Source organism: Lactuca virosa, chromosome 6 (assembly GCF_052849685.1).
Source record: "Lactuca virosa cultivar CGN04683 chromosome 6, Lactuca_virosa_CGN04683_v6, whole genome shotgun sequence".
NCBI lineage: Eukaryota > Viridiplantae > Streptophyta > Magnoliopsida > Asterales > Asteraceae > Lactuca > Lactuca virosa.
The window spans coordinates 230,146,533-230,218,621 of record NC_136431.1 but is presented as its reverse complement, the minus strand read 5'-3'; the positions used below and the strand labels follow the sequence as shown (position 1 = coordinate 230,218,621).

Here is a 72,089-nt window from a genome sequence, read left to right as displayed (position 1 = left end):
GGATGGTCAAGGCCGAGCGTTAGAGGCCGCATGGCAAGCTGCGACCTCTAGATATTCCCATGTGGAAATAGGAGAAGATCACGATGAAGTTCATCACCAAATTGCTGAGAACGACAAAGGGTTTCGATGCTATATGGGTCATCGTGGATCGATTGACCAAGAGTGCCCACTTTCTGCCCATTCGAGAGAGCTCATCGACCGAGAAGCTGGCCGATGTATATATACGCGAGATTGTCGCTCACCATGGGGTTCCCGTCTCTATTGTCTCAAAACGTGATGTTTGGTTTACCTCTTGTTTCTGGAAGAAGTTCCACGAGGAACTGGGCACGCAGTTGCATTTTAGCACAACTTACCATCCGCAGACAGACGGCCGGAGCGAGCGGACCATTCAGGCCCTCGAGGATATGTTGAGGGACTGTGTCATTGAATTCGGTGGGAGCTGGGACTCCTATCTACCCCTTACAGAGTTCTCCTACAACAACAGCTATCACTCCAACATAGGTGCTCCACCGTATGAGCTGTTGTATGGACGAAGATGTCGTACCCCCGTCTATTGGGGCGAGGTTGGCCATAGGATGATGGGTCGGAACGAGGTGGTCCTGCAGACTACCGAGATGATACATCAGATCAGACAACGTTTACAGACTGCTCAGAGTCGGCAGAAGAGTTACGCCGACCGGCGCCGATCTGAGTTAGAATTCCAGGTTGGTGACATGGTACTCCTGAAGGTCTCACCATGGAAGGGTGTGATTAGCTTAAGGAAGAGGGGGAAGTTAGGTCCCCGATACATCAGGCCATTCATGATCATTGCCAGGGTTGGCAAGGTGGAGTATAGACTAGATCTGAAGTTGTAACGACAGATCTGGACTCCTTTAAGCCCTCATAGTCATAAAGTTATCGAATTTATCATTCTTTGGCCCTCCTCTTTGGCTTAAACCTCTTCCTTAGCTTGGCTTTGGCATTTAAGGCCTTGCATGCACGTAAAGTTTGCAACTTTACATGGTAACCATGCCCTAGGAGGCTAGATCTACAATTTGGAGCCTTGGTCTTGCTTAAAAGCATCTGAATAAGAAAAGGATTGAAGGGACTCGACGATTCGGATGAAGATTGCCTGTTTTTGGTTCTGCATGGGCTCGACGAGTCAGTAAGATGACTTAGCGAGTTGGTTAGGGTTTTCCTGTCTTTTGGACACTGCATGAACTCGACGAGTTGTTGGGAAACTCGGCGAGTTGGCTTGGGTTTTCGGTCTCAGAGTTCTAAAGGAACTCGACAAGTTGCTAGGTGTACTCGACGAGTTGGGTCAACAAGGACTGTTGACTTTGACCAAGGCTGACCAAGTTTGACCTCAAGGGTATTTTGGTAATTTGGGCTTTATATAATTGGTTCCATGCTAATTGTAGGTGGGTGAGATGGAGTTGTATTTGGGGAATTGACATTGTCATCCAGAGCTACTTGTGATGTGGATTTTCCTCACTATACTCAAGGGTCTAAGGCACCAAGGCTGACCCTTTGGATTGTTATCCTGTATAGTTACTGTTATGATCTGTTAGATTGGTATCCTAGTAGATAGGATGTTTCTATGTGATTATGTTTTGTTAGATCGGTATCCTAGTAGATAGGATGTTGCTATGCTTAGTGATCTGTAGATCAGCTTGACTGTCTGTAGACTGTTATGTGGTTATTTGATATGTGTGCACATGTTTGATTGGTGGTTGAGGCATCTGCCTGATCATGAGCCAACAGACCTGGGCATCCCAACCCGATGGTTATAGGCCGAGAGTATTCCATCCCGAGGATGATTGGACTATTAATATGTGGGAATTCCAACCTGATGGTTGTGGGCCGATGGTATACCATCCCAAGGATGATTGGACGCATAGTATGTTGGCATTCCAACCCGGTGGTTGAGGGTCTGGGGCATTCCAACCCGATGGTTGATTGGGCCCATAGTATGTTGTTATTGTATATGTGTTATATGTTGTGTGTGTATTTTAGGGGAACTCACTAAGCTTCGGGCTTACAGTTGTTGATTTGGTTTCAGGTACATCAAATGACCGTGGGAAGGCAAAGGCGTGATTGTGCACCTCCTCATATTTTGTGATTTGATTTCTGGGATACTCTGACATGAAACTATTTTGAAAACACTTTATAATAATTAATGTTTTTGAATGATTTAAAAAGTTTTAAATTGGCTTGAATTTTATGGACGTTACATTATTCACATCTAGTTTGTTATCCTTAGTATCCCAGTTACAAATAATAGAGCATAATATGAGATTTAACATGCTATTAATAGATTCAATGAATCTCAAAAGATCTAGGGATTTCATAGTTTGAAATTGGTGAATTGCTTTTACATACCTTCATAAATTCTCAATAAGATTACGACATCCCTATTATTAATCATTTGTGAATTGTTATTTTGGATCATAGCCTTAATCATTTATTATGGATTAAAATATTAAGGATAATTGTCATCTAACTAAAACTATTATTTTTCTTTATAGATGTCTACTCCGGTTGATGCTTCTTATCCGTCGCCATCTACCCTCCACTCAGGTTTTTCCCTACTCTCCATTGTGTCCAAAGTGATATTTGATGTCTCTAACTACAATGTTTGGATGCACAATATCAGAATGGCTCTTCGATTTGAGGGCAAAGAATATTTCCTTGAAGAAAAACTCATTGAAGTCGATGAAGCCACTGTTAGTCTTGAACAACTAGCCTTCTACAGGAAACACTACAATGATACAACAAAAGTTGCTTGCATCATGGTTGCTACAGTGACTCCTGAATTTTAGAGGTTCTATGTGTACTACTGCCCATTTGAGATGAACAATGACCTTGTGGAAAAGTACCACAAAGAGCTTGTCAAAAGAAGTTTGAAGTGGTCAAGTCCCTCATGGCTTGCAGGATGAAAGAGGGAGAGTGTGTCTGCAATTACGTGCAGAGAATTCAAAGATATATGGAGTGCCTTGTTAAGATAAATGTGAATTTTGACGAGGAATATTCCATTGACATGGTCTTAAATTCCTTTTCAAGTTGTTATGATCAGTTTATGTCAGCTTATCATTTGAACAACATAGAAACCACATTGACCCAACTCCACAACTTGCTATAGACTGTTGAGTCGAGACTGAAAGGGAAGAATTCGGTCCCTCACACTAATGCTCCCGTTCTCGCCATTGAAAAGGGAAAAAGGGAAGAAAAGGAAGGTTGCTCTCAAAGCTAATTGGAAGAAAAAGGCCCATGCAGGGTGATCAAGCGATAGCCCAAAGGAAAAGCCCAACTCAGACATTCCAGCTATTAGCGACCCCAAAGAGGCCACTTTTTATTATTGCAATGACAAGGGACAGTGGAAGAGGAGCTACCCCAAATACTTGCAAGACATCAAGGATGGCAAGGTGAAGTCATCGCCAGTAGGTATATACACTATTCAAACTAATAACTCACCATTTACTCGTTCTTGGGTCCTTGATATAGGATGTGGTTTTCATATTTTTATGAATTGCAGAGGCAAAGAGAAAGTGAATAGGTGGAGCATGGGAAGATGAATATGATCATGGGCAATAGTAGATCTTCTCCTGTTACCAAGATTGGGACTTATCAACTTATGCTTAGTAGTGAAGTTAGTTTAGATTTGATAAATTGTTTCTATTCGTCAAAAATGACATGAAACATTATTTCATTTCATGCATTGTTTAGACAAGATTTTCACTACTCTTTTAATGATTTGAATGGTTCAATTCTTGTTTATAAAAATGGTGTTTTTATATTTGAAGCTTTACCTTGTAATGGTGTGTATGAAACTATGACTTGTGTTGATAGCTTATGCAATAGTGTATTTCATATTGATTCGTTTAATGATTTAGACAAGGAATGCTTGTGGCATTGTTGTCTTGGACACATTAACAAGAAACGCATCGCCCAACTCCAAAAGGATGAAGTCTTGGAATCATTTGACCTAAGGTCAAATGATGAATGTGAATCTTGTCTTCTGGGCAAGATAACAAAATCTCCTTTCACTGGATCTTGTGAAAGAGGTGAAGGTTTGTTGGACCTCATACACAAAAATGTGTGTGGGCCCTTCAGATCCACTACAAGATATGTTAATCGATTTTATGTAACGTTTACGGATGATTATAGTAGAGATGGTTTATATCTACTTGATCAAACATAAATCAGAAACCTTTGAAAAGTTCAAAGAGTTTAAGCATGAAGTCGAGAATCAATTAGGCAGGAAGATAAAGATGCTTCGATATGATAGAGGGGGGTGTAACATACACGTTCAGTTATCGTGTTATGTAATTTTAAAAGTAAATAATGTAATATTATATGAATTTGAGCGTCGAATTCTAATAGATAGTTTTTACTAGAAATGAAGTAAAACTATGTTTAAAATCGCTCGTAAAATATTGGAAGTCTTATGAGATTCCAATCAAAAGTCAAATATTGAAATTTAACGAAAATATAAAATTAAAAAATAAGTAAAATTATGTTAATGAAAGTTGTAAATAATCTCGTTATAAACATTTAGACGAAAACCTCATCAAAATCCGAGTTATAACGAAGAAGTTATGACTATTTGAATTTCGCGACAGAACCGGCACGATGCCGTATGACGTAAAAAGTGAGTTTTTGATAAACTACTTTGTAGCCTTAGTGATCTAAATCAAATTTGTAGTATTCATTAAACCGAGAATTTTCATAAAAAGAACGTCCAAATCTGACTTCGTATGAGGAAGTTATGATTTTCTAAGTTTCGGAATAGCAGTAGACAACTAAAAACTCGAAATAAATATCGAGTGATTTTTAGCCGACGCAACCTAAACGAGAATCGAAGGTCTCATCAAGAGTAGTATAACGGTAAAAATACAGACGAAAACAGACGTCAGATGAAAAAGTTATGAATTTTTAACGGACTTTTCCTGTCCCGGCCTGTTAAAAATATAACTTTAAAAATAAAGTCAAAATTAGCCAACGGAGTCTAAACAAAAGTTGTAGAGCATATATTCACCTATGCGTGGATATAAAGAATGTCAAAAACGGAGTTCGTATGCAAAAGATACGAATTTTTGAAGTTTATGGCACAATTTACGAAGCTGGTCCGAAGGTGTACGCCCAGCGTACTCGGAAGCAAGGTCAAAGATCGGCCACGTTACCCTCTCTTCGTTCATGTGACACGCAACAAGCCACGTCCGAGGCTCGAGTTCCGATCAGGCGACACCTCGTAGTTACGCCCCGCGTACGAGGAGTACGCCCCGCGTAGAGGACCGCCTCGCAGTACGCCCAACGTACCGAGGACTTACGCCCAGCGTAGTCAGCAGCTTCGGACCCTATAAAAAGGGATGCGAAGGCAGCAATAGTTTGTTTACAATTTCCACTCTTTCACACCTTATACTCTCTGTAAATTTACCCTAACACCCCCTGGAGTCCCGGTATCATCCCCGACACCCGAAGCAAGTCCCGGCACTCCGAAGTTCTCGAAAAAGTCATATTTTCAAGTCGAAACTCTGCCCGAGTAAGGCCCGATTTTCAACTAAACTCCCCGGTTTTGTCACAGAATGTCATATTTAGAGCCGAAGTGCTGCCCAAATTAATACTTTAACCCCCGGTTATTTCACGGTGAACTCAATATATAGGAACAATTGTATGTTATGTGTTATATGTGCTATGTGCTTTTCCGTGTTATCATCTCGTGTTGTTATTTCCGCTATTATGGTAGCAAAGTTGTACCTTTGACCATGTGATCAGTGAAAGGACTTAGATTCACGGTGGTACTGCTATGTAGCCTCTGGCCATGTAGAGCATGTCTCGTAAGAGAATGACCTCTATTCTATGGCATTGGCAGAAGGTTAGACAGGACTAAAAGCCTGAAATATACCAAAATGTTTAATCAGAAATCGTATGTATTCTGTGCCATTTGTGCCAAAGTGTTATTGATGTATATTAAGTATTGAAATTGTTATGTCTCATTGATTATATATCATTGAATCAAATCATCGATTGATATGGAAAGCTTGTCACATTTCACATATGTCTTTGTTGTTCCTTGTACCCCTTTGCTTCTGCCATATTAAAGTATATATATATGGCATAACATTATATTGTATCTATTATTGAACTCACTAAGCGTCACCGCTTACCCCTCTCAGTGTTTAATAATTGCAGGTAATGAAAATCCAGTATAGTCATATACTGTTGGAAGATTTAGAATAGTTTATACTATTACTTTTGTACTTGGGTTTATGTTGTATAAAAATTACAATATCCTGGGTAGTTATGTAATATATACTAAAACTTAGTCGGTTTGTATCCAGTATTTTGTAATCACACTATCAATGTAAAATATTATTTATAAATATGCAAGTAGCATGTTTTGGAGTAACAATATTGTGAAATATGAAAGTTTGGGTCTTTCAATCATACGCATGTTTAGAAAGGGGATCTTTCAATCATGGTATCAGAGCGGTGGTTTAAGTGAACTAAATTCCACGGATTGGTATTTAGACTTAAACCGTCAGAAGTTCAATATATGAACGGATTCATTTGGAGTATATGGATACAAACCATAGGAAAGACTTAAGTAAAGTATTAGGTAATAATAAATCATAATATTCTAAAATACTATATTGCTCCAAATTTTCAGAAGAATGGCTGAATAGGAAGGTAGCCATACACCCGAAGTGGGTGGAGATCCTAAACCTGGTGAAGTAAATACTCCAGTATCCCCTCGTGAGGAGCGACTCTTGGGTAAACTTACTGATATTATTCGGCAGACTCTTGAAGAACACAAGAAGAATAATGATAAAGGCAAAGAGAAAGCCGCTGGAGAATTTTCAAAAGGAGAGGTGAAGCGTCCCTCGTTCAAAGATTTCAAGAGTACTGGTGCTACGGAGTTTTCTGGTGTCCTTAATCCTATAGTTGTTCTAACTTGGATTCAGAACACAGATAAAGTATTTCGTATCTCTCATGTGGATAACGAAGACAAGGCAAATTATGCTTCTGCAATGCTCATCGGAGAAGTCTTGGTCTGGTGGGAGGCAACATATGAAGCTCTTAACGGGTATGACCAGGAGAACTTATCCTGGGAAATGTTCAAAACTCGTTTGCTAGGAAAGTATTGTCCTCTAGACATGAGGAGAAGATTAGAGAAAGAGTTTCTTGAGCTTAAACATGGAGGAATGACTGTGAATGAGTATGAAACTCAGTTCAATCAAAAAGCACGGTTTGCTGCAAAGTATATTTCAACTGAAGACGAGAAAATTCAGTTATTCATGGAGGGACTACGGCATGAAATCCACGATTTTGTAGCCAATCGGGATGTTCTGTCCTTTGACAAAGCTGTTGAGTATGCTCGAAAGCGCGAGCATGACTTAGAGATACGTGGTGCCACTCTTTCTGTTCCAAAGCATCCACGTATCGATCAATATGTTCCTGTTTCCTCTATTCCACCAGCTCTATCTATTCGATCTGATTCTAATACAAGGGAACAATCTCAGAGCGCCGTTCGTGGTCGCGATAGATCACAATCTTTTTCTATTCAATCGCCATCATGTCGCGTTTGTTGAAAGAATCATCCGGGCCAATGCAGAATAGAAAAGGAATCCGTAATCTGCTATGGATGTGGAGAAGCGGGTCACATAAAGCCAGCCTACCCAAGGAAGGATGTTACTTGCTATGCATGTGGTATTACTGGCCACAAGAAGCGTTTATGTCCTACTCTTACTTGTCAAATGGCGGGAAGCCAAGCTTTCGTTCAACAACCGATGAGTACTTCAACCCCAAAGGAGGAGGTGCCAAAAGCTAAGGGCCGTGCATTCCAGATTACCACAGAGGATGCATGCGAGGACCCGAATGTTGTGACGGGTACATTTCTTGTCAATACTAGACCTACTCACATATTATTTGATTCTAGTGCCTCAGTTTCTTTTATGTCTTATGAATTTGCGCATTCTTTCCAAATTGTTTGTTATTCATTCGCCCAATCATTTCACATAGATACTGCGGGAAGTATATGATTATTTGCTGATAAAATTTATAGAGATTGTGTCATAGAAATTGAAGGCTATAATTTTCTTGCCAATCTGATTCTTATCTCCTTACCCAACTTTGATATTATTCTCGGCATGGATTGGTTGTTAAAGAACACACTTAGGCGTGAAAAGTTTCTTTGTGAAAACTTTTAAATGGTGACTTGGGAACTGAGAGACAATACTTGGGACGAGTATGAGTAGCTGTTAATAGTAAGAGAATGACCTCTATTCTATGGCATTGGCAGAAGGTTAGATAGGACTAAAAGCCTAAAACATACCAAAATGTTTAATCAGAAATCGTATGTATTCTGTGCCATTTGTGCCAAAGTGTTATTGATGTATATCAAGTATTGAAATTGTTATGTCTCATTGATTATATATCATTGAATCAAATCATCGATTGATATGGAAAGCTTGTCACATTTCACATATGTCTTTGTTGTTCCTTGTACCCCTTTGCTTCTGCCATATTAAAGTATATATATATGGCATAACAATATTTTGTATCTATTATTGAACTCACTAAGTGTCACCGCTTACCCCTCTCAGTGTTTAACAATTGCAGGTAATGAAAATCCAGTATAGTCATATACTGTTGGAAGATTTAGAATAGTTTATACTATTACTTTTGTACTTGGGTTTATGTTGTATAAAAATTACAATATCCTGGGTAGTTATGTAATATATACTAAAACTTAGTCGGTTTGTATCCAGTATTTTGTAATCACACTATTAATGTAAAATATTATTTATAAATATGCAAGTAGCATGTTTTGGAGTAACAATATTGTGAAGTATGAAAGTTTGGGTCTTTTTCAATCATACGAAAGTTTAGAAAGGGGATCTTTCAGGGGGAGAATCTTAGTATCGAGTTCCACGACTACCTCAAGGAATGTGGAATAGTTTCACAATTGAATCCTCCTAGGACACCACAACTTAATGGTGTGGCTGATAGGCGCAATCAAACCTTGTTGGACATGGTTTATTCCATGATGCGTCGAGTCACTCTTCCTATTTCCTTATGGGGGTATGCATTAGAGACAGCCTCCTATATCCTCAATCTTGTCCCTACTAAAAAGGTTTCCAAAAGACCTCACGAGATGTGGACATGGAAACTTCCCTCGTTAGCACATATCAAAGTATGGGGTTGTGAAGCTTTCGTTAGACATGAGACTCATGACAAACAAGAAGCCAAAAGTGAGAGATGTATTTTCACTGGCTACCCACAAAAGTCTTTTGAATATTTGTTCTACATGCCTAGTGAAAATGTGGTCTTTGTAGCACGAAGATGAGTATTTCACAAGAGCGAGATCATATGCAAAGAGGACAGTAGGAGTACAATTGACATTGAAGAAATTCAAAAGCCAACCAATGAAGGAACCTTAGATGATATTAGCGATCAAACAGAGGATGAGAGTCCTGTTGAACCTATTGACACTTCATTATCTCTTCTTCGTTCCAATAGAGTTAATGTGCCACCTCATATTTATGGTTTCCATATAAATGCTGAAGGTGATATGTTTATCAGTGATCAAATACTGATAAATTTGGATGAGACAACTAACTACAAGAAAGCAATGGCAAGCCTTGAGGCTGATAAATGGAAGGAGTCAATGGACAGTGAGATAAAGTCCATGTATGACAACCAAGTTTGGAATTTGGTTGATCAACAACCTGGTCGAAAGATAGTTGGTTGCCAATGGATCTTCAAGAAGAAGATTGACATGGATGGAAATGTGCACACTTTCAAAGCACGACTGATTACGAAGGGATTTACTCAAACATAAGGGGTTTACTATGATGAGACCTTATCACCAGTGGCTAAGATAAAATCTATTAGGATAATGCTCGTTGTAGCTTCCTTTCATGATTATGAAATTTACCAGATGGATGTCAAAACCACTTTCTTTAATAGGAAGTTGGCTGAAGATGTTTATATGAGTCAGCCAGAGGGTTTTGTTGATGCAAAGTTTCCCAATAGAGTGTGTAAGCTTGAGAAATCGTTCTATAGATTGAAACAAGCATCTCGCAGCTGGAATCTTTGCTTCCATGAGAAAGTCAAAAGAGTTTGGTTTTCCTAGAAGTGAGGATGAGTCCTATGTGTATATTAAAGCTAGTAGTAGCATATTAAACTTTCTATTATTGTATGTTGATAACATACAACTCATGGGAAACGACATTCCAACCTTGTAAGAAGTAAAATCTTGGCCTGGAAAGTGTTATGCTATGAAGGATCTAGGAGAGGCTGCCTATATTTTTGGGATAAGAATTTTGAGAGATAGAAAGAACAGACTAATTGGACTAAGTTAAAGTACATACTTAGACAAGGCACTAAAATGATTTAGTATGGAAAAATCCAAGAAAGGATAGCTACCTATTCAGAGCAATGCCAAATTGAGTAAGACTCAAAGCTGAAGTACGGATGAAGAGGTAGCTGATATGAGTCGAGTCCCTTCTGCTTCGGATGTAGGATCGATCATGTACGTTATGCCTTGTACTCGCCCTGATGTGTCTTTTGGTTTAAGCATGGCCAGTCGCTATCAGGGAAATCCTGGAAGAGCTCATTGGACAAAAATTAAGAACATTCTTAAGTATTTACGAAGGACAAAGGACATGGTTCTAGTCCTTGGTTGCAATGATACGTTGAGAGTGACTGGATATAGTGACGCCAACTTTCAAACAGATAGAGACAACTTTCATTCTCAATCTGGCTAGGTATTTACATTAAATGGAGGAGTAGTTACTTGGAAAAGTTCCAAGCAAGACACAGTGGATGATTCTACCTGTGAATTAGAGTACATAGCAACAAGTGAAGCATCAAAGCAAGCAACATGGTTGAAGAACTTTATTGGAGATCTTGGAGTTGTCCCAACCATTAAGGAACCAATGGAACTTTTCTGCGATAATGGAAGTGCGGTTGCTTTGACTAAAGAACCGAGAGATCATGGAAAATCAAGACATATCAACATAAAATACCATTATATCAGACATAGAGTTGAAGTAGGTCATCTCATAGTGAAAAAAGTCTCGCCGAAAGATAATCATGCATATCCTCTCACAAAGGCTCTGAATAGGATTAAGCATAGATAACATTGTAGGAGCATTGGATTGAGAGATGACATTAGTTTAGTAGTTGGATGATTAGTTTGAAACTTGTAACAAAATAAATGTAGTTGAATTTTGGTGATTAAATAATAGAGATTATTTATGATTTTGTAACAACGTAAATTTTCAAACAAAATTTTCATTTTTAATTTCACATAAATCTTATTAACACATTTAACAAAAATCCCCAATTTGTAAAATTATCCAAACACATGATCAATTGTTGAATAAAACCAAGGATCCTCAAAACATAACTCTTTCTCTGGTGCGTACAATCAAGCCGACGCCTTCCCGCGATCCTGAAAGGAACCTGAAACACATAACACATAACACGGTAAGCACGAAGCTTAGTGAGTTCCCCAAAATACCACACATATCTCATTAGCCTCTCATGGCTATAGCTCGATAAGACCCTCCGGTCAATGTGTCTCAGTGGGACCCTCCAGTCCCACAACTTAGGTGGACCCTCCGGTCTTAACTCAGATGGACCCTCCGGTCCTAACTCAGTAAGCTCAGAAATATACACATCATAAATCACAAAGACATAATGCAGGATATCACAATACTCAATATAAGCACATAAGACCCTCTGGTCACACAAAGGTTACCACTCTAGGTAAAGTATAGTGAGAAGACTCACCTCGGATGATGAACAACTCCTATAAACGCTGCTGCTACGCACCGGCCTCTATCTCTGAGCCAAAACCCACAATTAACCCAATTAGGAACTAAGTCCAAACTCTCACTCATTAGGTCTAAAGGTAGCCCCACTAACCAGCTCATCAATGACCTAAAACCCATTGGGCCCACCAAGGCCCAATAATAAATGGGATCCCCCGAGGCCCAACTCTCAAATCTAAATGGCAAGCCCAACTCAAGGACCCAAAGCACATGTATATATTTCTCTGGTCCAAAACTCTATTGCAACAAGCCCAAACTCCAGGCCCAACACTCAAGGCCCAAAATGAGACTTAGCCCAAAAGTCCACAGTGAGGTTACGCGGGGCGTACCTCCCTTGGTACGCTCAGCGTACTCACGAATCCAGATTGGCCATCGGGGACACTTGGGCAGTACGCGGGGCGTACTAGAATTACGTTTGGCGTACTTCGCAGCTTCACTCTTTCTACTCTTTTGGTCTTAATCCATTAAGACCTTGGCTCATATCCTAGATCTGGACTCCCTAATAGCTCTTACTCCATAAAGTCAGTGACTTTAAGCCTTTGCATGGCTGATATGATCACAAACACACAAAACACTCACTCTCTTATATCAAAAAGCTCATATCTCATGCATGGCTTGATTCCAACGTCCAAGATTGGATTTTTATGACATTACACGACTAAATACACTCAAAGGGGTTGATCATAGTCTCTGGAGCTCAATACCTCATAAAGTCTCCAACTTTTGGGACAAAACCCTAAATTACTCTACTATAATGCATAAATCAAAAGAGTGAGAAAGCTTGAAGCTTTATACCTCTATATGAAGCTCCCAACATAGATATGCTTAGATCCAAGGGCCTGGACTCTCACTCCTTCTTCTCCAACGCTTCTTCTTCACTCCAAGAACACACAAAGTCACTCAAAGGCTCTCAAATGCACTCACAAGTTCTATGAACGAAGGTTTAGGGTTTTGGAGGGTTTGTTGTCTGAGAATGGTGGCCAGAAATGAGGCTATCTCATTCTTTATATAGGGACATCCCCTCGATTAGGGTTTTCCTTCTGTGCCTAGTACGCCCAACATACTAGGTGGCTCCGCTTAAAAATCACGCACATGAGTACGCTAAGCGTACACACACGTACACCCAGCGTACTCAGCTGCCACTTTTCTCAAATAAGGGACTTATCCTGCCATAACTTCAAAATTCCATTGCTTCCTCGATATAACTCCGTTTCCAATGAACCTCATATCCACGGAAAGGTGACGAGATGCCCTACGCTCTTAGCAACTCGTCGCAACTCCGAGACTTCCTCATGCCTGGGTTGCAGTCCACAAACCCTAATCACAGACGATCCGAAACAGGATGTTACATATTTTGTCTACTGCCTTTGTCAATTATTTATTCTTGTGTTTCGTTTTGCATGTTTTACTTCTCGAATAATTTAATTATTCAAATTCCACAGTCGATCATACTTTGCGAAGTAAGTAGTGAATTAATACTATCAAGAATAGGATCGTAGATTGTCTCGAGGAGTTAGACATGGCAATTGTATTGCTACAACATTCATGAGTACTTAGAAATGGAGATTTAAGTATTGGATAAATACACTCTCATAGAGTTACTTCATGGATTATATCATGAGTAATTCTGAGACGGTAATATCTTATATTCTTGAAATGGAGATATATGAGTTGTAATTTACAATTTGGTTATCCGTTGGTGTTGTATAAACGCATCAGTAACATGATGTTATAAAACGCAGTATCATGTATAATTTGGTGAGTAACGGATACAATTGATGTGTTCAATTTGGTGTTGATTTATAGTGTTGGGCCCAACCAGGAATCAATTGATGTGTTCAATTTAAAGTCTTATGTCTTCATCACAAATCAGGAAATCAGGAAACAAAATTTGGACAATGAAATTGATTCTAATCCATGTCTTATGTCTATATGATATCTTGTATAACGGAGGAATATTTGCCCACTTATCTTAGGACCAATATTTGTTTAGTTCAGAGTTCGGCAATTGCTATGGAATCACTCTTTGTTGTTTAGTTTAGAAGTTATACCAATAATTTAGTTTTAGACTTATCTAAGTGGGAGACTATTGGAATAGGTGTCTAAGCCAATAACTAAATTAGTATAATCTTGAATTATTAGCAAAGTCCTATTGGGTTTCCCTTAAACCTAGTAATTGAAAATGATGACTTTTAGAGAGAGAGAGAGAGAGAGAGAGACTGATTTATTAATTTATTATGTGATTAATTGTAACATTCAAAAAATTCTTGAAAAATTTAAACTTTTTAAACAAACCACAAACCATCATTGTTTACAAATTGTTTTCAAAATAAGTTCCATATCAGAGAAATCCCAAAATCGTAAAACAAAATATGAGGAGGTGCACGATCACGCCTTCGCCTCCCCGCGATCCTCTGAAGTACCTAAAACATAATCCAAAATTGTAAGCCCCAAGCTTAGTGGGATCCCTCAAAATACCAATACATAATAAGTAGAACAAAAATTATAACAACATACTATAGGCCCAATCAACCATCGGGTTGGAATACCCCAGGCCCCTCAACCATCGGGTTGGAATGCCAACATATTATGGGTCCAATCAACCGTCGGGTTGGAATACCCCAGGCCCCTAAACCATCGGGTTGGAATGCCAACATACTATGGGTCCAATCATCCTCGGGATGGAACACCCTAGGCCCTCAACCGTCGGGTTGGAATGCCCCGGCCTGTTGGCTTACGCACAAAGCAGTGAAGCCTCAGCCACCAACCAATCATGTGCACATAATACATATAACTATACTGTTAACTAGCTAGCAAACAAATAAATAGATCTTACAGATCACAAAGCATATCATCATCATAACTACCAGGATACTGATCTAGCAGATCACTATAGCATAACATGAACAACATGATATCAATCCAAGGGCCGGCATTGGTGCCTTCGACGCGCAAGTACAGTGAAAAAACTCACCTCACAAGTAATGTTGAACTGATAAGATCCAAGTCCAATCTCAGATCCGGAATCAAATGCCTACAACCACCATGTGACCATTTCTATCAAAACCCCGAATTATCCAAAACGCCTTCAACAATCAAACTTAGTCAACCATGGTCAAAGTCAAAGTCAACGGTCAAGATCAACAATCCATGTTGACCCAACTCATCGAGTGCACCCACAGAATCGTCGAGTTCCCACAGTACTCAGAAGATCGGGAAAATCCTAGCCAACTCGTCGAGTTAGCAGGACAACTCGCTGAGTTTTCCCCAGTCTTAACACATTCAACCCTTTTATCGAATCTAATGCTTCAAGATACAGATTTGATTCTATGGGGCTAGAATACCATGTAAAGTTTCCAACTTTACGTTCATGCATGCCAAAAGAAGCTCTAGAACTCATACAAGGCTTAATAGAGAACTTAATGCATGGATGGGGCCTTGAACCTAATAAAGTTTGCAACTTTAAGCCAAAAGAAGCCACAAAATGGCCAAATCTAAGGTGATAATCCATGAAAATCTCAACCCCATGAACAAACCATAAATGATCCAAAAATCCCAATAATCTATCCAAGGAAGAGATCTAAGAAGTAAGGAAGCAAGGTGTCGACTTTATACCTCAAAATGACTGCAACAAAAAAGGAGGTTCTGGATCTATAGCCTTTCTTTGAATCAAGCCACCTCAAACTTCAAGCTCCTTCAAAATAACACCAAGAAATCACTCTTCAAGCTCACTCACACTCAAATATGGGAGAGGATGCACGAAATTAGGGTTTCTGGACAGAGGGGACTGGTAAGGAGGCCATCCAAAGGGTATAAGGCCTTTAAATAGGGTGCAACACCCTAAAAATTAGGGTTTCATAATTATCTGCCAAATCGTCGAGTTGAGGCTCCTCGACTCGTCGAGTTGGCCCATTAATATCCGTGGGCAATGCCATTTCAACATGACGAGTTGAGGCCTTCCAACTCATCGAGTTGCCAAGGAAAAACATGACAAAAGATTCAAATTTCATACCTGAGAATTGGGATGTTACGATTTTCCCCCACATGGACTAGGCTTCTTACTCGAAGCCTGCTGCGGTAAACAACTCCGGGTAATGTTCCCGCATCTCTGCCTCTGGCTCCCAAGTCCACTCAGAGCCCCTCCGATGCTGCCAATGTACCTTTACCAAAGGTATTTCCTTGCTACACAAAATCTTCACTTTCCTCTCCAGGATAGTTATCGGCCTCTCAACATAGTTTAGCCGCTCATCAACTTGAATATCATCCAATGATACTACTGCATCCTCGTCCAATACGCACTTCCGCAGCTGTGAAATGTGGAAAGTGCTATGAATCTGACTGAGTTCCTCCAGAAGATCCAATCTATAAGCAACCTTGCCAACCCTGGAAATAACCCGTAATACTCCACTATATCGGGGGCCCAACTTCCTCCTCTTCCTTAAGAGGATCACACCTTTCCAAGGTGAGACCTTCAGCAACACCATGTCACCGACCTGAAACTCCAACTTAGATCGGCGCCGGTCGTATTAGCTCTTCTGCCGACTCTGAACAGTCTGCAATATCTGCCTGATATGTTGAATCATCTCTGTAGTATGCAGGACCACTTCTTTCCGACCCATAACTCTGTGACCAACTTCCCCCAACAGACTGGGGTGCGATATCTCCGCCCATACAGGAGCTCAAAAGGCGGAGCACCAATGCTAGAATGGAAGATGTTGTTGTAGGAGAACTCTGCAAGAGGTAGGTAGGAATCCCAGCTCCCGCTAAAATCAATAACGCATGCTTGCAACATATCCTCGAGAGTCTGGATGGTCCGCTCACTCTGTTCGTCGGTCTGCGGATGATAAGTTGTGCTGAAATGCAGCCTTGTGCCCAGTTTCTCATGAAACTTCTACCAAAATCGGGAGGTGAACCGAACATCACGGTCTGAAACAATAAAGACCAGAACCCCATGGCGAGCAACGATCTCGTGAATATACACATCGGCTAACTTCTCGGGTGACGAGCTCTCCCGAATTGCCAGAAAGTGGGCACTCTTGGTCAATCGGTCCACGATGACCCATATAGCATCAAAACCCTTTGCCGTCTTCGGCAACTTGGTGATGAAATCCATCGCTATCTGCTCCCATTTCCACATGGGAACCTCTAGAGGCTGCAGCTTGCCATGCGGCCTCTGATGCTCGGCCTTGACCATCCTGCAGGTCAAGCACCTCTCGACGTACCAGACGATCTCCTTCTTCATCCACGACCATCAATAACTTAACCTCATATCCCAATACATCTTGGTGGCCCCCGGATGGATAGAAAAGTGAGACTTATGAGCCTTTTCCAGCATAATCGGCCTGGCCCCACCAGACACAAGAACCCATACCCGACCGCAACGGGTCAACAAACCACGACTGTTTGGAACAAAACTGGTAATCTCACCCCTGATCCTTTCAATCTTCCAATTTTCCTCTCGAACACCCTCAGACCGAGCCTCCCTAATCAAACTCGCAAGTGGAGAATCCACATATATCCTCATACATGACACCGAAACAGAAGATTCAGCCGTCTTGCGGCTCAGGGCATCCGCCACCACATTCGCTTTACCCGGATGGTAAAGGATCTCGCAGTCATAATCTGTGACTATGTCTAGCCACCTGTGCTGCCTCATGTTCCGGTTAGGCTGATCCATAATATGCCTCAAACTCTTGTGATCCGTGTAGATAGTGCAGCGGACCCCATAAAGGTAATGCCTCCAAATTTTGATAGCGAAAACCAACGCCCCTAACTCAAGATCATGTGTGGGATATCTCGTCTCATGCGACTTTAGCTGCCGTGAAGCATAAGCTATCACCCGTCCTCTCTGCATGGACGCATCACAGAAAACCACAAAATCCATGACTCCCTCAGGGAGGGTCAAAACCGGGCCTCGCAAAGTCTCTGTCGAAGGGTCTCAAATGCCGACTGCTGCTCAGGGCCCCACCGGAAATCCACCCCCTTCCTTGTCGGACGAGTGAGGGGTACTACGATCTTGGAGAAATCCCGAATAAATCTCTGGTAGTACCCTGCCAAACCCAAAAAACTCCTGATATCCGAGGGAGATTTTGGAACCTCCCACTGCATCACTGCCTTGATTTTGGCCGGATCGACCAAAATCCCATCTTGGTTAACGAGGTGTCCAAGGAACTGAACCTCTCGCAACCAAAACTCGCACTTCGAGAACTTAGCATAAAGCCGTTCTCGCCTCAAAACCCCCAGAAGCTCGCGAAGGTGCTCCTCATGCTGCTCTCTGGTCTTGGAGTTCACCAAAATAACATCAATAACACGATGACCAAACAATCGAGCATCGTCCTGCATACCCGATTCATCAAATCCATAAATATCGCAGGCGTACTGGTGAGCTCGAATGGCATCAACACGAACTCGTAATGCCCATAACGAGTCCGGAACGTGGTCTTCTCCACATCCTCCTCTCTCACCCTGACCAGATGATACCCAGACCTCAGGTCTATCTTGGAGAACCAAGATGCTCCCTGGAGCTGATCAAAGAGATCATCAATCCACGGAAGGGGATACCGGTTCTTCATCGTTAACTTGTTCAACTCCCTATAATCAATGCACATCCGGTATGAACCATCCTTCTTCCTAACAAATAGAATCGGCGCTCCCCACGGAGAACTGCTCGGACGAATGAATTGCTTGCCTAGCAGCTCCTGCAACCGGTATGATAGCTCCTGCAGCTGATATGACAGGTCCTGCATCTCAGGCGGTGCCAATCGGTACGGCGCCTTGGCAACAGGGGCCGCACCTGGCACAAGGTAGATCCTGAACTCGACCTGCCACTCAGGAGGCACACCGGGCAACTCCTACGGAAATACATCAGCGAACTCTCTGACAACTGGAACATCAGCAACTGATACTTGATCCCCAACCCGCATGTCCAACACCTAAGCCAAGTAACCTGCACACCCGTGCTGAATATACTGTCGAGCCCTGGCTGCCGAACAGAACCCTGAACCCAACCAGGTGCCCTCTTCATAAATAACCAGTTCTCCCCCACTTGGGGTTCGAACTACCACGCGCTGACCCTCGCAATCGATCATGTCACGAAAACGACTCAACCAATCCATACCCACAATCACGCAGACATCCCCCATGGGAATAGGAATCAAATTGATCGGAAATGATACCCCTAAGATCTCCAGAACGCAACCCTGATAAACCGAAGAAGCAGAAATCCCGTGTTCGTTGGCGGTAGAAACTCGCAACGGACACTCCAACTCCCCTATGGGCAAAGCAAACTCCCTACTAAAAGATCGAGAAACAAAGGACCGACTCGCACCCGAGTCAAACAACACTAAAGCAGGAAAGGAGTTCACAAGAAATGTACCTACCAAAGGTACAAACAAATGAGCATAAAGCAAAAATAATCAATAAGATAAGGGATAGAAACATACCAGTCACAACATCTGGTGCTCTCTTGGCCTCCTCGGCAATGAGCTGTAAAGCGCGACCTCGATCCCTCGAGGGCTCCACCCTACCCTGACTCCCGTCAGTGATCCTCAAAGTAGCCGGTGCTGGAGCCTATGCCGGCTTGGCAGCTAACAAGGGACACTGGGCCTTCATATGGCCCACCTGATTACAATGGTAACAAAGTCTGATGTATGAAGCTGGAGTATGTTGTCGACAATCCCTCGCAATGTGGCCCTGCTTGCCACATTTGTGGCAACCCGAAGAAGACCGAAAAACACCATCATGTACCTTGTCGCACTTCCCACAAGTGCGACCCCTCTGACTCCCCGACCTGGAGTCAGTGGCCCTTAACCGCTTCGGCACAGGCTGCGACTGCGTCGGGGCCGGTCTCGAGTCCCGAGTCTGCCACTTAATCTCAATCTCACGCCGTGTGGCGGCCTCCTGCATCTCTAACAATGAACTGTAGCGTTGAGTAGAAGCAAACTGCCTAATCTCCGTCTTGAGCATGCTCAAGTAACGGGTCATCTGAGCCTGCTCGGATGCAGCAAACTCAGGGCAGAACATAGCTCTCTCCATGAACATCTTAGGTCTGCAGGGCATAAACAAGTGAAGAAACAACCCTCCACATCAGATAACCACCTCATAGCTATAATCGGGTCCTAAACTCTGTCGAAAGTCGGGGTCTTCGTATTGTCGAAGTCCCGATACTAAAAGACTCGCCCTATCCCAACACCAACAGCCGCCACGGCTGCGGAGGCTGCATCAGCAACCGTCTCAGAGATGGTTGCATAACGATCATCAAAGAACCCCATCATCGCGGTCTTCCATTTTCTACTATTATTCTAACCACATACTAAAATGAATCCAAACAATCCTTCCAATAGTCTCACCCCAAGATCCGGTTGCAACAAATCATGTGGAAGTGCTTCAACGATACTGATTCCAAATGTTTTGCTTTCGAACCGTCAATTTACCAACCATATATAAATGCTTCTATTTTTTCAACCACACCCCAATCCCAACCCTAACGATTTACCTATCAAAATACACCACATTATTACTTTATGCAACCCGTTATTCCAAACTTATTTCATATTTTTTCCAGTCTTTCAAAATACATTCAGGGAATCTAACCTTGATTGAGTCGAAAATCAAGTTTGATCGGGAAACGTAACCAAACTCACATGTTCCTTAACCATCTGGCCCCAAAAGGAAAGGAAAAAGTGATGGCTAAAAAAAGAAAAGGCGGCCCTCAATGATGGACATTAGAAGAATAGAAAGTATTATCGAGCGGTTTCACAACGAAATGGGTCGTGACGAGTACCATACAAAACACAAATGTAGGAACAAGACTGTGACAAAGTTTAACGGGACTACAACAACTTGATGAGTCAACGAAAAAACAGGGAAAGCAATACAAACATTTTCGAGATGGCATTTGAAATATTTTAAATCAACAATAAAGGAAGGTCATTCAAATTTGTTGAGGTTTTGAAGTTTTTATCTAGTTCTAAAAAATGAAAAGACGTTTATGGAGAAGACGCAGAAGGCCGTTCGAAAAAAAACAAAAACTCTTAAATGAGATACATAACTACATCGGATATTCATTTTGGGTTTAACTTGACCAAATGATGAGCTTGAACTCAATTCATTGATAGAGATAAGGCAAAAAATAGAGAGTTAGGTAATGACGTCGGTAATATGGCAAATAGCTTCAAATTATATAATTTGAATTCTGAAACTCATTCGCAATTCGAAAAAAAATAACTTGACCAAAAAAATCGTACGAACAACAAAAACATGATATGAAATTTCTATCATAAGCGTCGACCATCCGAACCCACCGTGGTTTTATGGCAAAAGATGAAATTAATACAAAAAATCATTTATTAGATTTATTTTATCGGTTGTTTATTTAATTGTCGTTTTTAACTATATAATATGTTTTTATTATTGAATTAATAAAATATTCCACCTTAATAATATTAAATATTCATAAAATTATTATATTATAATTTTATAGTTAATTAAAAAATAAAAGGATGGGAATTGTGCATTTGTTATAGGGAAAATACCGGCAATAGTCAAAAAATGAGAGGTAATTTCAAAATTTAGACATGAAAATTGACATTTCCAGGTATAGACATGCATTCCGCGGAGGTAGCTCCGCGGAATGTACTGTAGCTCCGCGGAATGGATCTTTAGAATTTTTTTTTTCACATCATTTCTTCGGGGTTTATATTAATTCCACAACTAATTATTTTCAAGAAAAAGATTATGATAGTATGATAACCTTTGCTTGAAAATAATTAGTTAGGGAATGAATATAAACCTCGAAGAATCGATGTGAAAAAAAAAAAAAAAAACTGAAGATCCATTCCTCGGAGCTACCTCCGCGGAATGAGTTCATTCCTCGGAGGTAGCTCCGCGGAATGGATCTTGAGGGTTTTTTTTTAATACACTCATTTATTTACGATTTTGCCATTCCGCGGAGGTATAGTAGATTTCGCGGAGCTACCTCCGCGGAATCCATGTCTATATCAGGAAATACAATTTTTTGTGTCTATTTTTTGAAAATACCCCCCATTTTTTTACTATTGCCGGTATTTTCCCTTTGTTATAACTTATAAGTGAGACTGAAAAGGAGATTAACGGAAAAGTGACGTGGCGGTGACATGCAAAAAGTTTTTGTGAGAAGTAGTGAAAAGATACATCCACTACCCTAATGTAGGCATCAACCGACAAATATTGGAGCATACTACTTGACTCGTGTATGTGACAACAAATGTTGAATACAATTTAAGGCACAATACCCTTTAAAATGGATAATGACCTGAAAGAGTAACCAACTATATCACTTGTACATATTTTGTCACTTAATTTTTTTTGGTGCGTTATTAACCCTTAAACTTGTATTTTAATTTTGTGTAAATGTCACTGTAGCCCAATCATGTGCATGTTATGGTTTAAAATGTCCCTATTGTTTTTTTTTTTTTTTGCATTTTAGGGGAACGAATTGTTAATTTACCGATTCTTAAAGCCATTATGTTGAAAGTGAAGGGGTGAGCCGGTTAACCCCATCCTAGTCACCAGGTTTTAAGCCAACCTCATTTAAAAATATTTCATCTAAGATTCCACGTAACCTTATAGTTAATTGAGCTTTTCTTACAAATCCTTTATAAAGAACAATCTGAAGAACATTATGGTTGTCATCTTCCCCTTTTTAGCTTACTATTCCTCTAAAGACTCGATAGAATGGTCGTTTATATGAAGATCGATGTTCATTTTGTTGGGTTTTTCACGAGGTACCCCATAATTAGTTATACGGATGGAGTGGAACAAAGGTTTGAGGATGATGATTTTGTTGAGATGGACAAGAACGAGTTTGTGGTGTTCCTTGAAAGATTTGCAAACGAGAGGTGTGTGAATGTTTATTTTTGCATGCCCGAAATAGAGTTTCCTGGTGGATTGAGGATATTAGCTAGTGAAATTGTAACACCCCGACTTCCAGGTATGAAATTTAAAGCTTATATTCACATTCTTATACCTACTCGACGAGTTGGTTTCCCCAACTCGTCGTGTAGAAGCGGATCAGGCCGCATGATTTATGAGGTCTACTTGACGAGTTGGAGGACCCCAACTCGACGAGTAGGAGATGGAAAATGAAACCCTAATTTCCAGGGTTTTACACCATATTTAAAGGATCATTAGCCTCCCTCTGCCTCCCTTACCGTTCCCCTTGAGCTCAGAAAATCCTAATCGCGCCTACTCTCCATTTTTGTGTGTTAAGAAGCTTGGAAGGTGGATTTTGTGAAGAAAGATTGAAGTCTAAGGAGCTTGGAGCATAGAGTGGCTTGTGGATCTGATTTCTACTTCATCTTAGCATCATCTGGAAGGTAACAAGTCGTTACCTTGACTTCTCTCTGGCTAGATCTCTCCATGCAAAGGTTTAGGGCTATTTCTAGTTTATTGTGGAGTTATTTCTGGTTTGGGCATGATCTGAAGTTGTAACTTCATATCTAGACTCCTCTAGCCCCTTATAGTCATAAAGTTCTAGTCTGTAGCAAGTTATGGCATTCTCCTTAACTAAAACCTCTCCTTTAGCTTGGTTTTGGCCTGTAAGACCTTGCATGCACGTAAAGTTTGTAACTTTACGTGGTAAGTATGCCTTAGGAAGCTAGATCTACAATTTGGAGCTTTGGGGTAGCTTAAAAACGTCTGAATGAGAAATGGACCGAAGGGACTCGACGAGTTGCATGGTCAACTCGATGAGTCAGATGAAGATTGGTCGTTTTTGGTTTCTGCATGGACTCGGCGAGTCAGTGAGATGACTCGACGAGTTAGTTAGGGTTTTCTCGACATTTGGATACCGCATGGACTCGACGAGTTATCTGGAAACTCAGCGAGTCAAATAGGTTTTTCACGATTTCTCGAGTTCTGGAAGAACTCGACGAGTCCGTAAGCTACACTCGACGAGTTGGGTCAACATGGACTGTTGACCTTGACCGTTGACTTTGACTTTGACCAAGGATTGACCAGTTGGACTTCTGAGGGTATTTTGGTAATTTGGGATTTTGATGGACTTGGTCCTATGGTGGTTATAGGTGGTTGAGTTTGTGGTTGTGATTTAGGAGTTTGATCTTATCGCTACTGTTCGACATCATGAGGTGAGTTCTTCTCACTATATCAAGAGGGTCTATGGCACCAAGGTCGGCCTTTTATGATTTGTATCCTGGTTATAGGATGGTTTCTATTTTAGTTATCTGTTAGATCAGTATCCTGGTTGTAGGATGGTTGCTATGTTAGTGATCTGTTAGATCGGTATCGTGGTTATAGGTTTATGCTATGTTAGTGATATGTTAGATCGATATCCTGGTTATAAGATGGTTGCTATGTTAGTGATCTATTAGATCTGTATGACTATCTGTACATGCCAGCTAGCGTATGATATTTATGTGCACATGATTGTTTGATTGGGGGTTGGGTTGAGGCGGCCATGCTTTGTGCGTGTGCCAACATACCCAGGGCGGACCGAAGAGACTGCATACCCGGTTAGGGCATACTAGTCAGGCCGAAGGCCCGACGAGCGGTCCCGATAGGCTGAAGGCCCTGAGAGGCGGTCCAGACGTGCCGATGGCTCATAGAGCGGTCCAGATAGACTGATGGCCTGTGAGGCGGTCTAGTCAGGTTGATGGCTCATTATGCATGTTGTTTATATGATATGGTTATATTTGTATGATGTTGGTATTTTGGAGGAACTCACTAAGCTTTGAGCTTACAGTTGTTGATTATGTTTCATGTACTTTTGATGATCGCGGGAAGGCGTAGGCGTGATCGTGCACCTCCTTATATTTTATGATTTGATTCTGGGGATTACTCTGATCTTTAAACTATTTGAAAACAAATTGTAATAATTTAATGGTTTTAAATGTTTTAAAAAATTTTAAATTGGCATGAATTTTGAGGGTGTTACAGAAATATACTACCAAGAGTTCATCGAAGTTGGGTATGTTGTTGGTTGTGTCCTGGATGTATATATATGGATCATTTTGGTATCAATGTACATCAATGGATTATCAATGAGCAACTTGATGTAATCGGTGTGGAAGACAACCATTCTGGTGTAGCTGAAGTTAATGAACAAGTGCATGTTAAGGGAGTTGTTCATAATGACCCTAATGAGATGCAAGGTAATATACACGATGACCTTGAACATATAGATTTCATTACAATGACTAAGACCATGAATGATGTGTTTTTGAGCAAGTTATGCCCCAAGGTGCGGTTAACCCCAAACAGTCCACCTCATGAGGATCCATAACTTAAGATATATGATAATAAGGCAAATCTTGAGGAGGTAACTGTTGGATTAGGTGTCTAAGCCCATAACTATAATTGGTATATACCTGAATTGATAGTAGCACAGTCCTTTTGTGTTGCCCTCAAAACTAGCAACTAGACATGATGATATTTGGATAGAGGGTTTGATTTATTATTTGATTAATAAATTGGAATGAATAATATATTATGAAAATAATATATTAATTATAAATAGTAATATTTGGATAATATTTAATCAGAAATTAATTGAATTAATTTTGGGATTAAATGAATTAATTAAAAGTGCAGGACTGAAGTGTAATTGTTCAATAGTTGAGAAAGAGAAAATATACAACCCTCCATAAGGTATGGATGGTTTTCATAGGCCTTAGGGTTTCTAAAATAGTCTTTGGTGGATAAACAGGAAAGTGGATAATTACTCAGTTTAAGATTATCTTGGATTAGGGTTTATCTAGCGTTTCATGACTGCACTATATAAACAGTCTAAACCCTACAATTTTCTGTAACATTCATAAAATTCATGAAAAATTTAAACTTTTAAATTAACCCAAAAATCATCTTTGTTTACAAATAGTTTTCAAAACAAGTTCAACATCAGAGTATCCCAAAATCATGAAACAAAACATGAGGAGGTGCACGATCATGCCTTCTCCTTCCTGCGATCCTCTGAGGTACCCAAAATGCCCTCAAAAGTCAAACATGGTCAAACTTGGTCAACTCAAAGTCAACAGGTCAAAGTCCATAAACCCACTCAGTCAACCCAGTCGAGTCAACCCAACTGAGTTAACTCAAAAGTAGTTGATCCATGCGAGTATGCGGGGCGTACTCTGGAGGTACGCTCAGCGTACAAGCAACTTCGCAAAATCCATCAGCGGGGGGTCTAGCCGGGTACACGGGGCGTACACCAGGCTATGCGGGGCGTACCCTCGCAGACCCAACTTCTTCATTAAGTGCTTAATGGCTTTAGCACTTGAGCTCATACATCATATCCACGGTCCAGAGGCATATTAGGGTCATAAAGTTCTCAACTTTATGACTCTCCACGTCCAAAACGTCCTTAATGCAAGGTCTTAATCCATTAAGACCTTCTACTATAAGCATGGAGCCAAACTAGCTAAAGGGACCTCATTTTTATGGCTTAGAACCCTTCCAAAGGCCTGAAAGGACAGCTCAAAATGTCCAAAACCAAACATGCATAACAATGGGACTTTTGGGACAAAAGAACATCATAAAGCTACCAAAATGAGACCAAGCAAAGAAAGCATAAAGGTAGCAACTATTTACCTTCTGCGGCTTCCCAAGAAGGTGATGATCCAAGATCCACAAGCTTGCTTCAACTTCTAAGCTTCGTGATGCAATTCCTTCTTCCTTAAGCACACAAAGAACACACTTTTAGCTCAAAACACTCTCTTATGGGGTTAGGGTTTGCCAAAAATGACTCAATGGATTGGAGGCTGAAAAGACGAGGCTAAATGATCCATAAAGGTGCTTAAATACCCCACAAATCCTAAAAATTATGGTTTCACCCAGACATTAGTACACCCAACGTATATATGTGTACGCGCAGCGTACAAGGGCGCTCCCTAGTACGCTTAGTGTACCCACATGTACGCTTAGCGCACATCATCTGCCCCAAAATTACCAGTTTGCCACTAGGGATTCTTAGGGCTATCTCCTTCCAATCCAAGGACCAAAAGGACCTAATTTAAAACCAAAGGAGCGATTTGAAAATACCTGAAAATTGGGGTGTTACAATAGGCCACTCATTCCTTTGAAGATCTAGCCGAAAATTTGAGTCACTCTCCTCCTTCTCAATCATCTTCCATTGCTAATGATGGGTGTGAACCACTAGATGCGTGACATTTGTGAAACTTGCTCTCAATGCTTCAACAACACAATGATTTGCATTGTTATTACTATATAGCAATCAAGGTATGATTCTTCTAACCCTAATTGTGTATTTCTAAAATATGCTTGTATTCTAGTGTTTTCTATTTTGTTGTTCAATTTGTATGTTCAATTAGAGAAAACATAGATCAAATTTATAGGATTGCATGCACACATAGGATTTATATGTTTTACATAATACCCGTCAGTAACTACATATAATGAAAATGTACATTGGAACAAACAAATACCTATGTTAGGTATGCAATTTGATAGTCCAAAACAGTTAAAGCATATGTTATGTAATTATGTCATTGCTAATGGCTATCAGTTGTGCTACAAAAAATGACAGTAGAAGACTTTTAGTTAAATGTTGTTCTGGGCAGTGTAAGTTTGAACTATGGGCTTCATGGATGAGTGAAGAACATTCTTTCCATATTATGTCCCTAATAGATGATCATAATTGTGCAAGAAATTTCAAATTGGGTTCAATTGTTATCTATGCTTGGATTGGCATCCATTTCACGATTGAGTTCTTACATAAACAAAAAATGAGTGTTAGGATGCTTAGGGAAGAGGTCAAACAAACTTTTGGTATTGATGTGGGTATGGGTCAGTGTAGGAGAGCAAAAAAGCGTGTTATTCAGTTAATTGAAGGCATATTGGTTGAGCACTATGAAAAGCTTTGGTCATATGGTGAGGAGATAAGAAGATCAAACCCTATGTCAACTGTGAAAATGGATGTCAATAGTATGTCAGATGGGAAGGCGTATTTTAGTAAGTTTTATGTATGTTTTGAGGGACTAAAGCAAGGATGGAGAGGCAGTTGTAGAAGAGTAATAAACATGGTTGGGTGTCTCCTGAAAGGGTTGTGTACTGGAGAGTTGATATGGCCAGTTGTTTGTGTGGAAAATAAAGAGAATTGGCTATGGTTTTGTAGAATTTAAAAGATGACATGGGAATGACAAATGGTTTCGGATTTACATTGATGCCATAACAACATAAGGTATGTGCCTTACTTGTACTCTCTTTTTAACTTATTTTTAGTTGTATTGTTTTACCAATTAAACTCTTTATGTGTAGGGATTGTTTGAGGCTGTGAAAGAGATTTTGCGTACTACTGAACACTGACAGTGTGCCAGGCATATTCTTGCCAACTTCAGGAAAAGATTATATGGAGTACATTATGAGAAGATGTTTTGGAAGGCATGCAAGGCATCTGCTAAGCCTTTATGCAATGCACCAATGAAGGAAATCCAACTTCTTAATCCTTCATCCTTTGAATATATAATGGAGAAGAACCCACGATCATGGTGTAGATCTTTCTTTTAAGAGGACACGATGTACGATGCAGTATAAAATAGATTGTCGGAGAGCTTTAACAGTGTCATAAGAGATGCAAGGAAAAAACCAATTATGACAATGCTAATAGAGATTAGATTGTATGTTATGGAAAGGCAGTTTAATTTGAGCATGAAAGGCAGTTCATGGCCTGAATTTAAACCTTGTCCAGCAATTATAACATTATTGAATCAATTGAAAAAAGCTCAAAGGTAAATTTATTTTATTTATTTTAATAACATCAACACTACTAAACATAGAATAACTTCTATACAATGTTATTAGATATTTGCACGTTTTACCAGCTGGTTTAAACCATTTTGAGACAAGAAACTTGGCAGAGTCTTTTATGGTGGATTTAGACAAGAAGACATGTTCTTGTAGAGTATGGAAATTAAAATGGCTATGGGTGTGTGCACTCAGTTGCAACTATCTCCTACCTAAACAGAGATGTTGGAAGTTATGTAACTCCCATGTTCTTTGGAGATGTTTATATGATCATTTACAAGTATCAAATGAATGGGATGAATGGTAGCAATATGTGCCCATGTACTGAATTCATACCATTACTGCCACCTTTGAGGAGAAAAATGCCAGGCAGGCCAAAAGTTAATAGAAGGAAGGACCCAAGTAAAAAGACTACTAGATACACTATGTCAAAGGTTGGGAAGAAAATTCTACACAGTGTGTGTAAACAAGTTGGTCACAATAAGGTTACATGTCCTCAAGTTGAGAAACCCAAAAAAGGTGAAAAGCCCAAAAAACTCAAGGTGAAGAGACAGAGATCGACTAGTAAAGATGGTAAATGAGGGGAAGGAAGTAGTTGTTCAAAACCAAATGAAGATACAGGACATGAAGATAAAGAAAAAACAACGGGTACACAAAAAATGAAGCTTTCTGAGAGGATTATAAAGAAAAAATTGGCTAAAAGGGTTGCAGAGAAAAAATGGAGAAGACAATATAGGTGAAAAACCATTGTATATTGACTAGGGAAAATTGGTTGTATGATGTTTGATTTAAGTTTGTTTCTTAGACTATTATGTTGGTTGGGTTTAACTTTGGTGAATGTTATGAACTAAAGTTGGTTGTTAGACTAATATGTTTATTGTCATTTGGATGTATGAATGTAACGGATGTGCATGGTTTTATGAAGCATATTCTATCTTATTGTATCTTAATGTGGTCTTATTACTAGTATGTGTATGTGGGTGCAATTGTTTTATATTGTATATGTGTGTTGGATCTTATTGTATGTACACTAATATCACAAAGAAAAACGATTGTATGTGTAATGTGCACAGAACACAATGGCATTTTCATTAAATAAAAAATGATTACAAATCCATTACAAATAGATTTTTAAACATGATAGTAGATTGTTAACCATAACAAGAAAATTCCAGTACACATCCATTACAACTTGTACACTAATATGACAAAGAAAACAGTCTAACTTAGAAATAAACAAATTTCCATCTTCCTAACATCCGATTGAAGCTTCTTATTTGACCTAACCAAAGTTGTAATCATCAGTGTGTCACCACTTGTGCTCGTAGTCTCCATTTGGTCTGTCCAACATATAAACCCATCACAAGGACCCTAAAATGAAAGTTTTATGAGTATAATAATACCAAAAGCCAGAAAACGATTATGTAAATTTAGGTCAACAGTGGAACGAAAATGTAATTGACATGTACCTTTTTGGGACAAGCATAAAAGAGTCAACCAGGGTTGGACGGAGTAGTTGACGTTCGTATTATTGCATCAAAGCCACATGAGCGTCCACCGATTTCATCGATCACTTCATTTTAGTTACGTTAGTTGAAAGGAAACAAGAGCAAGAGAGCGAAAAAAGGTAAATATGCCCACATCTGTGTCTCAAATGTGTATATACTTGAGGGTAAAATGTAAAATGACAAAATTACCCCCCCTCCTCTTTGGCACTAACTAGCAGTAGTGAGTGAGGGTTATTGTCTTAATAAAACATAATTTAATTTTTAAACCCTACTAAACAAAACAAGAACATGACATAAGATAGTCTGATTATAATAAGGACTTAATTTCCTTTAACTAAACAGGGTTACATACGTAGGTTATACAAAATTGTCCTTGCATACACAGGTCTTCATCCACCTTCACAACATTTACAGGTCTTCATCCACCTTTACAACATTAACAGCAGGATACAAACTAAACTGAACAACAAGACATCTGAAACACATAAACCTTAATACAAACACATTACTGCCTAAACAACACAAACACATCCATATCTAATCAACACAAACATCACGACCACCAACAGATCACTTCTTCAATACATCAAGAACCTTCTCCATCAGAATACCAAATATCGCAATCACCCGTCCGACCACCAAAACAATCACGGAGTGCAGCTTTTTCTCTGTCTGCTCTAACCGACGATGCAATGCCAACGAATCCACCCTGCTCATAACCAAATCTCGACCATTTCTTCTTTCAAACGATCCACTTCAAGTTTTTGTTCCGCAATCAGAGTTCCACATTCACAAAAAATAGTATGCAAATCGCCAAAGTCTAGATGGTCTCTTGAATTTATGGATACTGAATCGGGTGATTGTGGTGGTGAGGTAGTCATCGTGATTCACGTGAAAGGGATGTTTGTCGGAATGTCGGTATCATTTAGTGGAAAAGGGGCATGAACATTTAGGGTAACAACGAATATGACCCTCCTTTTATCAAAAAAGGGTTCACAGTAACCCTTAGACCCAAGCAATAAACTAGACCCAACTCAGTGACATGGCCATCGAGTTGACTCGGAGTTGACCCACTTGTTTATGTGTATTGTGACTTGTATCGGAAATCTTTTAAAACAGGTAAATGTGACCATAACATGTAATATGGTTGGGTTACAATGACATTTAACTTTTAATTTAAAACATATGGTTATTACATTAAATAGCAGTTAAACCCTATTTTGAGGGGTTTGAGTTCCACCTCTAGGTTCCTTATCTCCGGCAATAGCAGATCTAGAATCGCATTTTTTGAGTTATTGGGTTTCGCCATTGGAGTCATTCAAGCAACCTGGATATGACATCATCGCACAGTTTATAATTGAAAGAGGGGGTTCTCACCAGAGGTAACTCAAAAATTTTACTTCCGCCACCATTGTTTCCGGTACTAAAACACAAAGTAGTTAAAGATCATCCCTGTCACAAGCCAGCTTGCAATGTTTGTAGGAGTTGCAGGTGGCATTCAAGCAAAACCTTGGGACATAATAGGGATGCTGATCAATGGAATCCATTTCTTCTTGGGAAAAATCTTGCCCAAAAGTCCAAAACCAAAACGGGAACAGGCAAGAAAGCTCGGACAAGACCATGGGCCCGATCAGTCCCCATATCACTGAAGCATCGAAAGTAACCCTAAACTCAGATTCTCTGTATCTTCCTTTCAAAGTAATTTTCTCCATATAGGGCAAAAGTGAGAAATTATATTCGAGAATCATCATTTCGTGAGTGAATTAGAATTGGAGAAAAGCATGATACAAAAAAATCATCATTTGGTTAATTCATACTAGTTTTGATGAATCAGCTTTTACATGATTGAGATTTAAATACGATAAAACATTTACCATTCTATGCAATCATCAGCAGCTTTGAAAAGAGACCATCATAATATTCATTGAATCAAGTACAAGCAGATCTCAATAACATGAACCCACAAGCCCTGGTTACTTTCTACAATAAAAAAAGATCCAAAACTGAATTTTTAATACAAATCTAACCCCTCTCACCTCTAATCCTCCTAGCCAATTGCATATCCTTAGGCATAATTGTAACCCTCTTAGCATGAATCGCACACAAATTAGTATCCTCAAACAAACCAACCAAATACGCCTCCGAAGCTTCTTGAAGAGCAGCCACGGCACTGCTTTGAAATCTCAAATCCGTCTTAAAATCCTGAGCAATTTCTCTCACAAGCCTCTGAAATGGAAGCTTGCGGATCAAAAGCTCGGTGCTTTTCTGGTACTTACGGATCTCTCTTAGTGCAACAGTTCCTGGCCTGAATCTGTGTGGCTTCTTCACTCCTCCGGTCGCCGGAGCTGATTTCCTCGCCGCCTTTGTCGCCAACTGCTTCCTTGGTGCTTTTCCACCGGTTGATTTGCGAGCAGTTTGCTTGGTTCTCGCCATTTTTTGAGAATTCGGAAAGTAAAGTGAGCCTTTTGTGTTTGGTTAGTAGATTCGATCGAGTGTTGTGGAAAAAGGGGGAAAGAGATTTTGTATTTATTAACTTAACGGGGGTTGTGGGAGATTTGAAACTGTGGGAGAGAATAGCGCGAACAATCCTAGACCGTTGGATTACTCGCATAAGAAATGGACGGCTTAGATTGTATGTTAGCAGAGAATGCCGATCGCGATCCTTGTGCCTCGTCCGTGATGGTGATTTCCTTCTTAAGTTGTTTCACGTGTGGAATTAAATAATCTCATTCCAAGAATGATATTTTTTTTTATAAGGCCGGACGGAATGGGAGCGGGGAAGGGTCACGGGGAGGTTTCCGTCCGGCGGAACACCGCACCGTCGGTGCGGGGAAGGGTGGTGCGGGAATGGGTGAGAGGACGATACCCCGCGTTCTCTCTCTTCCTGTGAGTGGCTGAAATTTCTTTTTTCTTTTTTCTTTTTTTTTGGAGTTGCAGGTTTTAAACACGAAGAAAATGAAAGTTTCTGGAAATGGCATATTTAGCCTCTATGTTTTGGTTTTATGGCAGAATACACCCAACTTTGAATTCTCTTCTTAAAAATAGTTTTCGAAAATTACAAAATAGACCCTATATTTTTAATTTTCTACTAATTTAAATATTATGTTTAATGTAATTTTTATTTTAATTAATTAAATGCTTTTTATTTTTAATTAAATTTTTTGGTTGTTTTTAGTTTAAAAATTATAAATCATAAATATCGATTAATTTTATTTAAAAAAAAAAAAGAGTGACGGAAGGGCTTCCCACCCATTCCTTGGGTTTTAGATGAGGGAAAGAAAAGTGAGGGAAAGGAGGGTATGGCCCACAAAAAGTGACGGAAGCTTCCCTCCCACTCCTTCCGGTCTAATTGTTATTATTAAAGATTAATTGCTATTTACACCATAATAATTTATATTTTTATTGTTAATGTATCAATGACAAATTTTATATAAAGTATATCCTATTGCATACCATTTAACCCAATATTTAAGTCGTAGCTATCACTACTAATAAATTATACATAATTTTTATTTGTTTAGTTAAAAACGTTAATTACATATTTGTAATTAAACAGTTAAGTCTTAACTATCGCTACTAATAAATTATACATAATACATACGTTCGATGCCAAAGTAGAAAAAAATGTTTACCAATACTTTTATCTTTGGAAATATAGAAATATGTTTACTCTATAGATAATGTAAAAATGATGTTTACTTTTATGAAAAGGTAAGTAAGTTCTTATATATTTTGAAAAATATAAAATAAATTACATAAATCGTCCCTCGGTTAGGTACCAAAAAGTGTGTTAGTCCCTATTTTCAAAAATTAACTCAGACCGTCCCTATGTTTCAATTTCCTTGCACGGTTAGTCCTTATCGTCGTCAGCCGTTAGTGGTTTCCGTTTAAATGCCCCAAAAGCTCGTTTATTCCCTCATTTCATTTAAATTTATCATTTTAGTCCATCGTTTCATTTTAAAAGACTATATTGCCATTTTTATTTTATTTTTTCACTTATTTATAATTTATCAATTAAATTATATTAATTATAAATATTAAAAACTTATATCATCTCTCTCTCTCTCTCATCTCTCTCAATTCGGGCAACTGTTTCCTATCATCGTCGACAACCATTTCCTTTCACCATCAGCACATTCACCAACCACCGTCCGTCAACACCAAATTTGATACTATAACCAAAATCCAAAACTCAAACCCAAATCTGATACTAGAACTTATAATTAACACCAAATACTAATCTAAAACCTTTAATCAGCACTGATTTTCAAGATGAAATCCCAAAACCTATAATCAATCAATGAAATCCCTGCATCGATGCAAAATCCAGAGGGACTGAGATGTAGAATAGAAACCCTAGATTTGTGTCATGTCTTCTTTCTCAGCTCTTGCAACCACCGCTTATCACCACCGGATAAGAGAGAAGAGTTGTCGAAATTTAGATTCGCGAATGGAATATAGATTTGAAATCTAGATGTAAAAGGGTTGTTGATGGCATGCCCTATATTACATATTTAAACAGATAAGATAGGAGAGGACGACAACAAAGGAGTTTGATGTCGCCAATGATACGAGGTGGTTTCCCAAATTGAGAAAGTGGACATGGAATATATATATATATATATATATATATATATATATATATATATATATATATAAGTTTTTAAAATTTATAATTAATCTAATTTAGGGTACGCCAACAGCAACTCCCTTCGATGTCATCCTCTTTTGTTTTCTAGGTTTCAATATGTGATTTAGGGCATGTATCAACAACCCTTTTACATCTAGATTTCAGATCTATACTCCATTCGCATATCTAAATTTCGACAACTCTTCTCTCTTCTCCGGTGGTTATAATAGGTGGTTGCAAAAGCTGAGAAAGAAGATAGGACACAAATATATGGCTTCGATTCTACATCCCAGCCCCTCTGGATTTTGCATCGATGTAGGGATTTCATGATTGATTTTAGGTTTCGGGATTTCATCTCGAAAATCAGTGTTGATTAAAGGTTTTAGATTGGGATCTTGTGTTGGTTATTGGTTCTAGTTTTTGGTTCTAGTATCAAATTTAGGTTTGAGTTTTAGATTTTGGTTATAGTATCAAATTTGGTGTTGAAAGGTGGTGGTTGGTGAAGGTGTCTACGGTGGTGAAAGGAGATGGTTGTCGATGATGATAGGAGATAGTTGCCCGAATTGAGAAAGAGGACAGTGAATAAAGAGAAAATGAGAGAGAGAGATGAAAACGATATAAGTTTTTAAAATTTATAATTAATCTAATTTAATTGATAGGTTATAAATAAGTGCAAAAAAATATAAAAAAATGGCAATATAGTATTTTAAAAAGAAACGAGGGACTAAAATGATAAATTTAAAAGAAACGAGGGACTGAACATGCTTTTGGGGCACTTAAATGGAAACAACCAACGACTAACGGCGATATGGACTAACCATGCAAGGAAATGGAAGCACAAGGACGGTCCGAGTTAATTTTTAAAAATAGGGACTAAACGTGCTTTTTGGTACCTAACGGAGGGACGATTTGTGTCATTTACTCAAAAATTTAATATACCCAACTATAGTAGCGATCTTTCTTTTTTTGAAAATAAATCAAACCTCTGCTATGTGTGGACAAATCTATTGATTTGTCTAACGGGAAGAACAAATCTGATCGTGGTGATAGAGTATTTAGGAGAAGTAATTACATTCATTCATCAATTCATATGTACAATTTTTTTCAACTTATAAGTTTATTTTTATAGTGTATATTTTCATAATGGTGACCGATCAACTACCAAATTTCAAAGGAGAAAACGAGGAGAACCATATTGTAGCATGTATAATGAAGTCACAAGCACTTCATTCAATCAAAAGTTAAAAATTATGGTTACAACATGTGACACTCGATTTCATCACACTCACAATGGATGTCAAAAACAAAAACAATTACAAGAATCGACCTTTATTGTAGTAAACTTTTTACAGTTTAATCAATAAGTAATATGCGATACACGATAGGTGAATGTGACTTGATATTGGAACAAATTAAGTCAAAACATTACATACGAGAAGATAGTTGCTTTTTGTGATATAATATAACACCCGTTTTCCATAATGGATCAGTCAGTGACCTAAAGGAAACAAGTGTATGGTTTTTGAGGAAAACCATATGCCACGACGTGGTGCATGGAATGCCACAACTTGGCATTGCTTGTTTTGTGCACGTATTCTGATGGACACCACAGTGTGGCAAGCAGTGTGCCACGACGTGGTGGCTATAACAGCCCAAACTCATGACTTTTTAGGGTTCCTCTCATATTTATGCATCTTAGTTCACGGATCAGGCCTTCTCCATCAACCTCCATCTCTTCATTTCAAACCTAGCCTTCATGCATGATTAAGAACTTGTTTTATTGATCGAAGAGTTTGTTCTTGGATTTGAGTGAAGCTTCAGGAATGAGGAAGTTCATATTGGTGCAAGGAAGCAAGGAGCTAGCTTGGATCCATCACCCTCTTATAGTTTTCGAGTTATTGAATGTATAAAGTTCATACCTTGACCTCTGATCTTCTTGTTTCAAGTTTAAATTCAATTTGGATGATTTTGTTCCCTTCCATGGATGCTCTTGGAGTTTGAGGAACGCTCGAGCGTGTTGTGGCTCTCAAATGGTCTTTAGGTTTATGAAAACGAGAAAAGAGTCATGTTTGGGTACAAGTATGCTAGTCGGATAGGATGTATTCTTGTTATGCGTGTATAATGTATGACAATTGGTGTCATGGTATGTTACACCGGTAGGGTCTTGCCTTTTGATCGTATGATACAGTTAGGGGTTATGTTTGGTTAGGGTGACTGGGGAAGGACAATTATCAGGATTATGTTTGATTGACCAACGAAGGACTTAATCAATAAGTGGTCAATTGCAGGGTAACTAGGGAATGCTAGTTGTCAAGGGTATGTAATATGTTAGTATATGTACGTGTTTATGTTGCATGATTATACGGTAATAATAACTTGGGTTCTATGTAGTTTAAGTTGGATAACCTGAGAACTCTTTGTCTGATGACTTATTACGATGTTGTTGTCTGATTGTTCGCTCTCAGGGTGGATCATCTGTTCGGCTATCTATCTGATCCATGGCTACATATGACTATAAATTTTATGGAAGACCAGGATCTGGCCCGTGACATTTGTATGGAAGACCAGAATGTAGCTCCTGGCAGAGAAGTTTGAGTTGGGCCCGTTTACTCCTTGAGCGGGGCCCGTTATGTATGTTTAGGTGATGCCTATTATGTGAGTTGGGTTGGGCCCATTAACTCTTGGGTTGGGCCCGTTATATATGATATATGTATGTGGATAGGAATTTTTGGTTGCTCGACGCTAGAGTCGAGGATTGTATGTGGATGTATTGTATGTATGGTGGAATATGTGATATATTGGGGAAGTCACTAAGCTTTATGATTACAGTTGTGGATTAAACATATTGTAGGTCGTTCGTGAGAAGAGCTCGACGGGACCGTACACACGCATCGAAAATATTCCTTTTCACGGTTTTGTAAAGTAACTCTGATAATGTATGATTTTCAATCAAACAAATGTTACTCAATGGTTTTTGAAAAATGTTTATTTGTTAATATATTTTTGAAATGAACAGAAAATCTATTTGTAATTTTCGGGACATTACATATAAATAAATTGTTTACTATTCCCTGCTTATGCTTTTTACTTACAATATGGATTGGAATGTGTTTTTAGATACTTACAATATGGATTGGAATGTGTTTTTAGATACTTACAATACGGAAACACAATTTTGTTTTTTGAGTCTAACACTTTGTATGCATAAGTGTAACACAATATGTATTATTATTGAGACCTTATTGAAAACCAATATAGGTAATGAATATACTTCAGCCTTTACCTGTAACAGCCATGTGATTTCATTTCCTAACCCATAATATCAATGAACTTTCATTTCCTTACCGATAATAGCAAGATACTTAGTTTTTACTAATAATAGCAACATACACAATTGATAGTTACGTTTCTTCTGTTGCAACTTCTTCGCCATATATTTGTTTCAATTGCATTACATAAGATTTACTTCATGATTATATACTAGTTGGATTTCTTGGTAGGATTAAGGCTAGTAATTAACAACCGTTGAGGGGAGGGATCATAGGTTATAATAAGAAGAATAAAAAAAGACCAATTCGGATTCGGATGATAAGTGCATAGTTTTTTACCCAAGTTAAATACCCAAAAATAGATGCTCTACCCTCTTATAACCACTGTTGCAACAAACTAATTAAGATAAATACCCAAAATACCCCTCTGCTCTTTATTATTGCTGATTTCCTATAGTACCCCATCCTCTTTCTAGAAAATGTGAGATTTAAGCGAATGCTTAGCAGTTGAGTTTATTATAGAGCAAAAAAGTTAACATTAACATTCCATAATTCAAAATTAACTCTATTTTAGGACTAGTGATGATACACGAAACATATATAAGAGCTGAATCTCTATGCTTACGCCCATTTTTTTTTAATAAAACTACCATACAGATACAGCCATGACAGGGGTAAAAAGGCCAAAAGCACATTTACTCAGAATCCGAATCATCATTAGACTTGGAGCCATGTCTAACGTTTCTTGTTTGAGGCTTTTTTGATGGTTTTAAGGATGATTCGCCTTCAAAAAATATAACTTCACCTTTCCCCAATCTCTCCTCCAGTTCTTCAGTGCTAAAATCATCACTCCCACCAAGCTCATCAAACCCCACCTATCATATCATCCATACATCATTCGTTTTATATAAAAGAAACACACCAGAAAGAAAGAAAGGAGTGAGACATGATAGATATATGATGTACCACATAATCTTCAACTTTGGCATTCTTTATAAGAGCAATTGTTGGAAGAACAACAATCTTGAGCTTCTCAGCCAAGAATGGGCTTTTCTCTGCTTGAATCTTGATGAATCGCGTCTCGATATGCTGTTTTGCCAATATCCCCAAGTGTTTGTCCACTACCTGTTAAAATATTCAAACAATCTTTAATCTAATTAAGCAGTTTGCTGAAAAACTGAAATCACCTTCATATGATGTATGAAGTATGAACCCTAAATTGTTAACTTTGTGTAAGATACGCTCTTTTCTAGTTTATGAATAGGACGTCTATGCAATCTTTGAATCAATGAAAGCAGTAGTTTCTCCCAATTTCTGTTCTTAATTCCATCAAATGAGAGGTGAAAAAAGGGGCATTTACCTTGCAAGGCCAATTTTCACGATAGAAATGGCAAACAACGCGATCGCTGGCCTTAACAATGGAGAAGAAATCCTTCTCGGAGAATATCTCAGAGTAATCTCCGTGGCCAAGGGAAACCCAACGGCTCCGCTTCTCCGCCATCTTCTTCATCTGTTGCAATCGGCGCTCTCTCAGGACCTCAATATCGTCTAAATCCAACTTCTCCAAAGCCGCGATTTCATCATCGATCTTCTCCTCTACAGCTTTGGCAACACTCAGCACTTGCTGCTCGATGATCTGCAACCAACATTTAACTCATATCAAAACATTGAAAACAAATTGAAATGAAACAAATCACAAACCTCTTGAACCCTATTCTCCATCGGATTTAATTTTTCTCAGAAGATCGAGATCCAGATCCAGACAGGGGTTTTCTTATTCAAAATTATTTAGAAACGAACGACATTAATCGAACAAAAAGAAAACACGGTGATCGGAATCAGATTTTCGTGGGGAGCAAAGCGTCGATCGATCCAACTATGGGCTGAGCCGCTGGACTAACTTTCTTGATAATTGGGCTGCAATATCAGCCTAAATAATATCATTTTATTTGGTATTGGCCTATTATTGTTTTAACTCTAGTTGTTGATTTTGTTGAAAGAAGAAACTACCTTATACTACATTAAATTTTATAGTGAAACTTTATCAAAACTTAAATATTTTGTTTGTATAGATACACAATTGTTGAGAAATGTGATCATCTCTTCACATTCATCAATCATAAACTTGGAGCTAATAAGTTTGATGATCTATCTTAGTGTGCTTGTTGCAAGTGTTAAAAACAAATTTAAACAATGTAGCAGATATTGTCTTTTCCATGAAGTTGAAGGGTTGTTATGTAGACAAAAGTTGATGAAAGGCTAAAGAATCATGCAAGCATTTTTCAAGGACTAAAGTGGAAGTACTTAAGAGAAGTTGTATTATGGAGATTATAGTTGGTTGCGATGTATTCAACAAGCTTGGAAGGTACAGGTGCCATATGTGAAAGATAAAGGTTATCGGTGTAATTACTGGAATTCAAGGAAAGATAAAGGTTATGTAATATTTCCAGCTATATATATATATAGTTAGTAGTAGATAGGTTTTGGAGATTCTTTTACTTTGTCTTCTCTATAACACAAATCCAATTTGTCTTAGTAGTATTTACATCTTGTTTTGTAGATGTAGTTTGTTTGACATGTTTTTGTTATGATTTTATGTACAAATATCATTCTTAATATGTGATATAAAGAGAGTTACGTCAGTGTTTTTCTATGTAGGTTTTGCTGTGGGGTTCCTTATTTGTAAGTAATCTGAACTGGTTCTTCAATAATTAAGAGATATGTTCTTCATTTTATCTTCTTTTTATGAACAATAAAATCAGAAATTTGGGCAAACAACCGGCTTCAAACTGGTTAAAATTGAACCAAAATTTCATGGACCGGTCTGTAGCTTAACTGATTATGACTGATCGGAGAATTTCTGAGCAAAATGGTTTAAAATATCAGTTAAGGTCGATTGTAAACAAACAATTTAAGGCATGGTCCTCTTCGTTCTGTTAACTAGCCGTTTTTTTGTGTTGCTGATTTTATTTTATTATTATTATTATTATTATTATTATTATTATTATTATTATTATTATTGCCTCTCTATTTATTTTGATTCCAAAACACCTAAAAAAAATTAAAATACAATCTTTGATTTTAATATTCATGGCAAATATTGTGGTCTCACCTTGCTTTTTTTGTGATCAAGATCATCTGGTTCCAACTAGAGGTGGACAAAGCCCAGTTTAGATTAAAAAATGGTTCTTGAGAAAAACGGATTCGGTTATAATGGAATCGGTTTTTTCGGTTTTTTTTTTTTTGAAATAAAATTTTAGTTAAAGAAAAATCTGTTTTCTGTTTAAAAACCGGGAAGAAACAGTTTTTCAATATATTTATATAAATAAAAATTAAAAAAAAAAAGAAAAAAACTGATTCTAAACCGCTTGTTTGGTTTTAGAAAAATTGTTCACTTTGTGCACTTCTAGTTTAATCATAATGTAATTAAAGTTCGTAACATTAAGAGGGTGTTTGGATTACTTTTTTAACCTCAAAACTCCTTTTTGTAAAATAACTTTTTGCATAAAAAAAAAAAAAAAAAAAAATGTTTGGATTAGCTTTTGAGGGGCAAAAGCCAAAAGTTGTTTTTAAAAAATGTTTGACTTAATTTTTACATGTAAAAATGACATTCTTAAAAAATGTTTGGGTAGTTGTAATGAGTATAAATGTAATTTACTTGGTAAGATGTTAAAAAGTCACAAAAAAATAAGATTTCATAACTGAAAGGTTACTTTTTGTTAATGGTAAAAAGTTGTTTTAAAATAACTTTTCTATTTGCCAAATATCTTTTCGATTTTTTTTGATTTTTTGAAAAAGTTAAAAGTCCAAAAACCGTTTTAAAAGGAATAGCAAACACCTCATAAATCGGAAACTACAATAATTATATTCATGTGCGACCCCGATTAGAAGCCATTGAAATCATGCAGTTCCAACATATTTGTACCGATAACATTATATTGGTGGAGAATGTGTCAGGACTTGTGATGTGATTATAATTCTTTTGTTTAACTCATAGCATGTGTGGTTTTGATAGAGGTTGTTTGCTCGAACAAAAGTAACTTTACAATACTACTAAAATACTTGTGGCAAGTAAGGGTTGAACTAAATTCTCAAAAGAGTAATTACTATGAAGTATGCCCATAGTGGAAGTATACCTCATCTTAGAACCAAAACAACATTTTGATGAAGCTATGAAACAAAATAGATCTGTGCTGATAAGATCAGTTGCACGTTGTTGGATGATTGGGTAGTCAATACTATCAAGGTGATCAAAATAGATATTGATTTCAAAATATGAGCGATAACAAAAGTACTTTTGTCCATCAAACAACAATGAAGACCATAGTGGTTTTGTAGCTTACCTTTTTGACCTACAGTCCATAACAACTCCTATAGACGTCATAGGCTTCCATTGATTGAAAACATCATACACATATAAGTGTCATAAACGTTCCACTTTGTTATGGTTGGAGAGTGGTTAATTTAATTCATTCCGAATTTGAGTATCCGTTTTTTATGTGAATAAGATTTAAAGATAAGTCATTCTAACATTCTATTCAATCATCTGAAATTTTGAACATAATGTTCACTGAATCAAGTACATGCAGATATCAATAACAAGATCCAACACTGATTTTTAACACAAATCTAAGCTCTCTCGCCTCTAATCCTCCTAGCCAATTGCATATCCTTAGGCATAATTGTAACCCTCTTAGCATGAATCGCACACAAATTAGTATCTTCAAACAAACCCACCAAGTAAGCCTCTGACGCCTCTTGAAGTGCAGCAACAGCACTGCTCTGGAACCTCAAATCCGTCTTGAAATCTTGAGCGATTTCTCTCACAAGCCTCTGAAATGGAAGCTTGCGGATCAAAAGCTCGGTACTTTTTTGGTACTTACGGATCTCTCTTAGTGCAACAGTTCCTGGCCTGAATCTGTGTGGCTTCTTTACTCCTCCGGTCGCCGGAGCTGATTTCCTCGCCGCCTTTGTCGCCAACTGCTTCCTTGGTGCTTTTCCACCGGTTGACTTGCGAGCAGTTTGCTTGGTTCTCGCCATTTTTTTTGCTTTTGTGTTTGGTAAGTAGAATCGATCGAGTGTTGTGAGAAATGGTGGAGAAGATGTTTGTATTTATTAGGGTTTACAGTGACGGAGGTTTGGGAGATTTGAAACTTCGGGGGAGAATAGCGCGAACAATCGTAGACCGTTAGGTTGTTGAAGTAAGAAATAGACGGCTCAGATTATATGTTGATCGAAATTGCGGATCGCGATCCTTGTGCCTTTGATTTCCTCGATTCGTTTGTTTCACGTGTGGAACCAAATTTTCCCACCAAGAATGGTGATTTTTTTTATATAATTTGTTATTATTAAAGGTTAATTGTTATTTACACCATCGTAATTTATATTTTTATTATTAATTCATCAATGATAAATTTTTACATAAAATATTATGTGATAACTAGTGGAAACCCACAAACTATAATATATAGAATATAAAAATAATAATCATTATATTAGATTTGCATAGATCTATTTATATAACGAATTTGACAATGGTAAACACACAAATGTGATAATGACTTAGGAGGGTAATAACGTTTCATGTTTATCCATTTTAGGTCCCTAACGTATTTTTTGTGCATATTACACCATTAAGGTTATTATAAGCGTTTACAAATAGTCTTTTTAACAGGAAAAAACCGGTAAAATTGATTATTTATAAACGGTTATAACAACCTTAATGGTGTAATACGCACAAAAAATACGTTAGGGACCTAATATGGACAAACAGGAAACGTTATTACCCTCGTAGGTCATTATCCCCGTATGAAACTATAAACCCCTATAGTAAATTTTTCCTTTTTAAATAAGAAACTTGTAGGTCTTAGGGTTGGTAGTTTGGATGCTTTTAACCTAGGCCTTCTTTATAAATGGAAGTGGCGGTTTCTTAATGACAAGGGAGCTCTTTGGGTTTAAATTGTCAAATTTTGTCATGGGAAAGGTGGTGGTTTTTCGGACGATTCTAGAATAGGAACTGGAGGGGTGTTTGGCAAAAGATTGTACGATCCATTAATCATCTCCATGAGAATGGTTGTATTCTTTCTAATTCCATGTATAGAGTGGTGGGGATTAGGTTAATGATATGACGCTTCCTATGGGTAGTATGCCTACTAGGTGGAACCGTTTTGTCCCTTCCTGTGTTTTCATCTATCCGTGATGTGGTGGATTGGGTGGATTCTAGACCGACGGTTCATATGGAACGCCCGATTGTTGAGTCGGTGTTCATGGTGTTCATGATGATGTGGTTACAAAATCCAATCCAATCCAATCAAAACCTTTCTACTTTTTATTCTTTTTTATTTCAACAACTTTAAATGAAATACACATAAAAATAAATACTAAAAATCTTAAAAATATATATTCAAAATAATAAATACTAAAAATCCTAGGAGGGTAATAACGTTTCCTATTTGTCCATTTTAGGTCCCTACGTACTTTTTGTGCGTATTACACCATTAAGGTTATTCTAACCGTTTACAAATAGTCTTTTTAACAGAAATAACCCAATAAAAGAGATTATTTCTAAACGGTTATAACAACTTTAATGGTGTAATACACACAAAAAATACGCTAGGGACTTAATATGAACAAACGGAAAACGTTATTACTCTCCTAAGTCATTATCCCCACACAAATTTGACAAGAGGGTGGATGGACCAAGATTATCGTTTTTTATTGATACACAGTAAGCACACAAATTTGGTTCCTTCTTTTACTTAGTTATCTTTATTTGTTTTTACTATCCATTGCTCCAACAATTTAATTTTTATTTCTAGATGTTATGTATGATTACAAATGCTTTAATCGACTTTAAAATTTGATACTTATAGTACTTTGTTCGTTTATGATTACAAATATTTTTTTATATATGATTAGAAAATTGTGTTGCACATTTACGACTACTATTGAATTTTAATTTTTTTCTATATACGGTTACAATTATGCATTATACACTCATGCTTGTGATTATATCTGATTTATTTATCTCTACATTTTTTATTCATTTTCGATTATATTTGTATTTTGACTTTTTATATATGATTGAAATTGTTCTTTATTTATTTATGATTATATGTGTTTTTAGATTCTTTTTATATATATATCATAAGTATGTTTTATTCATCCAGGATTGCAAATGTATTGGATTTATTTATCTTTTTATCGTATTGTATTTATTTTATGATTAAAACTAGTTTATCTACATTTCAAATATCAAAAATCAAAGCTGGTTTTTCATTTATCTAAAAATTGTGATAGGTATTCAAGCCAAGTGAATCCGAAATATTTATGACCCTTACAAAGCGTTGCTTGTGAATTTCTGTTGTCAAAAAACAACACAAGTTAATATCAAAGCATTATATTTCATGTGAAAAGATTCATCACAAGAAAAAAGAAACCTATGTAGCAGCGATAAAAGAAACAAATATGCATTTATGAGTATAGTTAAATTTAGTTTTATTCATTTAAGAATAAAACTTTATGAATATTAGATGTATGAATTTTTAAATAAAAGCAATGTGACTTTACTTGTTTATGAATGCTACTAGATGAATATATTTCTATTGATCGTTGTTAGATTAATATGTTATGTCTTAGATCAAAAAAAAATCGTATGTTTTCTAATCATTCATGATTAAAATGGTATCATATAAATTTTTAAAATTCTGGAAAAAACAGTTTTTTTTTTATGAACACCTTTATTCACAAATGAATATCTATACATGGTGACTGATAAAAACAATTCCAAAAATTTTCAAAACAAAATCGGAAAAAACATTTTTTTATCCCTTAATAATATTAAAAATAACATTAAATTCTTGTTTTAAGACAAATGTCATAATCCCTAAATTATAGGAAAATATGATTATATTTTACTTTTTAATAATTTAATTACATTGCAAAATTCCGTGAACGCCGCTTATATATCAATTGGTATATAACTGTTATGGCATTCTCAACTTTTTTGTTATTCTCATTTCATTATATATATATATATATATATATATATATATATATATATATATATATATATATATATATATATTTGTTTAGTACGAAAATATACAAAATTCTCCATATTTTTAATGATCGATAAGAATTTAAAAGAAAAAAAAGTTCTAATTAAAAAAAATACTACATTTTATAAAAGATGATCCATCTTTAAAAATAATTTGAGTAATTTACACAAATGGTCCATATGGTTTAGGGTAATTTGCACGTTTGGTCCCTAACTTATTTTTTTAACTCGGAAGGTCCCTACTGTTTGTTTTTGTTACGTGATTGGTCACTGTCTTACATAAAAAGACTATTTTGCCCTTGATTTTTTAATTTTTTTTAAATAAACACACTCCCAACCTCACTCTCCTCACCTTACCTTACCTACCCAATCATTTTTCCCTATTTAAATAATAGTATTTTAAGTAAGACAGGGACCAGACACGTAACAAAAGTAAACAGTAGAGACCAAACAAATAACAAAAAACAAATAGTAGGGACATTTCGAGTTAAAAAAATAAGTTAGAGACTAAACGTGCAAATTACCCCAAACCATAGGGACCATTCGTATAATTACTCAAATAATTTAGTTAGAAGCTCTAAAATAGTATAAAACTATCCAAACCCCCACTTTCCCACTTTCTTTCTTCTTGGTAAGGCTACCCGGAGTGGAGGGGAAAAAGACGCGTGTGAGCTGACGTGTCAGCCCCCTTCATGCGTGAACACCGCCCCACCTTCCGGTGGGTTGCTTGTGACGTGGAGCTGGAGACAGAACAAGACGCGAGAAGTGATTGGTCCGTTCACATTTCCTCTCTTTATCTCTCTCTTCTTTTTGCATTTTCAGCGCCTAACCACCGTTGAACACCGTCCCCAACCCCGGTGGTTTGGATGTGGAACTCCATCAATATCTACGTTGCATCACCTTTATTCTCAAACCACGCGTGACCATTGCAGATAGCCTAAGGGGTGGCGAGCGCCTCTCTCTCTCGTCTGTTAACCCTACCAATAAAACTCTCTCTATTTCTCTCATTATTCTGCCATTTGTCTTCATTCAGATTTATTTCTGAAACAAACCTTAACAAAATCTAAAATAAGTTTCAAACAAACCTTGAAACAAATGTAATGCAATCATACTGTTACCAAATAAACTTTCTTCTTACTGGTCCATATCCCAACCGTATTTGATGATTATTATAATTTCAAACAAGCCTTGATGATAAGAAATGTAGCATCAATTTATTTTGAAATACATCATCCATCATTCCATTGATACTTACTATAATTTCTTGTTAGAAAAACACAATACTTACTATAACTTCTTGTTAGAAAAACACAGACAATAAAAAAACATAAAAACTCATCTCTCGTTATGATCAAGCAGATAGAAGAAGCATCCAAAACATAATAAAATCATTCAAAGAAACTCAAATAAGAAAGGCATGATTTCTATTAAAACATAAAACATCAGTGACATACAATACAGATCACCAAGAAGCCTAAATCGTTAACCCTAACAACAAACTGTTGTCAAACATAAACCGTTTTCACAGATCTAAGCTCTCTCGCCTCTAATCCTCCTAGCCAATTGCATATCCTTAGGCATAATTGTAACCCTCTTAGCATGAATCGCACACAAATTAGTATCTTCAAACAAACCCACCAAGTAAGCCTCCGACGCCTCTTGAAGTGCAGCAACAGCACTGCTCTGGAACCTCAAATCTGTCTTGAAATCTTGAGCGATTTCTCTCACAAGTCTCTGAAATGGAAGTTTGCGGATCAACAACTCTGTGCTCTTCTGGTACTTACGGATCTCTCTTAGTGCAACGGTTCCTGGCCTGAATCTGTGTGGCTTCTTCACACCTCCGGTCGCCGGAGCTGATTTTCGAGCAGCTTTAGTAGCTAGCTGCTTTCTGGGAGCCTTTCCACCGGTGGATTTGCGGGCAGTTTGTTTTGTTCGTGCCATGTTTAGTGAAGTTTGAGAGGCTGATGTTTTGCTTCTTTGAATGTGAGAATTGACTGCTGAATTGAATAGAATCGATAGCTATGAGATTGATATTTATAAGGGTTGTGCGAAATTTGAAGTTAATTTTGGGGGAAGAGCGCCAGATTACATGGACCGTTAGATTCAATAGACGGCCACGATTACGTCTTGCGGGAAAACACGGATCGCAATCCGTGTGCTTTTAAGTTCTATTTTCTGAGGAAATAATTTTCGTTTACATGTGAAAAAGGACAAAAAATCAAATATTTAACTTTAAAAATAAAAGAGTAAATTAGAGAGGTGGGTGTGGGCAACGCAACGCCCACACGAGTTACTAGGCTAAAAAACAAAAAAACGCCGTTACCAAATGTGATCGTGGTAACGGGAAGTAACGCGAAAGCCTTTAACATGTAATAACGGGAGGGAGGGACGGTGTTCATTGGCGTTATCACGTGTTATGAGGCACAATAACGGGAGTGGGCGTTCTCCGAGTAGTCTTAAAGAAATAGTCTTTCTTTAAAAACACGTTATACTATAAATATCATTAATTGATATAAATAGAGAAAACTGCAAATTTAGCTAAATACATTAATTATTTTGTGAAAAATAACCAAAAAAATCCAAATTACAAAATTAGCCTTAAAATCGCAGATGGATTAAGTCCATCTGCGATTTCGCATTTCCATCTGCGAACGTACAAGTGCCTAAAGCACATCTGTGCTTTAGGCACTTGTACGTTCGCAGATGGAACAGTCTATCTGTGATTTTGTACATTCCATCTGTGATTTCGTAGCTATTTTGTATAAAAATGTTTTTTTTCTTCATTTTTCACTATCTTTTTTAGAGAAACTCTCTATTTCCACCTCTCACAGTTACAACGCAAACCAAATATTCATTCATTTTTTACAGATGTTTTAAACAAAATTTTCAAAGAAATAACAACAAAAATTATAATTTTTTGAAAAAATTTATATATAATAAGGTTATTTCGTAGTAAAACCTTATCAATTTCGTAGTCAAAATAATTTAAAAAAAAAACACACACACAAAATCGCAGGTGAATAAAGAGGAAATCGCAGATGGATATAGTCCATCTGCGATTTTAGGCTGGAAAAGGGGGTATATATACAACGAAAAAAAAAACCACATGCGAACGTACAAGTGGGTAAAGCACGTATGTGCTTTAGCCACTTGTACGTTCGCAGATGGCATGGCGAAATCACAGATGGATTATACCCATCTGCGATTTTAGTGGCTAAAAATACAAATTTGGTTTTTTTTGACTATTTTCCACAAAGTAATTAGTGTATTTGGCTAAATTTGCAATTTTCCATCATGTTGACCAACAACTATTTCGACATCAATGACATTAAACTAAAAAGTTTTACATATCAACCGATTGTCGTTGCACAATCCATTTCATGGGTAAAGATGCCATAATAGTATTATCGACATCGAACTTTTAGACGTAGGTAATGAGGGGTAAACCACTAACAATGAACGTGTTCAAGAATTACACATGATAGAAGTTATTTATATCGTCTATGACTTCATCAAAACTATAATAAATTATCTATTCTTCATGAAATCGGTCGATCAAAATAATCATTAATATCATCGACATTCTCATTTTTTGTGGATAATATTGCCCATGAAATAATATAATCTAATTCAGATCCGTTAATTTCCAAGGATAGAAAGATTTTATTTTGTTTTCTGCACTAATCCAAAATTATAACATATCACTATTGTTTAGATCATTTTTTTGTATGTAAAATAACATGGTTTTGTAATTAACAAAAGCTTCGATCATTCAAATTATTGAAAATGTTAAATTATAATAACCAAATAAAACATTATCATCTCATAAGAGGCTTTTATCATACTTGTAGAAAACTGAATTATTATTACTTTTTCATACATGTTGGAAATGTAATGTTATTTATTTTCGTTATTATTTTAAGTAATAGAAAATCAAATTATAAAACTCTTTAATACATATTGGAAATGTGATTTTATTTACCAAAGTTTTCGAACATGCCAGACATATTAAAATTGAATATTTCAGTTATATCTTCTTAGAATTATATCTGAACAAAATTACAACTACAAAGATTAATACACATAATTTCTATAGACATAAAAAACAACAAATTACAAAATAAATTTTAAACAGTAAAGAAGACTCAATATATAGACACACACAACAACAAACATAAATTATATAACCAAAAGCTTTTTTACAATGGCTTATTACATAAAAAAAACTATTTTTCCTTTAACTATTTTCCCTAAGCTAATACTATTTATAAAGAAATAGCAACATACTTTTATTCTTCCATTTTCTATCAACATAGCAACATTTTTTTTAATATGAACTGCCATGGGAAAATCCAAAAAGTATGCATATTTGTATCCATGATTGATAAAATCTAAAATCAACAATATAAATATTAAATATTAGATAAGATAATCAAATTAGAACATAACTTAAAATCCTATAGAAATGCCAAGAACATAACTTACATTTGTATCTTTATTCACGGATCCTATTCTTGCATTCAAACCAAATTTATATAATGAGGTTATTAGACATCACAATAGCAATTTTTTTTTCTTTATAAAAAATGAGAAGATTATTTATTGTCTTTGGTTTGCACCTTCACAAAACCATCTGAAATTGCCCTGATTCATTCAACCTTTTTCAGGCTAAAAGCAAAGATACATGCACTTCTGCTAACAAAAGTATGACTTTCTTTTAGTTAGTACTAAACTTTAATCCAAACAATCCATCAGAGCAATTTTCACCCTTTTTGGATAACCTATAAGAGTTTGATATCACATCACCTACTTCTTCACCTTTTATATGACATTTGCTTAGTGAAAAACGATAATAATAGAGAGTAAGTTGGATGAAAATACCCCTCCTTTGTTTCTTCTTGTTCTCTATTTCTCATGTTCTTTGTTCCTGCAGATTGAATCAAACAAACCTGATTACCAAATATGAATGAATTCATGTTGGAATTCTGACCTTGACATCTCTAACCAACTGGTGAAAATAAGTGTCAGACACTATAAAGTGCCAACTCATGCCTAATGAAAATCAGTTATAACAAACGTAAATACCAAACAAATGGCACATGTCATGTTAATCCAAATATTAATACACACATTCACATAACACACACACAACATATATCACATACACACATACATACCACACACATCAAACTTTATAAATTCAAAACAAAATAATAATCCAGAGCCAATCAAATCAAAATCACATTAGTTTAATATATTTGAAACCTAAAACTTAAAATTCAAATGTAAACTAAATATGAAATGACATCTAAGGGCACCTGTGTTGAAAATCGAATCCAATCAAGCACAACACGATATGACATGCTACATTCAAAAAGCAACATAACCCAAATTAAAGGGTAATAGTCAGCAACGTTGTGACATGTTCCAGTCTAAGGCCCAACACTTGATCTATGCAAAAATTTATTGTCATGGATAGTCTTTATGTAACCTGCATCCAATGTTCAAACATAATCATAACTGAAACATATAACACACACAATAGTCACATAGTAGACACACATGATTAGGGTAATCTCATTGGACTGTAACTCATAAGCAACCCCTTCCACATCACCATCTTCAGTCCCATCAACAACCCCAATTCTTCCACCATTACCTTTTTTATTGGTTCGAGACAAAAGACCCAAATATGAAAATTATTAAAAATTTCATCAATTTCAAACTATTATTATCATCTTCAAAAGTAACAGAATACCATTTTAATATGGCCGATAAAGATAAAAATTTACCTGAAAATATAATTATTGTTCATTATGTTCAATGGAGAAGCAATTAGGTGTTGTGTTAACCTTCAAATCAACACAACAAATCAAGTAATCAACAAATAAATCCTGCAAACAGATTAAATAATACATCGAACATCAAAACAGTTATTATTAAAAATTGATTGAAAACTTACATAAAAGAAGAATAAAGCAATGGTGCCTTTCTTCTTTAAAATCGAGATACTTTTTTAAGAATTTCGACTAAATCAATTGAAAGAGAGGAAGAGGGATTTCATTTCCTAGATGAAATAACATATCAACATGAAAAATATCTTGTTAGTTTGAACCCGATTTCAACAATAGTCGATTAACCTGAAGACCAAAAATTCAAAGCAGTCAAGATTTACCAGGCAGAGAGGGAATAATAGCAGCGATCATCTGTTTCTTAGAATACTGAGAAGGAATTAGGAGAATAGTAGCATTTCTAACCTGATACCAACTGGGAGAAAGAGATTACAGGGTGGAATTTCTTTCAACCACATTTTTTTAACCTGAGGGTGACTGAGCGTCCGAGGTAAGAGAAGGAGAGAGCGGAGTAGGAATCGTCGATTGGCGTAATCGATATAACATCGATTCACGATTCTGGATGAATTTTTTCACAAAATCATCTACTTAGACTAATCGGAAGAATTTGATTATAGAAGACGATGGTGACCGATTCAGGGATGTTCGTTGATGATTTGGAAGTTGATGGTCAAAAAGAACGTAGGAATAGATGATGACAACAAATTGGCGATAGTTCGTTTGGGGATGGATGGTTTGTGGTATTGACGCCATATATAAGGGAAGGAATCGACATATATCAGTCGATATATCAGGATTCAATATTGACTTAGATTAGGGATCAAAGGGTCGGGTGTTTTCAAAAATTTGAATGTCTGTGTGACAGAGGGTTGATTTGTAACAACTGCCTCCTTAATTTAAGTTAACTATTTTGATTTTTTCACTTGTGGACCGGAAAATGTTCATGGTTTTGTTAACGCATAAATTCATTGTACAATTTATATAAGGGATTGTACCTCTTAAAATTCAACATTTGAGGCTAAATGGTTATTAAGGTATAAAGATATATAAGAATAAGACAATCGGATCTCTAGTATGCCTCATTCACGAGGCCGAACTATAAGGGGTATAAGGAAATTGCCTATAAAATGATAGAGGAAGAGAGTAACTTAGTATCGAGCTCCACGACTACCTCAAGGAATATGGAATAGTTTCACAATTGACTCCTCCTAGCACACCACAACTTAATGGTGTGGCTGAGAGGCGCAATCGGACCTTGTTGGACATGGTTCGTTCCATGATGAGTCGATCCACTCTTCCCATCCTCAATCTTGTCCCTACTAAGAAGGTTGCCAAAACACCTCATGAGATGTGGACGGGGAAAGTTCCCTCATTAACACATATCAAAGTTTGGGGTTGTGAAGCTTTCGTTAGACGAGATACTCGTGACAAGCTAGAAGCCAGAAGTGAGAAGTGTATTTTCATTGGTTACCCACAAAAGTCTTTTGGATATTTGTTTTACAGACCTAGTAAGAACGTGGTTTTTGTAGAACGAATATGAGTCTTTCGTGAGAGAGAGCTCATATGCAAAGAGGATAGTGGGAGCACAGTTGACCTTGAAGAGATTCAAGAGCCAACCAATAAAGGAGCATTAGATGATACTAGCGGTTAACCAGAGGATGAGACTCCAGTTGAACCTGTTGACACTTCATTACCTCTTCGTCGTTCCAGTAGAGTTAGTGTGCCACCTCATATTTATGGTTTCCATATAACTACAGAAGGTGATACGTTTATCATTGATCAAACACTAATAAATTTGGATGAGCCGGCTAACTACAAGGAAGCAATGGCAGGCCTTGCGGCTGCTAAATGGAAGGAGGCAATAGACAACGATATCAAGTCCATGTATGATATCCAAGTTTGGAATTTGGTTGATCAACAACCTTGTCGAAAGACAATTGGTTACAAATGGATCTTCAAGAAGAAGACCGACATGGATGGAAATGTGCACACTTTCAAAGCACGACTGGTTACGAAAGACTTTACTCAAACCCAAGGGGTTAACTATGATGAGACTTTCTCACCAGTGGCAAAGATAAAATCTATTAGGATAATGCTCGCCATAGTTGTCTTTCATGATTATGAAATCAGGCAGATGGATGTTAAAACCGCTTTCCTTAATATGAAGTTGGCTGAAGATGTTTATATGAGTCAGCCATAGGGTTTTGTTGATGTAAAGTTTCCCAATAGAGTGCGTAATCTTGAGAAATCCATCTATGGATTGAAACAAGCATCTCGCAGCTGAAATCTTTGCTTCCATGAGAAAGTCAAAGAGTTTGTTTTTTCTATAAGTGAGGATGAGTCTCGTGCATGTCAAAGCTAGTGGGAATATAGTAACCTTTCTAGTATTGTATGTTGATGACATACTACTCATGGGAAACGACATTCCAACCTTGCAATAAGTAAAATATTGGCTTGGAAAGTGTTTCTCTATGAGGGTTCTGGGAGAGGCTGCCTATATTATCGGGATAAGAATTTTAAGAGATAGAAAGAACAGACTAATTGGACTTAGTCAAAATACATATTTGGATAAGGTACTAAAACGATTTAGTATGAAAAATTCCAATAAAGGAGAGCTACCTATTTAGAGCAATGCCAAATTAAGTAAGACTCAAAGCCCAAGTACGGATAAAGAGATAGCTTATATGAGTCAAGTTCCTTATGTTTCTGTTGTAGGATCGATCATGTACGTTATGACATGTACTCGCCCTGATGTGTCTTTTGCTTTAATCATGGTTAGTCGCTATCAGGGAAATCCTAGCAGAGCTCACTGGACAGCAGTTAATAACATTCTCAAGTATTTGCAAAGGACAAAGGACATGGTTATAGTCCTTGGTGGAAGTGACACGTTGAGAGTGACTGGGTATAGTAACACCAACTTTCAAACAGATAGAGACAACTTTCATTCTCAATTTGGCTGGGTATTTACATTAAATGGAGGAGCAGTTGCTTGGAAAAGTTTCAAGCAAGACACACTTTTTGATTCTACTTGTGAATCAAAGTACATAGCAGCAAGTGAAGCATCAAAGGAAGCAACATGGTTAAAGAACTTCATTGGAGATCTTGGAGTTGTCCTAACCATTAAGGAACCAATGGAACTTTTCTACGATAATGAAGGTGCGGTTGCTTTGACTAAAGAACCGAGAGATCATGGAAAATCAAGACATATCGACAGAAAATACAATTATATCAGACATAGAGTTGAAGAAGGTCACCTCATAGTGAAAATAGTCTCGTCAGAAGATAATCCTGCAGATCTTCTCACAAGGCTTTGAGTAGGAATAAGTATAGACAACATGTTAGGAGCATTGGATTGAGAGATGACATTAGTTTTAGTAGTTAGATGATTAGTTTGAAACTTGTAACAAATTGACTTTTGGTGATTAAATAATAGAGATTATTTATGAGTTTGTTTACCGCCTTTGTCAATTATGTATTATTGTGTTTCGTTTTGCATGTTTACTTCCCAAATAATTTAATTATTCAAATTACACAGTCGTTCATACTTTGGGAACTAAGTAGTGAATTAAGAGTATCATGAATTGGATAGTAGATTGTCTTAGGGAGTTAGACATGAAAATTTTATTGCTATAAAATTCATGAGTACTTAGAAATGGAGATTTAAGTATTGGATAAACCCACACTCAGAGAATTACTTCATGGATTATATCATGAGTAATTATGAGACAGTACTATCTTATATTCTTGTAACGAATATATATAAGTTGTAATTTACAAATCGGTTGTGCGTTGGTGTTGTGTAAATGCATCAGTAACATGATATTATAAAATGCAGTATCATGTATGATTTGGTGAGTAAAGGATACAAGCGTATAAGTCAAAGTTTATTTGTTCTTTTTTCGCTAATGGGAAAAGCGATATTTGTGGGCCCCTCGGTGATTTGGTGTTGATATATAGTGTTGGGTCGAACCAGGACTCAATTGATGTGTTCAATTTGAAGTCTTATGTCGTCATCACAAATCAGGAAATCAGGAAACAAAATTTGGACAATGGGATTGATTATAATCCATGTCTCATGTCTATATGATATCTTATAGAATGTAGGAATATATTATCACTTATTTTAGGACCAATATTTGTTTAGTTTAGAGTTCGACAGTTGCTATGGAAGCACTCTTTGTTATTTAGTTTAAAAGTTATACCAGTTATTTAGTTTTAGACTTATCCAAGTGGGAGACTGTTGGATTAGGTGTCTAAGCCAATAACTAAATTAGTATAATCTTGAATTATTAGCAAAGTCCTTTTGGGTTACCCTCAAACCTAGTAATTGAAAAGGATGACTTTTAAAGAGAGATACTGATTTATTAATTTATTATGTGATTATTAAATTAATTAGAAATCAAAATGAATTTCTTAATATGTTATGAGAATAATATATTAATTAGAAATGATATTATTTAATTAAGAATTAATTAGAATTAATTTTGGGATTAACTGGATTAATTAAAAGTACATGGACTGTTTGGTTATTTATTGAAAGTTGAAGCAAGATGACTCTAGAATCCCTATGAGATGAGGTGTATGAAAACTGGCTAGAGATCATATAGAATTTTCGTCCAAGGGGCAAGGATGAGGAGATACGACAGCCTGATTTTTATATTAATTAATCTATTCCTTTAGCTATAAAAGGTCTTCCCTGGCTTCAAATTCCGTCCACTTATTCTTCTCTATAGATAACCAAAATTTTGATTACCACTCTCCTCTATCAAAATCTTCTTAGTTGTTAGTGTTGGGTATGAACCATTAGAGGCACGACACTTGGGGTGCTGGTTTTCAAGTTATTGAAGAAATGATTCTTGATTGTTTGCTACAACAATCAACAAGGTATGTAATCTTCCTTTATGAATTTTGAATTCCTTAGGGTTTTGTAGTGTAACGCCCCTAGATCCGGGCTAGTCGATTTAGAGACGATAAGCATCAAAAGTGACTTTTTGATAAAAGATTATTTAGAATGAATAATGTTAACTAAGTTGTAGTGGTCGTGGCAAGGTTTCCGAAAATATAAAGAATGCCGAAATCCGAGTTATAACGAAGAAGTTATGACCTGTCGAAGTTTTGCGACATAACCGGTACGACACTGTGTGACGTAAATAGCAAATTTATGATAGAACGATATTTAGCCTTAGTGATCTAAACGAAAGTCGTAGAATACGTTAAACCGAGAGCGTGCATAAAAAGAGCGTCAAAATCTGACTTCTTATGAAGAAGTTATGATTTTTCGAAGTTTCGACTTAGCGATATGCAGCCCAAAGTTCGAATATGAGATCGAGTGGTTTCTAGCCGAAACAATCTAAACGAGAATCGAAGATCTTGTCGATAGTAGTCCAATGGTAAAAAGACAGACGAAAACGGATGACAGATGAAGGAGTTGTGAATTCCTAACGGAGTTTTCCTGTCCCGGCCTACTAAAAATAATATAATAAAAAATAAAGTCAAAATTAGCCGACAGAGTCCAAACGAGAGTTGTAGAGCATAATCTCACCTACGCGTGGATATAAAGAACGTCGAAAACGGAGCTCGTATGCGAAAGATATGAATTTCTGAAGTTCGGGGCGCGAACCTCGACACTGTGTCAGAGTTCACGACGTGAATACAGTGTTCACGACGTGAACTCAGTATTAATGACTTCTGGAGCCTGACAGACGCAAGTTGCGATGACGCACCTGATGACTACTGAACTCACAACGTGATTTTTGAGATTCACGACGTGAATTCAGTATTTCATCCCTATAAATAGAAATCGAAGGGCAGCCGGTTTTGGTTGCTATTTTCTTACTCCCTCTCTTCTGATACCCTCTCTAGCCCTCTTAAAGTGCCCCCGAAGCCCCGATATCATCCCGACACCCCAAGCGAGTCCCGAAGCCCCGAAGATCCCAAGAGAAAGAGTTTTCGAGCCGAAACTCTGCCCGCGAGAAGTCCGGTTTCTGAGAAAACATTCTGGTTTCATCGAAGAATATCACTTTAAGAGCCGTAGTGCTGTCCGAGCATCGTCTTATCAAGTGAGTGCATAGTCCCTTTCATGAACATGATTTTAATACAAGTATTGTTTGAATGCATTAAATATATGTTTTGTGTGAGTTATTTGATGATGTCTGAATTAAGTGTTAAAGAACATACCTGATTGTTTATGATAACTTAGGTTAAAGAGTAAACCTAAGATTTGTTATAATGGTTATGGGGTAGTATCTCTTTATGAGTACGAGTGAGATATATACGGAGAATAGAACATTAAAATATGTCATTGATCCAGAAGCATGGATTAGACATAGTTATTCGTCCCTAGTCCGAGAGTATGGATTGGACTTAGTTAATTGTCATTAATCCGGGAGTATGGATTAAGACTTAGTCAGTTGTCATTAATCTGGGAGTATGGATTAAGAATTAGTCAGTTGTCATTAATCCGGGAGTATGGATTAAGACTTAGTCAGTTGTCATTAATCCGAGAGTATGGATTAAGACTTAGTCAGTTGTCATTAATCCGGGAGTATGGATTAAGACTTAGTCAGTTGTCATTAATTCGGGAGTATGGATTAAGACATAGTCAGTTGTCCTTAGTCCGGGAGTATGGACATGACATATAATCTGTCATTAATCCGGGAGTATGGATTAAGACATAGTCAGTTGTCCTTAGTCCGGGAGTATGGACAGGACATAGTTATTTGTTATTAGATCCAGGAGTATGGATCAGGTCGAGAGGTTAGTTTTAGATTCGGGAGTATGGATCAGGTCGAGAGGTTAGTTTTAGATCCGAGAGTATGGATCAGGTCGAGAGGTTAGTTTTAGATCCGGGAGTATGGATCAAGTCGAGAGGTTAGTTTTTTAGTCTCGTTGAGAGGATTGACGGGGTGGGGTAAGAGTTGGTTATATATATAGAGAAAATTTTATATTGTGTGAATTCTAAATTATATATATGTTATAACATTGTGGGATTGAAATCCCTATGTACTCACCAGGTTTCCAAACCTGACCCACTCAATATTTTTGTATCACAGGTATCGATACAAAGACACATTACACTCACAGATTAAAGAGATGTATATCATTAGTGTAGATGAATATAAGTTCGGTTTATGCTTATGTGTCTGTATTGACCAGGACATCCCAAATGTTTTAAAATGAATAAAATACATATCTTCGGAGATGCTTGGATAAAGTATTTATCATGTTTTCTGGGAACAAATTCCGCAACAGTCTTCTTTAAAGGATTACTCTGATTTTATTTTAAAAAAGCATAAACGAAATCGGTCTTTTCTGGCTGTGAAATTTGGGGATGTCACATGTAGTTTGATGGTTCATAGTACGTTGCCTTTATGTGAAAGACATAGATCCTATTTAGGTTGCATGTGCCCTAATCATTTAATTGTTAAAAGTTTTTCCACTTAAAGCATTGTTTTGTAATCTACGTTTTCCATCAGTTATAACAACCTACTTTGAAATATAACTAAAGAAGGATAAAATACTAACCTCTTGTTGCTTTGATTGAGACCTCGTAACTACCAACTCTTGAAATGGATTACGGGCCCGATGAAGAATCCATGTAATGTAGTCAGACCCAAAACTCGAATAAGCAAATAATGTATAACCCTTTTGAAGGATAATTTTAAAACCACTAACCTTAGGAGAGAGGTTATGATTTCGACAAAGGGAGAGATATGAGAAGGGTTGGATGGTTTCATAGAGGAATCAACAGCTTGAGTTTGATCCCTAACAGTCTATTTATAATCAACATATTAATCCTTAAGCAATTCAAATACCTAAAGATAATCCTTACCTTATTCGAAACATGCCTTATCCCTATCAATGGATCCTCAAAACCATCCCCAACCTTCTTCCAGAAGGCTTATGGAATATTCCAATTAATCTCTAAGAATTAATTAATATTCAAACCCTTTAATTAATTAAAACTATTTATTTAATTAAAAAAATATAATTAATTTATTAATTACTTAATGTATTAATAACTTATTTTTCTCCATTTACGTATTTCTAATTGTGTTATGAGGGTCAAACCAAAATGTAACGTCCTAAAACCCAAAATCAAAATTTTTGTTTTTATTTTAAATAAAACATCAACCAAACGTGTTTATCAAAACCATAAAGAAATCATAGTGTATCAGTAAACATCCAAAATACATCAGAGTCAATAAATTGGAAAATCATGGTGTGTGCGATGTGATCATCCCGAGCTCTTCCCCTTCGAATCGGAAGTACCTGAAACATAAACTTAAAACTGTAAGCACAAAGCTTAGTGAGTTCCCCGAAATACCCCATACCATACATACAATGGGCCTTGCCCAACCCCCCTGAGAACAAATATGTCAGTAACATGCGATGGGCCGCGTGTTAGCATGTTGTTGCAGATGTATTAAACAAATAAAATTTCACCACTGGTTGCACTAATACTATAGCACAAGAAAGCAATGTCGAATCCTCAGGGACACAACCTAATAGTCAATGCCTTTTTTCATCAGACACATTCTAGTCAATAAAACATAAATATAAAAGGGGATTTTTGAATTAAACTAAAAACTAAAAAATGCAGTGAAAATAAATTAATTTAAAATCAATAATAAAAACGATTTCAGTTATGCTGCGACTTTCCTAATCATGCATTCAGTTCATATCTGGTTATTTAGAATGCGTTCTATCTAAGCTGGTACTGAGAAAAACTAACAAACTATAGTATAATCTCTTTTACCTAAATTCGTTAATCAAAACAAGCTCTTTGAATTAACCCTAACTTTTTACTGTTTAATTAAACAAGCTCTTAATTAAATCATAAAAGCAACTTTATGTTATGTTTAAAATTCCCAACAATACCCAATACTTCTCACAAGATCGGAAGCGTAAAGATATTATTTTTACAGTTTATACCAGAGTTAAATCCCAAACACAAAAATCCGTCTGATACTTGTTACTTTTTACGAGTTGAAAAGAACAATTACGGATTCCATTAACTGATTAACTAGAATGATAAAAACTATAGTTAGGTGATTAGACTAACAAGAATTTAAAATCAAACATTCATTAAGTTCAAAACTGAAAAATCTAGATATAAACACAAAAAAAGAAAATCAGATCTGAAAACTAATCACATGAAAAGTACTAGTCTATGCAGAACTGAAAACTAAGACATGGCTAAAAACGAATCTAAAGTAGATAAAAGAAACATTAACCGAATAATCTAAATAAACTAAATGTGTGAGATGATTCGCAGCTTCAAATCTTCAGAAATCGTTGAAAGGTATCATAAATCATCTTCAGAAGGGTATTCTGCCGTCTGGAAATGTCTAACCTTTGGATCTGATAATGAGGGTCGTATTTATATGCGAGATGGAAACATTCGGAGAAAGAAACCAAAAAATTCGATTGCATATTCTAAAAATACGATCGCATATTTTCTGATTTTTTTCCAGATTTGCCCCTAAACGATGCAAGATGTCATTTTCAATGTTTTCGAGACTTCGGGACAAAAATGCGATTGCATAAGTGAAAAATGTGATGCATATTTTGGTTTTTTTCTTCAGATGACTTCCAAATGACTTATTTTGACCATGGGAAACTTCGTGGCAAAAATGCAATCGTAGAAAAAAATGCGATCACTTATACGATCACATTTTTGGCTTATGTGATCGCATTTTTGGCATTTTTTACAAACATGAAAGTCGTTCGAAATTTTGTCTAGTTTTCATAACATTTTGAATCTCGTCAATCGGAGTTAGGAGTCATGATATATGGTAAAAATACTGACAGGGGTCATGGCTGCCAGCAACATACTTTAGGCTTCAGATTGTAGCAATCTAACTTTGTATGATCAATTTTGTTGAGTCTTATTGTGTTGCGTCATGGGCTTGTGTTTTGTATCCGGATTGGGCCTGTCCATCTGTGATTATCTAGTAGAGTTAGACTATATATAGTGCATGCATGTATGCATTAGTTAACGTTTTTGATCATCATTATAGTTTTGTAACCCTAAGCACCTCTACAGTCGATGTTCTTAATCGAGCTCTTCTGAGGTGTTAAAGCATTAATCATACGACATATTCAAAGCCATTCTTGTGTTTATAATTACGTTCTTAATTGTTTGACTGCATAGAATCTATCGATCCTAATAGAACGTTGTTCTAACAATTGGTATCAGAGCAGGAGACTGTGTGATCAATACACATTCCTTCTGTGTTAAAAATTCATTAGGGTTTCTGCTTTTATCGTATAAATAGAAGCCGTCTTCTTCCTATCGACGGTAACTCTGTTTCTGATAAAACCCTAATCTCAAGTTTACAGGTCTGATTCTAGCGGCTCACCATGTCTCACGAAGATTCTCAAACAAATCCCATCAACATCTCTAACAACATTGGATCCACTACCAGAATTCCCATTCTTTACACTCAAGACTATGAAGTATGGGCACATCACTTTGAAGATTATGTGGTCGGATCTGAAGATAATGGTTATCTCATCTGGGAAGCCATCACGCTTGGGCCGTTTTTTCATTCTGGAACGAACACGACTGTTAAGACCCAAAAAGAATACAACAAGCTGGTGGCGGACGTAGACAAGATGCCACAGGATGAGAAGGACAAATTGATGTGTAATGTGAAGGCCATGAGAATGATCAGATTCGCCTTGCAATCTGACACTTTTCGGTTAGTTGGTTCATGCACGACGGCCAAAGAAATATGGGATAGGTTGAAAGTGTTGGATTAATGTCTAAGTCCATAACTATATTTGGTATGTACTTGACCCGACCCGACATGGTCCATTTGGGTTGCACTTCACCGACACAATTTATATGGATAGTCTTTTGAGAATAGTATATTTATGATTTATATTAATATATTATAAGTTCTAATATATTAATATATAATCATATTATTTAATTAGTATTGATCAAGAATTAATTTATAATTAATTAAGTGATCAAAAGGAACTAATTAAATATGGACTCTTAGATATATATATATATATATGTGTAGTGGGCCAAGTTCATTTAGGTTGGGCTAAGTCTTCATGGATAGTCCATGGAGCTTTAACCCATGGATCCTAGGAAATGAAAGTTCATGGGTATTAGGGTTTAACCCTAATCCTCCACACTATATAAAGGGTCTTATGGTTCATGAAATTATGCTAGTGGCTAGTGTGGATACACTAAAGAGGGCAATAACCGATTTCATAGTGTGAGCCAAGTATCCATATTCTCTAAAGGTTTTCCAAGGTGTTTTGGTGATTTGTGATTCCACTTGAGGCTTCCACACTATTGGGGCTAAGCTCTTAAAGCTTGAAGACATCAAGCTACATCAAATGGTATGTCATCTAACTAGAACTTTGTAGTATAGGTGCTTCATAATATGCTAGTTAGGATGAAACCTTGGAATATTTAATATTTGCATGTATAATAGAGAAAACATAGATCCAAGGTTTATACGGTTGCATGTACACCATAGGAGTGTTAGAATGCTCAAAACCCAACAGTGGTATCAGAGCCATGGGTTGTTTTCTGTTATATTGATGCAAATGTTTTATTTTCAAGTTGAAAAAAAAAGAAAAAAAAACATGACGTTTGTCAAATTTTAAGATAATTACTTGTTTTTGTGAAAAACTAATTATTTGTAAAATTTGAATCATTTGCTATATGAGTTGAATTAGGTCAAATTTAGTAAAAGATAAAATGATATGATTATTTTATTAGTTTTAAAAGTTTGATGTAAAGAGTTTTTTGAAACCTCCATAAGTTATGGATATGAAAAGGTTTTTAAAAAAATTGATTCAAAGTTTTTTATGGAGTTACAAAACTTGGTCTTAATGTTTTAAAGAATTCCATAACTTGTTCTTAAGTTATGGAACATGAAAAGTTTCATCATAAAACAAGTATTTAACTCCATAAGTTATGGAATCCAAAAGTTTTCAAGAGTTACAAAACTTGCCCTCAAGTTTTTGAATTTGGAAAAAGTTTTTTTATGATAAAAAAAAGAATTGAATTCTAAAACTCTTGGGTTCATAACTTAAACAATTAATTAAATGGTTTTAATTTTAAATTTAATAATTGGAATTATGATGTTTTTATTGAATAATTCAATTAACTCTTATTGACTTTATTAATAGATAATTAAAGTGTTTAATTAAAAGAGAATTAATAATTCCATAATGACATGGTTTAAATTTAATTAAATTAAGAGTATAGTTTAATTAATAGATTAAACCACCAAGTATTTTAAATGTCTAAAATACACCCTTATACTATTATAATATTAAAAGTTTAATATATTATATGTATAAGAGCAAGTCGTCTTACCATTAGTAGGCCTCATTCACGAAACCGGTCTATAAGGGGGGTATAAGGTTACTGCCTATAAAATGACAGTTTAATAGGTGTCCACTCTCACCCACCGCTTCCTTGACTGGTGGAGGGTCGTTAGCCGAACAGGTAGGACAAGGACTATAATTCTCCCTTCATTATAAGTATAATGATAAATACTAAGTAACTAAACACTTATAAATTCCCAATCATAGTTACTTAGGAAAATGTGAATAAGGTGCTAATCCATGAAATTACACTTTGCACTTTGTTTAAACCGTTAGTGGAGCGTGTGTGGTTAACCGGCACACTAACCTGGACTTAACAAGGTAGGAAAAGGGTAAATTAATGTTTATCATAGTATCGTTGGAGCGTGTGTGGTTAACCGGCACATCGATTGAGGGGTAAATATTAAGGGTACCAAGTATATTTGCATGGTTACTTCACACCTTGTTTTGTGATCCTCGGCATCCCAGTCACAAAACCTGAAGGGCACACTCGAGATTGAAACATGCCATTGAAAAGTTCAATGAATCTCAAAAGAATCTAGGAGTTTCAAAACCAATTAAAACCTAATAATACATTTCGTTTATCTTGGTGGAAATTGGTGAATCGTCATTCACCTACCTTCAAATATTTTATAGCTTGGATTACGGCATCCCTCTTCCAAGTTATAAAATATTTTGTTGGGTCCTAGCCTTAATATATCATATTGGATGTTATATTAAGGACTTAAATCAACTTTACGTGAATTTCTCCCATTGTTGATGTCTGGTTTAGACAACAATGATCTTCCCAAACCAAGCTTTCCTAATGAATATGACTTCCCGAGTTTGGCTCATGGAAGTCATACTTCTCTTCCTCCACCTCCTCCAATTATTCTCCCTAACCCACAAGTTCAAGGTCACTCAAGCCCTAATGGCAAGCAAGGTCTATGTGTGATCACATCTTAGAGATGAAGTCACATATTGACAAGCCGGGAGAGTTGGGTGTCAAAGTCTTGAGAAAGTTGGATGTTCAATCACTTTCTAAGTCACATAGTGAGTTCCTTTGGGACTACTATGAAACAGACTATGACATGAACCTTAATGATCATATCTATTTGCTTGGTGCTGCTGAATCAGCAATGATTTGGAACGATAGTAAAGCAAATTTGATTAGAAGATCAACTTCCCAAAAACTTTATGGACAGTGACAATGGTGACACTGGAAATCCAGAAAAAGCATTCTCTTCCCAATGGAAAGGGATTGGCCATAGTCAACCCGGTTGACCAAATGGTAAAGAGAAAGGCTAAGTCTGAGATAGTCCCACCACCAAAGGGTCCATATGTTTATTTTGCCAAAGGAAGGGGCGTTGATTGCAAAGCTGCCAAATTTACCTAAGGATGTTAAAGTCAATAAGTTTGACTCTACATCAAGTAGAGCCCATTATTTAACTATGTTAAGTTCTATTCTAAGATCCTCATTACATGATGTGACTGGGTCACATGTTGATGTTTTAAGAATCAAAGAATAGAGAGAAATCTTAAAGGAAGTATATGCTGATTCTGATCGCGAAGGTGGATTTCGATCGCATCAGAATTTTGAGCAGTTGCTTAAGAAGTTATGATATATTGCTAAGGAATAGATAACAAAAATTTTCCATGTGGATTGTAAGGATAAGTTTTTCCGCAAAGTTTTAAAATAAAAGAAAATTGTTTAATTTTATTTATTTGAAGTATCCTTACAATGGCATTTGTGGAAAATTGTTGCTTATATGATTCCACTGACAGCAATATTGGAAAATGGATTTGATTCTTTCATTTGTGGTAGTGTCTAAATTTACCAAATCAGGAAAGTTCCTCATCGCCCAAGTTTCAATTGGACCGAAACTTGGAATCATGCAAGTTGAATAGTATGATGAATGAGAACTTTCAAGCATTGGAAAATCAAGACTAATTACTTGTTCACATGGATGTGTGAGTCAAGTGAAGGACTAAAGGGATCGAGTACACATTCTTGTGCACTGGTCATGTCCACCACAAAGCTCGTTAAGACTATTTGATTTACTAAAGTTTAGTAAATATGGTTATACTTACAAGTTTAAGTATAATTCTGAAACATTGGAAAAGTCTCAATGTATGGCATAACGAATGGGAAGAATCAAATTAGGCAGAAAGATAAAAGTTTCTCAAATCTGAAAAGATGGGAGAGTACTTTAGTATCATGTTTGTGATCATCTTAATGATTTAGAAATGATATCACAATTAGTCCTCTAAAGGTCATCTTAGTGCATTCTTATGACTAAGAAGAGAAGTCGTGAATTGTTGAAATGGTTAGATCAGGAAGATGAGTCATACTTCGTTCCAAAACAATTCTTAGAGTCATACTCCAAGATTGTAACTTGAGTGACATATCTTAAAGAAAGGTTTAAAACACTTGTTAAATGTAAGAGTAAAAGTGTCCTACTCTTGTACATTTGAAATTGGTAAGTTGTGATGTTTTGGATAAAACAAAGACCAACTAAGGCCAATTGTGTGAAGTGTTTGTCTTGATAAAGAATCCGCACTATCTCTTGAATATTTGGCAAGATAGTCTTATATGTCAAGAGGATAGTGGGAGTCTTAAAGATCCTAAAAAGAATTTCAAGAACTAATCAAGAATAAAACCTGAGGTTCTTCACTAGCACATGACTTGAGGTTTATAACCTATTGTGTTGACATATTCTGTGCCCATTCCAGTTAAAGTTGGCTTTGCATAGGAGTTCTGAAAGTTCTCAATTGGTTGCATAACAACTTGGAAGCAATGGCAAGCCCTGTACTGCCAGGTGGCAAGAAGTTAAGATTGCATAAGTTCAGTCCATATGAGTTTGGATTTGTCATTATCCTTGTCTTGTGACTATGGTTTTGACGATTCACATGGATAAGAACACATACACCATAAAATCTAAGGGTTATAAGGTTTCTCTCCGATTCATGAAAATGATGGTGAGGAAACACTTCCACCAAGTAGATTTGAAGCAGATGGCAAAAGGTCTAAACAATTGAGACTATGATTACGGCATCCGTTTTCATAGTTCTGAAATTGTTTAGACACACATGCATGCTATCTAAGGAAAGGTGTATGATTTTGATAAAGTTTTATCAAAGCATCTCGTATCAGAAATCTGAACTTTGGTAAGAAAGTCAATAAAGTATTGATTTCTAGAAGTCCAACTGATTTCTGAGTACATGTCAAAGCTAGTGGGAGCATAAGTGTTATGCTAATAATCATCATGTTAGTGGGAGCATGATAATTATTGTTAGTGTTGCAAGTTAGCAATGTTAATTATAGAAAACAAAAGTTTCAATTCGTGAGGCTACAGGGATTGAAAAAGTGGTTTTGCTATAATTAAGGGAGAGGATATACTTCATTTTAGTTCTAAAAGCTTAGATTGAGACCTTAATCATCTTTAGTCAAGAATATATATATATGAATTTCATGTTGGATTGGTTCAACTTAAGGAAATTCTATATATTGCGTTCTCAAAATTCGATTATGATTACGACATCCCTCTTCATAGTCAAAATTTGAAAACATGGCAAATAAAAATATTGTAGCAAAAGACTGGTCTAGAATCATGCCTTTATGTGAGACATCATGAATCGTGTACCATTTGCTTTGGGTATAGGATTGATTGCATGTGCTATAATATTTGTCATTTCTAAATTTTTCCAAATGCCCAGAGGCATTAAGAAGGGAAAAGGTCTAGAATTGGATATGACTAAAATGATTAAGCAATTGTCGAGGACAATCTGAGGTTTACCAAAGATTGGTTGCTCAGGGACAGTTGGAAGTATAGTGCTAATTTTGGAAGGACCATATTGACATATTCTGAAAAGAGGCATCTCTTATTCAGAAGTGATAGTCAAAATGAGAATATGGAGTTGTCTCCATAGGTGGAAGTTATCTGTGTAAGATTAGAAAACTTAATGCAAGAAGCATGTCCAAAGCAATGTACTTTGAATATGAGACTTAGTTTCCATGGAGTTGATCTCCATTGGAATACCTTATAATGACTGTTGACAAGTCTTTGTGACTTTGTACATATTCATTACAGGAGGGTCAGTGCATATAAGTTTAAAATCTAAACAGATTTCGATAAATGATAGGAATTTGAAATTCTCACATTTTTCGATAAGGATTTGGGAGTGTGAAATTAGAATCATTGAAATTATGTTCAATTGGTTTATTTCACAAAGTAAGGATCATATACAAACATAGAGTGCATACTTGGTGTATGGCAAAGCTATTGTTTAAGAAAAACATAGTGTACATGCTTGGATCATGGGACAACTAGTGTTTTTAATTTAAGTATAAAGTTGATAAAACCGAAACAATGAATAATGAGTAATCAGTATGGTGATAAATAAAAGTGTTTATTTATATTCATAGGGTTTGATACCATATTTGATTCATTTATTCTTGTTTTTCACTTTGCATGTTTTGACTTCCAGAATAACTAAGTCGCTCTTCCTGAATGATTAAGTTATTCAAACCATCCACAGTCGGTCATATGTTGGAAGTAGATATGAATCAAGACTGTCATGGATTGGTTTGTAGAGGTCCAAGTTGGTGGACAAAGTGGTGCTACAACACTCATGAGTGCTCATAAGTTATGAGTATTGGATTCAACCCACGCTCATTTGAATCACTTCATGGATTTTATCACGAGTGATCATGAGACGATAATATCTTATATTCTTAAAACCTAGAGATATGAGTTGTTACTATGAGTTGGTTATACATTGATTGCACGAAAACGCATTGGTAACTCGATGTTATAAAACGTGCATTTGTGTATGATTCAACAAGTAGTAGAACAAGCCATATGAGTCGAAGTTTATCCATTCCTTTTACCTTCGGGATAAAAGCGATATCTGTGGGCCCCTCGATGATTTAGCGATGACACATGTGAGTGCTTGGCCAAGCCAGGACTGATTTGATTTGTTCAATCAGTCAGTCATCATAAATCGGAAATCGGGAAACAACAAATGGACAGAGAGAATGATTGATAATCCATGTCTCAGTCCATATGATATCTAGAATGGAGGAATATATGATCCCTTATCTAATGGACAAGTCATTGACAAAGGTTAGAGTTCATTGACAAGATCAGAGTTCGACAGCGGCTTTAAGAGCTACGATTGCCAGTTGGTTTTTGAAGTCATACTCAATAATAGTTTTAGACTTATCCAAGTGGGAGACTGTTGGATTAATGTCTAAGTCCATAACTATATTTGGTATGTACTTGACCCGACCCGGCATGGTCCATTTGGGTTGCACTTCACCGACACAATTTATATGGATAGTCTTTTGAGAATAGTATATTTATGATTTATATTAATATATTATAAGTTCTAATATATTAATATATAATCAATTTATTTAATTAGTATTGATCAAGAATTAATTTATAATTAATTAAGTGATCAAAAGGAACTAATTAAATATGGACTCTTAGATATATATATGTGTAGTGGGCCAAGTTCATTTAGGTTGGGCTAAGTCTTCATGGATAGTCCATGGAGCTTTAACCCATGGATCCTAGGAAATGAAAGGTCATGGGTATTAGGGTTTAACCCTAATCCTCCACACTATATAAAGGGTCTTATGGTTCATGAAATTGTGCTAGTGGCTAGTGTGGATACACTAAAGAGGGCAATAACCGATTTCATAGTGTGAGCCAAGTATCCATATTCTCTAAAGGTTTTCCAAGGTGTTTTGGTGATTTGTGATTCCATTTGAGCCTTCCACACTATTGGGGCTAAGCTCTTAAAGCTTGAAGACATCAAGCTACATCAAAAGGTATGTCATCTAACTAGAACTTTGTAGTATAGGTGCTTCATAATATGCTAGTTAGGATGAAACCTTGGAATATTTAATATTTGCATGTATAATAGAGAAAACATAGATCCAAGGTTTATAGGGTTGCATGTACACCATAGGAGTGTTAGAATGCTCAAAACCCAACAGAAAGAACTTTACTCAACCGATGAAGATTTAGAACACTCTATTCAAACCTTGCTACTCTCAGAATTTGGAGTTTTCGAACAGAAACCAGATGAAAAACTGATACAAACCTTCGATCGGTTCAGTCATCTCTTAAGTAAGATGATCAAGCATGGAATAGAAAGGAAGTTGATCGAACAAAAGGTGACATTCATGAATTGTTTGAGACCAGAATGGATGGTTGTGGTTTCAACAGTGAAAGCACATGAGCAGTTTAAATCCTACTCACTAGCGAAACTTGTGGGAATTCTTAAATCCCATGAGAGTGTGGTGACCAAGGAGGCGAAGGTAGTTTCGGGTGTGGGATCATTGGCCCTTGTCTCAAAAGGAAAAAGTATTGCAGAAGAAGAAGAAGAGTCGGATATGTCTAAGTGTGACCTTACAAGCGAAGAGTATGCTATGATGGTCACCAATCCAAAGAAGTTTGCACGAAGAAAATTTCCTGTCAACAAGAACCGAAACTGGCAGGGAAGTTACAGTTCTGAGAAGGTGAAGGATGAAGCGAACAATACTTCTCAAAAGGATGAAGACAAGAAGGAGAGCAAGCTTGCAGGAGACTCTGGGTTCGACTGCAATTACTGTCATGGAAAGAACCACTTTGCCAAAGATTGCATGTTAAGGAAAATGGCTGAGAAAAGAGATGGTGAAGACGATGAGGCGTACTACATGCGCAAGTTGGAAGAGATCAAGAAAAAGAAGGCAACTAAAATTTATATGAATGCCTTGATTGTGCAGGAGAATGCAGATGAAGATGAGTTCGGTGGAGTTGAAGTTTGGTCTACCGATTCTGAGGATGAAGAAGTGAGAAAGCCAACTCATGGAAGAGCCTATGTGGCAAAGGAAGCAAGTTCGGCTGGAAGATGTTTGATGGTCACAGCAGGTGGATCAACCGAAAGTGCAAGTAAGGAGCCGAACCTAAATGAAGACAAATGCTTTGCATCCAAGCCCGTGAGCGAGAAGATCAACGACTATGATCGGCTGATAAAAAAGGTACAATCCATCCTTGAATCACTTAAAGTTCCAGTAACAGATTATGAAGAAGAATTAAATGAATTAAAATATAAATTTTCTAACTTAAGTGGTAGTCTCATGCAAACTCGCTTAGCGAATTCTAACCTAACTGACCAACTCAACAGGGTGTCTTCAAAAAGTGAGGAGAGAAGGATGTGGATTGAGCTGAAGGAGGCAGAGTTAAATAGGGCTAGGGATGAAAGTATTTATTTGCAACGAGACAATTTAAAGTTTTTAAAACAAAGGAATGTTTTTTGTTTAATTGCTAAGCGCTTATATACTAATATTGCTCAATTGCATTTAAGTTGTGAAATCGGGAAAAAGATTCATAAGATGATCTTACCCTTCCTTGAATTTAAGGAGGATGAGGTCATTGCTGAGTGTGAATCAATAGTGTCCTCAGAAGAGACATCCATCCATTACAAAATCGGACTGGACAAGATAGAGACCTTCATTGACTCTAAGGAACATAAATGTATGCTCAAAAATCTTTTAGATGAAAATGATAGGTTAAAAATAAAGTCCGAAACTATACAATCATTTGACTCGTCTAATGCCAAATTAATTTCAGAAAATAAAATGAACTTAGAAAATACGTCTGAATTTGATGAGGAAAGTGAGATGAGCGAAATCTCTGTAGAAGACATAGTTGATTGCTCTGAGTTTATGAAGAGCGAAACCGAGAATGAGAAACCCCTCATATCTGAAAATTCGGTTGAATTCGCTCGCCTGTCAAAAGACAAGCCACAGAAACTCAAAGAAAAAGCTATGGTTTATCAAAAGGTTCAAACTGTGCCG

The 72,089-nt window shown here is 36.8% G+C and overlaps 4 protein-coding genes across 4 annotated transcripts; all 4 read right to left on the bottom strand.

The window, feature by feature from the left end:
* Positions 1-31,982: 31,982 nt before the first annotated feature.
* Positions 31,983-32,594, bottom strand: LOC145122809 (histone H3.2-like). The gene has a single exon (XM_079058378.1). The coding sequence runs from the start codon at positions 32,516-32,518 to the stop codon at positions 32,108-32,110; it is 411 nt and encodes a 136-aa protein (XP_078914504.1). The 5' UTR covers positions 32,519-32,594; the 3' UTR covers positions 31,983-32,107.
* Positions 32,595-38,471: 5,877 nt separating this feature from the next.
* Positions 38,472-39,857, bottom strand: LOC145118565 (thioredoxin domain-containing protein 9 homolog). Its single transcript, XM_079054265.1, has 4 exons — positions 39,686-39,857; positions 39,345-39,620; positions 38,951-39,109; positions 38,472-38,859 (listed from the first exon to the last, which is right to left on the bottom strand). Exons 1-4 carry the CDS (start codon positions 39,704-39,706, stop codon positions 38,680-38,682), a joined length of 636 nt encoding a protein of 211 aa, XP_078910391.1. The 5' UTR covers positions 39,707-39,857; the 3' UTR covers positions 38,472-38,679.
* A 2,636-nt stretch (positions 39,858-42,493) lies between these two features.
* On the bottom strand, positions 42,494-43,092 carry LOC145122757 (histone H3.2-like). Its single transcript, XM_079058329.1, has one exon. It carries the CDS (start codon positions 43,022-43,024, stop codon positions 42,614-42,616), a length of 411 nt encoding a protein of 136 aa, XP_078914455.1. The 5' UTR covers positions 43,025-43,092; the 3' UTR covers positions 42,494-42,613.
* Positions 43,093-47,450: 4,358 nt separating this feature from the next.
* Positions 47,451-48,052, bottom strand: LOC145122145 (histone H3.2-like). The gene has a single exon (XM_079057799.1). The coding sequence runs from the start codon at positions 47,982-47,984 to the stop codon at positions 47,574-47,576; it is 411 nt and encodes a 136-aa protein (XP_078913925.1). The 5' UTR covers positions 47,985-48,052; the 3' UTR covers positions 47,451-47,573.
* Positions 48,053-72,089: the final 24,037 nt, after the last annotated feature.

Coding starts and splice junctions, on each gene's coding strand:
- LOC145122809 (XM_079058378.1), bottom strand. CDS start 32,518: ATGGCGAGAACCAAGCAAACTGCTCGCAAATCAACCGGTGGAAAAGCA.
- LOC145118565 (XM_079054265.1), bottom strand. CDS start 39,706: ATGGAGAATAGGGTTCAAGAG. Junction 39,110..39,344: donor GTGAAAATTGGCCTTGCAAG/GTAAATGCCCCT, acceptor ATATTTTAACAG/GTAGTGGACAAACACTTGGG. Junction 38,860..38,950: donor CCAAAGTTGAAGATTATGTG/GTACATCATATA, acceptor ATGATATGATAG/GTGGGGTTTGATGAGCTTGG.
- LOC145122757 (XM_079058329.1), bottom strand. CDS start 43,024: ATGGCGAGAACCAAGCAAACTGCTCGCAAGTCAACCGGTGGAAAAGCA.
- LOC145122145 (XM_079057799.1), bottom strand. CDS start 47,984: ATGGCACGAACAAAACAAACTGCCCGCAAATCCACCGGTGGAAAGGCT.